At 37.4% G+C, this 68108-nt stretch overlaps 1 protein-coding gene across 1 annotated transcript; it reads left to right on the top strand.

The window, feature by feature from the left end:
• Positions 1–10470: 10470 nt before the first annotated feature.
• On the top strand, positions 10471–63323 carry smad3a (SMAD family member 3a). The gene is made up of 9 exons (XM_056461686.1): positions 10471–10898; positions 34734–34927; positions 37479–37613; positions 39780–39854; positions 40089–40139; positions 43465–43677; positions 43799–43936; positions 46182–46326; positions 60518–63323. The coding sequence occupies exons 1-9, from the start codon at positions 10696–10698 to the stop codon at positions 60639–60641; spliced, it is 1278 nt and encodes a 425-aa protein (XP_056317661.1). The 5' UTR covers positions 10471–10695; the 3' UTR covers positions 60642–63323.
• The last annotated feature ends 4785 nt before the right edge of the window (positions 63324–68108 follow it).

Here is a 68108-nt window from a genome sequence, read left to right as displayed (position 1 = left end):
TCTTTCAACGTGGAGGAGCTCCTCCTGGGTGACAGAGCTCCTCACCCCATAAGGTGCGCCCTCCCACCCTGCGAAGGAAACTCATTTCGGCCGCTTGTATGTATCCAAGATCTTGACTTGTGCCTTTCTGCTCAGCTCCTTCTTTACCACAACGGACGACTGCAAGAACAAATGAGTTTTATACTGTATTTCAGTATTATAAACAGTACTGTAACTATTATTTATAACTTATGACATTTATTTTATTTTAGATCTGAAGTGGAGCATGGCCCTATATCAACATCATTCATTTTCAGCAAAATTACAATAGTGTACAGTTTTCTTCAGATAAAATTCTCTGCCAACTGCATAAATGTAAACACACAGAGGAATTAACTTTATTTTAGTTTTCTCATTAGTATCCATTATCTATGAAATTGCAGGTCAGATTGTTCCATGAACATCACACATGTCAAACTGACCTGCTTGGGTTAAGATATAATTTCATCTGTTCTTCATAATGAAATGCTACTTACAGTAGAGTGAAGAACTCAATTTTAAAGAGCAGTTTATAAAACAAACAAAACGTAATTGTGAGGTATGAGTTGTCAGGGGATTTTCTATCTCTACTCGTTCATTAGCAGTGTACGTTATTAAGTGGAAAGTTTTAGGAGTGAATTGCATGTTGGTTTTTGCCTCCCTAAATAAAGGCTTGAGTTTAATTAAAGAGTATCCCGTGATCAAGCTATTCTGTAATGGCTTGTGTTTATCCCTCTCCATGTGTGAGGCAACTGCTAAAGAGGCTAGACTGTTCAGACCCCGTGTTTGCTCAAGTTATATTTTTAAAGTCTGTTATTTCCTCTTAAGAATATTTGCAGTGCACACAACAGTATTTAAGTATGGATTAAAGGGCACTTGTAAAGCTGTTTCGAGCCCCTTCGGAGCCCCTGCTTCTCTGACCCACCCAACAGTAGCAGAGCTGAGCTCAATCCTGCATCACAGCAGACAGAAAACAGACAATCTTATTATCCTCTTAAAAATAAAAGTTTAAAATGGAGTGTTCTCATTGAAGCCAAAAAGATAGTTGGTACTTTAAAGGAGAAAACAAATAAAATTAAATTAAATAATTAATTATAATGAATGCAACTTTTATATTTTATTTGTCTCACTTAAATTAAAAAATTAAAGCTGAGTTTAAACCTCTCCTTTTTGAGGGAAAAAGAAATTATGAGGCAAAAATCAACAATTACATATGTTTTAATATCATGGTGGCAACCAACAGACTTTTGTCAATACGACAACACTGTAGACTCTAACCAATCTTTAAAATTCAAAAACAAAAAATCTCTAATATCTAAATGATGTCCAAAAAAACTCCAAAAAATTCTAGAAGCAAGAAAAAAAAAACAAAAAATCACAATAAAATGACACACAAATACTAAAATTTAAATAATAAAACAAATACCTGACATAAATAGAGTGTCATGGTGGCGCAGTGCGTAGCACGATTGCCTCACAGCAAGAAGGCTGCTGTTGGCATTTCTGTGTGGAGTTTGCATGTCCTCCCCGTGTTCGCGTGGGTTTCCTCCTGTTTCCCCCACAAGCCCAAAGACATGCACTGTAGGTGAATTGGGTAAGCTAAATTGCTTGTAGTGTATGTGTGTGGATGCGAGAGTGTATAGCTGTTTCCCAGTGATGGATTGCAGCTGGAAGGGCATCCGCTGCATAAAACATATGCTGGATAAGTTGGTGGTTCATTCCATTATGGCGACCCCAGATTAATTTAGGGACTAAGATGAAAAGAAAATGAATGAATGACATAAATATTTCCAATATATTGTATATTTTAAAAATTAAAACCTTTTTTGCCAAATAAATTTGTGGTCAATACTTGCAAATAAATAAACGAATAAATAAATTAATTAAATCATTCATTCATTCATTAATTCATTCATTCTGTAGCTTCAGTTAAGCTGAACTTTCCATTTGTAACCAACACTTTCTGTGCTGCAAACGCAATAGAACTATTTCACCGCCAGGTGGCGCTGACTTGCTTATAAATTCCCAAAGAACAGCTGGCGCGACTAAATACCATCTGTACAATTAAGTAAAAATGTTTATACATCAAGCTTAGTTGTTTTTATAAGAGTTTGGGTCCTAATCAAATAACAAAGACAACAAAAGACAATAAAAGATTGTCCGTTGGCATCACACAAACACACACACACACACAAAATAAAAAAGTGATTAGATCTACCTCTGTCTAACCCAAACGACAAGCCAAGATGGCACGGCACGGTGGCATCATCACCATTTAAGGTCTCTGTTGGGGCTTGCTGATTCAGCCCTCAGTCTTTCCAACTCACTGTTGGCTGTTCGCTGTGACTCACGGCTGCTAAGACCAGCATGCATCACACTCAGCACAATAGAGGAGTCAGATCTCCAGTCGTGTGCACACATCAGCACGTGAATCATGGTAATCCTCGCTCACATGGGTGTGGAGGACTTTTGGGCCTGCAAAATATATGCCCTCCATGCTGGGTCTGCACTCTTTTAGTCCCAGTTACTCACTCAGACAAATCAAACAGAAACATACACACAATGAGTCACACTGCTGGTTTTGCAACGTAGCACACACTCCTTCAATAACACAAATGCACAGCGTTATATTATGTAAGACTGGAGTGTGGGCTGATGTTGACTAAGTAGTGGTGACCAGATTTATCATGGCCCTCAGAGCTTATCAGTGTCTTTCCACACACAATCAGAGTGACATGATGAGCGGCCGCAGCATGCAAAATAACTCAGCCAACCACACGTTTGGGGTTTTAATTGTTGGTTGAATTATTTCAAAAATGACATAGGCACAGCTCTTGAGCTTTCTTTCCCCATTAGATTATATTTGATTAGATGTTATTAATCCCACAGTGGGGAAATTAACATTTTACAACATTGAAAGAACACAGGATGAGACAGAGGAAGCAATAGGCCTAATTACCACAATTTAATTAGTGGAAAAAGATCAAGGCAAATAAATGAAAATTTCCAAATTTTACACATTTCTAAAACAACCAGCAGGCACAGGATGTCAACATGCAGACTGGCGTTGTACCCCAACGTTGTGGGACGTTGCAATTTGTTTGAAAATAAAAATCGGGTAGGCGTCAGAATGCAATGTCAGGCCGACGTCATTGTCCAACGTCGGACAGACTTGCATTTTGGTTACTTTTTTCAACGTCCAACCTAAAAACAACAGAAAATGTCAATTTCTAATGATGTTAGCTTGACATTGCGTAGACGTTACCACTATCAGACGTTGGATTTTGGATGCCATATCAGACGAATAAATGTCAGTATTTGACGTCAATATGACGTTGGTTTAAGATGTTGGCTCGATGTTGGAATTTTGGTCACTTTCTAACATGACCTAAAATCAACAAAATATCAACGTCATTAATGGACGTCAAAAATAAAATTGTCCTTAAATGCTGGTGACCTAAATCTGACCTAATTTTAACATTAACTTACGATGTTGTGTGTCTGCTGGGAAATTTTGTTTTTTTTTACTGCACCCAATAAAGTATTCATTTTGCACAAGGAACGCAGAGGTAGGTAGACGATATTGAGTGCTGTTGTCAGGGGCGGATTTAGTAATTTGGGGGCCCTAAGCAATTCCAGCCAGGCCCCAAAAGTTTTAAAATGCACCTTTTGTACCTAAATTTATATTTAATTGATTTATTTTTCAATCACCCCTTTTCTACATTTTATCTTAACTCAAAGCAAACAATAACAACATGTAACTCATCTTGTGAATCTTTTTAAATGATTTGTTTTCTTTACCTAATTTTCTTTATCTAATTTGACTACTGGACTTCCCCATGATTGAGGGTGGGGGATATTGATCAGATGTAATAAACATAACCTTTTATTTTTTTACACACTCATTACACAAAATATGATAGAAAAATATGTTATATATAATTTATAGGTATAATTTATACTTCTAGGTATTTATTTGGGGGCCCTCAGATTTCCTGGAGCCGCTTATCTTGCTTATTGGTTAAATCAGCCCCTGGTTGTTGTACAGTCAGATAGCTGTGGGAAGGAATGATCTGTGGTAGCTCTCTTTTTGCACTGAGCTTTAACATTCATTCATTCATTCATTCATTCATTTTCCTTTGGCTTAGTGCCTTATTTATCAGGGATCACCACAGCAGAACTATTCCAGCATATGTTTTACACAGCGGATGCCCTTCTAGCCACAACCCAGTACTGGGAAACACCCATACACTCTCACATTCACACACACTCATGCACTATGGCTATTTTAGTTAATCGAATTCACCTATACTGCATGTCTTTGAACTGTGGGGGGAACCGGAGTACCCGGAGGAAGCCCATGCGAACATGGAGAGAACATGCAAACTCCACACAGAAATGCTGACTGGCCCAGTCAAATCAGCAACCTTTTTTTCTGTCAGCAGGAGAAGGGTCTGGATGCAGACCTGATGCAGTGCAATCTGGGCTGCATCCAATGCTTTTTAATGGGCTCACCTAACCCCACCCCTAACCCTACCCCTCACAGTGACGTCACTCGCTCCATTTGAGTGCATTGTGTCTGACATTGCATCGCTGAATGATGCAATCTCAGCTTGCATCATAAAGGCTGCTTCCAGATACTATTGGTCAACAGTGCTAATCACTGAGCCACCCTGCTGCCAAACATATTAACATGAATGGCATGACTTATTTAGAAGGTGACTCTTACTTCAGTAGAACATTAAATGTTTTTTGCTGAAACTGTGGAACTTGGTGGAGCTTATTTCAATGCTGCTTGATGGCAATCGATCAATAAATCAGTCAATCATTTCCCTAACCTTTACCCTAATCCTAATCTTAAAGCCTGATTTATACTTTTGCGTCAAATGATTACTGTACCCCACAGCTCATAACTGGCATGTAGCCACACAGCATTTATCCTTCTGCATTCTGTCTGTGTTTCTCTGACAACAACACTTCTAAAACGCTAGAAGACAGTGGCATTCCCATGTTCCATTGTGCTGAGTTTCTTTGCCAGTGTTTTGAGTTGATACTACTGTAGAAGTAGCTCAAACTCACACATTGAATGAAGAAAAAGGCTAGAATTGGCGAACGTTCAACAATTTGATCATAAAGCAAACACAACAAACACTTGCGGTCCACGGTGTTGTGACATGTAGTCACATTTTTTAAGAGGTATGTAGGCATCTGCATCAGGATATGGTTAAGGGTGCGACTATACAAAGCCTAAGCTAAGTAAACGGCTAATTATACATTGGCCATAACCCTAACCCTAATCCTAACCAATAAATCAAAAAATCAATTAACAATAAATCCTGACCCTAACTGACCCATCAATATATTGATCCATCAATCAATCAATGAATAATAAATAAATAACCTGTGGCTATCTCATTTACATTCATAAGGCCTTAGTGTCTCATCAAGAGCAAGTTTGTTCCTTGTCTATGTTTCCTTCTATTTTGTTTCTTCTATGTTTGAATTCAGTTCACTTGGGTGTGGACGATATTTTAGCCCACAAAATATATTCCAAAATCCTAAATTCAGTCACAATTTAGGACTATCATTTCAGATCGAATATTCTTGAGTTCTACTAAAGATAAACTGAACTGAGAGAGCAGAGTTTGTCTCAAAACTGAGGTCTGATTCATAGAGTTTGTTATTTTCTTTTTACTGTTAAGCTGTTTTGAAATGATCTGTATATTATATTGTGTGCTATATAAATGAAGATGACTGGGCTCATTCTGATTCGAAGCACCAAAGATTTGAACATGTCGTTGCTTAAAATGCTTAGAACAATAGCATTCTACAATAGTGTGACAAGTCTGAGTTTGACTTCCCCCAACTTTATTACTCAATACTCAGCAGAACTGCATTACTGACCTTCACTCTTGAGTAGTGTATGAGGACTTCAGTATTTGTGACAAGGCTGACAGTAAAGCATTTATGGCAGTGACTGAGAAGTGACTTTTCTCTGAAGGTTTTATGGAAGAAGACGTGCATGTTTATGCAAGCCTATTTTGGATTTGTGTGAGTCTGTGGACAGATTGATGATTTTGAGGACAACGTGAACTGTTTTTGTGCTCTGCTGGCTTGAATCTTAAAGCTGTCTTGGTGTGATGGCTTTCAAAATAACACTCTACTTAAGTTTGCCATAAAATGTGCTTTAAACACACCCTATGGAGTTGCAAATTTCTCAGGTAGACTCGTAAATGTGAGCACATGCACACACACACATACACACACACACACACTGACACACACGTGCATGCATTTACGCAAGACATGCAATGCATGATACTGATATAATGTGGTTTTTAATTTTATAATTAAGAATCATCATATAGGGCGACACTGTGACTCAGTGGTTAGCACTGTTGCCTCACAGCAAGAAGGTTGCTGGTTCAAGTTCCAGCTGGGTCAGTTGGTATTTCTGTGTGGAGTTTGCATGTTTTCCCCGTGTTGGCATGGGTTCCTCTGGGTGCTGCGGTTTCCCTCACAGTCTAAAGACATGCGCTATAGGTAAATCGAATAAGCTAAAATTGGCCATAGAAAAGTGCTGAAAAAAATCTTCTGTACGCTAAACAGAAATTAAGGAAAAAAATTAACAGGGGGTCTAACAATTCTGACTTCAACTGTATGTGCAACATTGGCGGGCATACATTCTAAAATAACCCAAACTCTTACTCTACCCAAACTTATATAGCCCAATGTAGGTTTTGTCAGATTTGTCACCTGACTTCTAGATGAAGCATTTCAATCACAAAGACAAATGTGTGCATGTACACACGCTTTCCCTGCACACAGACAACCATAGACAAGGCTTTACATTGAAATAAAAACACTGAACTATAAACACAGATGGATGCATGTAAACATACAGATCCTGCTACACACAAACTCATACTTACTCATACTGTAGCTCTTGGCTGAATATTTGTTTATCTCTCTGAATCTGTTACCAACAACACACTGGCACAAGTCAGAACTGCCTTTCCGAAAACCATTTAATTACATTTCTGTCCATCTGTCTCTTTCAGTAGTATATTGTATAAGTACAGTTCATATCTTGGCAATGCAGAAAAATATATATAACAAATTGATTGGTCTTAATATTTTAACATCTGATAGTCTGACACTGATGTCATTGTTCTGCTTATCATTTCTATCACCCACCTGTCCTTCATCTCATTGTGTTCTCATCTTCATCTCACACAGTTGATCAGACATAAGCTTCGTCTTATCACTCCAACACATGTCCTCCACTGGGACAGAGTTCAGCCCCCCTCCAGCCCTTTTTACCACCTTGAAGCTCCCCTGGGTCTCTTAAGTCCAAGTATGCACAATACCCTCATCAGCCATCAGATCTTATACGGCCATTACTCATTCACTCAGCCTTGCCTTTTGTGTGAGGCAATTCTTCAGACAAACACACACACATACACAGACAGACGTATATACCCCCAAATCCCCCCACTTCACTCTTCTAGATCCCATCTGCCCCCTGCCCCCACACATCCTCAACTACAAGCCCCCCAGGCCCTGGACTTCATCCCTTCCTACACCCCGAAACCAGCTGTCCGGGAGATGAAGCCCCTGAGGGATTTAACAGTTGCTGGGCTTGAGCTGATGGCCACTGCAGTCAAGCTGCACATTTTAATACTCCAAACCTCCATCCTGCCACACGCTGTCTCTTGTACTTGATGAACATGCATACTTATGCTTTGCTAATCTAAAAGAGGAATATAATACAGACCTAAATCATCTCTTTTAGCCCATTTGTATGTTTATTGGAATATTTTAATAGTTCAATCTGGTTTCTATTTTAATACATCTTATTATTTTTTTTAATGTAATGTATCAGTCTGTTCAAATCTGAGTTTTCAGCATCATTATTACAGTATTCTGTATCACACGATCCCTTAGAAACTGTGTTTGCTGCACAGGGAAGGGTTCTTATTATTATCAGTGTTGAGTTTTGTTGATACTGTGATCTTGTGAACTCGAGAGAAATCTTTTGACATGTCAGAAATCTCTTTTCTGTCACTTCCTTTCATCCAGAAAGTAATATGAAAAACAATAGGTCAAAATATCTTATTTTGTGCTCAACAGAAGAAAGAAACTCATAACTGTTTAACACCACATGCAGAAGAGTAAATGATGAAGTAATTCTGCCTTTAAATAGGTCAATACCAAATACCAAAATACCAGTACCACATACCTCATCACAAAATTAGGCTTTTAATTTGATGGACACGGTTCACATGGTTAACCTCTACACTGTAAAAACATCCTTAAATTTTTAAGCTGAATCAAATTAACATTATAAAGCCAGTGGACTTATATTGTTAAACTGACTTAAAACAGCTTGCATAACTTATAAAACTAAGCTAGAACATGATTAACTGAGTTTAATTACAATGACCTAAAACATATGCTGTCAGGACTAATTGATTATATAAATGTTCACAGTGAAACTTTTGAGTTAAATTGAATTTTAAATGCACATTTGTCAGCAGTGAGTTTATTGCAATAAATATATCCCAAAGTTGAGTTAATGCATTTTGTTGAAATTTCTACTGCATCTATAAATATTTATTCTGAAAATCTGGATTGCAGCAAAATATAGAGCGCATTTTGATAGATTACAGAAAGTTTTTAAATAAAAGATCCAGTCATGCAGTGTTCAACACATGATCTTCTAGATTCCTGCAGTGTGTCACACTGTGCACAGATGAATCTGTTTATACATCAGTTTTGAGTATATGTTGACCATAACCACGTGGCAGGACAAAAAGAAAGAAAATGTTATAAAAATATACATCAGATGATCTTTAAAATAGATAAAAGGAAGAAGCAGAACCATGCTGAGCTGTGATCCAGGGTATTTTTAGCACAACCAGCGAACTGTTTTAAATGTCCCAAAGACTGCCATACACCAATCTGAGTGATCGTGTGTGGCCAAGGTCAAATGACCTACAATGTTAAACCTTTCTTTTTTGCCTTGATATTATTATATATGAGAAAATGCCACAAAACTGCACACTTTTTATTTATTGCTTCCTGCTTGCGAAATATGTCTCGTGTAGAGGGACGAAAATGCTGGGCTCAATCTGATAAGCATAAATCAAATCAGACTAGTGCAGGCGTTTGTGTTTGCATTTTGAATGTAACAGCTGGCCCTTGGCTGCACACACTTCTCTTGACACTTCTGACCCAAACTCTCTCCGGCATATGTCCATGTGTGTGTGTGTGTGTGTGTGTGTGTTATAGATAGCGGTCAGTTATTACAATTGAAGACAGACACAAACATTCAGGTTAAACAGTTAAAACAAAACAAAACCATCCCATTACAACAACTAAAAACTTAAAAGCAAAAATGAGTTAGTATAATGTAATAGATCTCATATGTATTATCTAACCATTAACATGGTGAAGTGCATTACAATCTACACATCCTCAAAAAGTGTTGTTTGTTGAGACTTGCATTTTGGCCTTTTGAGCGTTTACTATGACATTAGGGATGTGTATGATTAATTGTTGTTGTCATGCACAGGCAAAGCTGCTGCATACTCAGGGTTGTATCTTTCATCCCCACTCACTCACTAAAAAAAGCAGGCCATGCCCAGTATCAGATTAATTAAACAGTGTATACTGAGTTTAGTGGGATCCCCCTTCTCATACAGATAGTCCTTTGCTGACAGAAAGAGTGGGGGTGGGAAAGGTAGAAGGAAGAAAAGTGAACATCTTTTCTCTTCTGAGAATTAAAGTGTAATTGCTTTTACTGAGTCTGTGAATGATAAGCATGGTTTTGTATAACCCGTTTCCTGTGTGTCACTGTGGTTATTGGGCGGGTTTTATGAGTGTTTACAATAGCACAGGAGGAAGGGGACAATAAAACCTCAGAAGTTTCAGCTCAATCCTGTCTCAAATAGATGACATTGTTCCTAAATCTATGGCATATTGTACATCTTATTGTGTATGTAAAGAAGTATTTTGTTGATGTCAAATGCTGCCCTCATGAAGGGGCCACCATAAAATTTGCTTCATTAAGATATCCGTATATAAAGTCGTCATCTGGTGTGGCTGTACACGACGGTAAACGAACATATTTTAAAGCGCCTAATTTCTTTAAAGCTAAAACTTTTAAATTAGCAGAGCACTGAGTGCAGTCAGCTTCAACACGTCAGAGAGCCGCAGCACGCAGCACAGCGGAAGACTTTAGATTTGAGTAAACCTCACTTTCTAAATTATGAATGCACAGAAACTTACTGTATATTAGTCACAGATGAGGTACTATATTTTTTAAATTAAATGAATCTGTTTTAATCAACAGCAGAAAGTGCTGTGCTGACCGGAAGAAGAGGACTATTTTCTGCGCGGAGTGATCTGAATGGCCTGGCAGCGATGTGTGGCGCGAGCTATGCCTGACGATCTCAAGGGACAGTCAGAGAGCTGTGCTGAGCGCTGAACTTGAGACCGTGTCTCAGTCACGTCTCAAGTCCCTCTCACTTTTCTTCATATTATTCCCATGCTCTAATCAGTTTACTTTGACACAAAGCCTTCGGATTACGCTGAAGATAAAAAAGTATCCTGAATTTCCCTCCGAGTTGCATGAGAGACTGCGCAATAGAGGAACGCTGAACTGAATTCAACATGTCAATTTTACCGTTCACTCCGCCGATCGTCAAGCGGTTGCTGGGATGGAAGAAGGGAGAGCAGAACGGACAGGAGGAGAAATGGTGCGAAAAGGCCGTTAAGAGTCTAGTGAAGAAGCTGAAGAAGACGGGACAGCTGGACGAGCTGGAGAAAGCCATCACAACTCAGGATGTCAACACCAAGTGTATCACAATACCACGGTGAGTGCCATTAAAAACATCCTCGACTTTACTTAGAGAAGCATCGGGTTGTGGCGAAGTCGGGCTGTTTGATTGATTTTAGCTGAACTCGTCCGGACAGTCTCAAACTGACGATAAAACACAGCAGAGCCTCTTCTATTGTGGAATCAACTCGTGTGTTTCTAATATAACGTTAAATCATAAATCGCGTCTCCTTACTGTGGCTGCTGCAGCTCGTATCTGGTTATTTGATCAAATTCCGACACTCATGTTGATTTATTTCAACTTTATTCTCTCCTGTGCTTTCATAAACCTACATTTGCCTTGCCTGAGGTTGTCATTTACTGTCTGATGAGGTTATATAACTACCCGACCTTAATCTGGGGAGCGCTGTAGCTGCTGTATCTGGGCTAAACGATGTGTTGCGATGTTTGTGTTTTAAGTTATATTTTGTTGGTTGGTGCGTATATATGACATGTGTTACTTATTATTTTTCTTCATTAGAGTGTATACACCGGTGGACATGTGGACGGGGTTGTTGTTTGAATTGTGTTGTTATTACTATTTCCTCTGAGTTTTGCAATGGCTGGTAAATCCTGTTATGTCACAGTGCGATGCTGGCCAACTGCTCACAGGTCTTGCCCGTAGGGTCCACACGAGGGTTGCCCACAAGCCTTTACACTCAACAGACCTTCAGTTTTTAGAGACATTACAGTCTTCAGCCAATATAGAAAAACATTTGTTTACTTGTTTGAGTTGTATTTTTTACACACGGTCAGTTATTAAAGAAGTTAAGTTTCTCGTAATTTGAATATATATATATATATATATATATATATATATATATATATATATATATATATATATATATATATATATATATATATATATACACAGATTCAGTAAATAATCAGCTAGAAGTTCACTCGGATTTCATTACAAAATAATGTATAGCCTCTAGGCCAATGAATTAGTTTATAGATGTTAGGTGATTATTTGTTAACTTTAATAATAAAACCATGTTGTTCATCTTCTTTTGTTTGGTGCCGAATCTACTGGTGGTAGGGCTGTGCGATTTGGCCTAAAATCAAAATCTTGATTGAATATTTGAACTTGATTACGATTAATGAACGATTATTTTATTAATTTGTTTTGTCCTCATAGCTCACTGACAAGATTTGCACAGTAAATATACTTACATATTTCAAGTGAGAGATTTCTGAAAGAAGCGTGCATTACTTGATTTTAAAATAATTGAAGAAAACACACACTATCTACTGCCTATGATTATTAATTAAACATCAACGTTGAACAACTGAAATAAAACACACACTTCCTAAATCCAACAGTCACAAATATATAACTTGCACTTTTGGAAACAATTCATTATTTTCAATGTTTTTCATATTATAGGAGAAAGCAGTATCTCGTCTAAATAAAATAACTCTTGTATATCCTGTAAATAATAGTTTGAACATCTTCTGTAAATAAATATTTTATTGTAAATAATAATTTTAATGTAATGCAAAATATGCCATCTCAAAGCATCTCTGGTGCAGCTTCTAGTCATCTTCAATGTAGCACAAACGTGCAACGTGTAGTTAAATTTTTTGAGAGGTGCTTGGGTATGCGACAGTGCAAGACTGCGGCGGACCACATATGTGAGTTCGAGGCACAAGTTTAAGTCACCCTAATAAAGCAGGGTCACATGACTCCACACGCGGTAGGGAAAGTAATTGAAAAAATTTGACCTAAAATTTTTTTATCGAATATTTTTATAAATTCTGAATGTCGATTTCGATTACCTTTTGATTAATTGCCCAGCCCTAACTGACAGTGACAAGAAAAGTAAATGTTGTAAAAAATAAACGTTCATGTCATTGGGATTGTAACATCCATCTCATCTGTTGTCTTTATATTATATTATTTCTCTTACAAATACTTGCTATTCTTTTGAACTGTACAAGTATCCAAGAATAATTCTTCTTAAAGCAGGGGTCAAAAATTAAAAGGGTTTAAATGTGACAAAAACTGCAAAGATAAAGGCCTTCTGTGAAAGTTAAGCCAGAGGGATGTTTGTGATGTGCGTAGTTCATGTACTGAGTGTAAAAAATAAAAGAATTCATGCCATATTGGTAAATTAAATCAGGTCACCAAACTCACCAGACCACAGTGTCTGTTTTTTCATATTGAAAGAACGGGTACTGAACAACCTCTTGACGGAAATGTTCCTGTGATGACAGTGTCACAGTATATAACTATTTTTTGATGGAATTTAATCTGGAATTAAATCTGAATTTAATTTAATTGAATATATGTGGATTTTGTACAGAAAATCAGTGTTCTTTTCTCTAGTGTCAATGTAGTGCAAAGTAACACAATAGGAACAGCAGAGCAGGGTCATGTTACTCCACATGTGGTAAGGTAGGTAATTGAAAAAAATCGCCCTGGAAAAATTAGATCGATTATTGGTTCAGAATGTCGATTTATATTACTTTTCGATTAATCACCCAGCCCTAATAACAATATTATATATGAACTACATTCAAAGTCTTTGTCTTAACACATTTGAGTTACTTGACTAAATGTTCTATATTTGCTAAATTGGGTTGTTAATGTAATTTAACACTGTGAAAAAAACATGTAATCTTATATTCACAACATTCATATTTATATGCATATAAATAGACTTATTTTGAGATTTCCTTTCCAGATATGAAGTTTGCATAATGGTGTGGTGTTACTGGGCTGAGCTGCGGCCTGAGCTCAGCCTGCAGTGCTGTTCTATTGCTTGTTGTTTCCAAACAACAGATCGCTCAGTGAAAGCAGGGCTGCCAGCCAGAGATCAGGCTGAGTCAACCCAGAGGGAAAGGGAGTTTGAGCCTGTGGCTTTGTGGTGTGACCCACTGGTGCTTCTCTGGTAGAGCTCTGGTGGTGACAGAAACCATAACAAGCGAAGACTGCACAGACTGGGATGAGTGTAGCAGTTTTTGTTCAGCTCAGATTGAATGGAACAAAAACATTTTTTGGCTTTGACTTCAGACAGTTTTCCCTGTTGTTAAAGTAGTGTAACTTATATCAGCACAGAGTCCAGTCCAAAAGCTCTATTCTTGGCTAGATCTGTAGACAGTAGTCCTCGCATTTGAGATACAACACTCTGCCTCACCCTGCAGGAGGATCCAGATTCCTCTGACTCGCTTTAGGCCACACAATCCTGTCTTGCCCTCACACGCCACACACACACCGTAAGCTTGTCCCGGCCTGCTGGAGATCCAGAGAAAGGGAGATAAAGAGATAGAATTGAGTGGAATAGGACATTAGGTTAAAAATCAGCGGAAAGAGGAGATGGAAGACAGATTAAAATTGTCCAAGACAGGATAGAAAAAGCATAATTATACCATAGCCACACTTCCTTCGCCTGCCATACACCTGTCGAAGGCCTATCGGAGTCTCCACATAGACTTCCTGAGGATGTCTGCTCCACAGAGCGTCTGCTATATCACAACCTTGCAGTCTTTATTTGCTTTAGGACTCTCTGCACAATGACTTCAAAAGCTTCTGAACTGTGAGTGCAACCTGTGGTCCATCCATTGTGTGGGCACATTCAGTCAGCTTCTCAAACAAGTCACCTATAGATCAGCGTTGAAACTGTATTTGCCCTGAAGCGGCGATGAAGTTCATTGTTGGCGTTTAAAACTGAAAGTGTCTGCAAGTTGATGAGATGTCTGCTTTAAGTCTGACATCCTGAAACTCTATACAGTTTACAGTGATTCAAAGGCGCTTTTGATAGAATGTGGAGATTGAATGTCATTGGCTTGTAATTGATGTGCTGATGGTTGTTTTGTTTCAGTCGGGGTAATGCCTTCAAAGCACTGCGCGTCTGAGGGAAGTGAATCTGTCTGATGATTCAGAGTTATTGTGTGGCGGCTGATGGGAAGAGAGTGAAAGACAGCACGACTGAATTTCACAGCCTTTTAAAGTGATGGCTGAAAATAAAAGCAAAGACACTTTTTGATGGGCACGTCTGGCCTCAGACCTGTTGTAACCTTTAAACAGTTGTATTTCATGCAGCTTTGCTGGACTCTTACCACAGGGACTGTCCTTGAGCAATCTGTGGTTAGTTGTAATAGTGGTGAATCATGTCATGGGTGTAAAAGGACATGCTTTTACGGATTGATTAGTTTGTTGTAGGGCTGCACAATATATCAATTCAGCATCGATATCGCAATGTACACATCTGCAATAGTCACATCGCAGGATCTGCAATGTTGAGTTGGGATTGTATAGTTTAGAATTATTATATTGGAATTATTTAACCACATTTCAAAATACACAGCTTTTGTGGAGTTACTGCAGTGTTTAATCTTAATGGAGTAAAAGTTTATCGTTTGCACATGTTTTAAGTGCTAAGAGCATTCAGACACAATATTTAATAGAAAATAATTTTATTGAACTGTTTAAACCAGGGGTCGCCAATCTCGGTCCTGGAGGGCCGGTGTCCCTGCAGGGTTTAGCTCCAACTTGCCTCAACACACCTGGCTGGGTGTTTCAAGTATACCTAGTAAGACCTTGATTAGCTCATTCAGGTGTGTTTGATTAGGGTTGGAGCTAAAATCTGCAGGACACTGGCCCTCCAGGAACAAGTTTGGTGACCCCTGGTTTAAACAGTTACATATTTGTCATATTATTTTAAATTTGCCTTTTTTATTTCTGTACCTGAATACAATTTGACTATACCCTGACAACCATTAAGCAGTTTTTAGTTCACTCTTATATTTGCATATTACATTTTGTGCATGATTTATTCCCCTACAAAATCATGCCAATCTATTGAAAAGTAATACATTGTTTCCAAATAGGGCCTTTCAATTAATCTGTTCAAATTTTATTTATATCAGATTATATATCGCAGAAACACAAAATATCACAATGTCCGATTTTTCTAATATCGTGCAGCCCTAGTTTGTTGGTTTGACTGAATGATTTGTAGTATTAAGCCATGTTTTATTTAGTATTTTATGTAATCTCACAAATACTCAATATGCTTAATTTAATGCTAGCTCTTTGGTGTATGTGTGTATGTGAACATCATGATTTTGAGGCAGAGGAGGAGGAATATACAGGTACTAAATAGTTTAAAATTTTTATCAAACAGGTAATGTTTCCGTAACATTTGATGTTGCTTCCTGTTTGGTTATTTTTTTTTCCAGAGAATATTTATTTTAGGCTTTTTACATTTTTTTCAACCATGAAATGTTCACAGAATATTGCAGGGTGGCTGTTTTTAAATAACCTAAAATTATCTAAATTTAATGCTTCCTCTTGGTTTTAGGTATTTGTTTCGCAACTGTAACATTCCCAGAATGTTGCAGATTTATGTTTTGTCAGTTTAGTGGCTAATTCGTATGAATTCGTACAAGTTCAGTCCTTAAAAAGGAGGCATGGCCCTCAACCCTGACCCTTAACAAGTGGTGTAAAATAACTAATTACAATTACTTAAATTACTGTAATTGAGTAGTTTTACACAGCCATTGTAATTTACTAAGTAGTTTTAAAAATCTGTACTTTTACTTAACCCCGAGTACATTTTTAGTGCTGTATCTGTACTTTTACTCCACTACTTTCCTTCAACCTGCAGTCACTACTTTATTTTGTCTTGTCTATGTGGATTAGAAAAATCAGTCCTGCGAGTCCAGTCAAATCACACATAGAAGGTAAGGCGCATCATAATGAACTACCTCAAGACATGGGCGATATATAATTGCAGCAAACTGTTTGGAAGTATTCAAAGTGTCCAAGAAGATGTCCAAAGTCATCGTGTTTACACGCATTGACCCAGAGACTGTTTAGATGCATGTCACTGATGACAAGATGAGGGATGTTTACTGTATGATGACCGAAATGGCCTTAAACAGCCAGCAGGTACAAGACGTCAGCATGATGTCAGATTGACGTTGCACCCCAACGTCATGGGGACATTGCATTTTGTTTGGAAATAAAAATCGAGTTGACGACAGAACTCAACTTCAGGCCAACGTCAATGTCGAACCTAAAATCAATCAAATATCAACGTGTAATGATGTAACAGCTTGATGTTGTGTGGACATTACCACTATTGACGTTTATCAGATGTTGGATTTTGGTTGCTATACCTGATTAATAAATGTCAGTATTTGACGTCAATATGATGTTGGTTTTAGATGTTGGGTCAAAGTTGGATTTTGGTGATTTTCTAGCAACCTAAAATCTACCAAATATCAACATCATTTGACGTCATTGTTGGACATCAAAATAACGTTGTCTTTAGACGCTGGCTAGACGTTGAATTTTGGTCACCTGACGTCACAACCTAAATCTAACCTAATATTAACGTCTTATGACGTTGTGTGCCTACTGGGCAATAACTAGATCACTACAGAATGTTATGTTTACACACATCCACAAATTATATGTAAACGCATCAGTTTTTAACAGCGTAATACTCACTACTCTTGAGTACTTTTTAAAGGTCTACTTTTTACTCATACTTTGAGTAATATTTACAACCGATACTTTTTATTTTACTTGCACCACATTTTTAAACAAGTAATGGTACTTTTACTTGAGTGATTTTTCAGTACTCTTTCCACCACAACCCTTAACCCAACCATAATTGGAGGATGTGCAAATCATACTAAATTATATGAATGAGATTGTACGAATTTATACAAATTAGCCACTAAATCAAAAAGTTACGAATTGCTGTGCGATTTGTGTTGAATGTGTCCACATGGTTATTTTTTGGTGTTTTTTTTTTTAATAACTGTAAACTCTGCATGCGTTTATGGATCGCACATTATGCTTTTACTGGCTGACTGACAACAACTGTTTATCAGTCGCTTTATTGAATAATTGTAAACAGTGAACTGAAATCATAAACCTGTGGGTTTATTCCATTTCTCTTTTTTGTGCCCCTCTGCACAAGCTTCTTTAGCACGTTTTTTTTTTCTCGGAGAGACGTGCACTCACATACTTTTCAAATTAATGGCCGTTTCGTTACTTACTGACTAACAGTGTTTTTATTGAATAAAGGCATATCTGATATTTTTGATTTCAGGCCTGACAGGCCTAACATGATGTGAAACATCTATTTATAAAAGAGTATGCTTTATAAAAGAGTATGTTCATGCTGAACTGTACTGAAAATGCAATATCTAGGTACCTATTGAATTAAATCTTGCACACGAACACAAGACTTATTTAATTCATTATATTTGTTGTTCTGGGTGTTTTAATCATGAAATAAATAAAAAGAAGATATATTGGTGTAGTGCGCATTATCTAGGTCCATTTGCCGCTTATACTACACTGTAGAGCTGCACGATTCTGGCTAAAATGAGAATCACAATTTTTTTGCTTAAAATAAAGATCACAATTTTTTCACGAGTCTGTAGATGTAAAATAAAAGTATATATGAGTCGGTAATTATTATTGTTTTTCCTTAAACATATGGTAAAACAACAATAATGCTATTCAATATGCTAGTGTAGTTCTACTGGATTCTATAAATAATTCTATTCTACTTATAATAATTCTGATGTTGAATTATGTTTGAGATATATGCTTGCAATCTGTCATTGACAACATTGTTAGACCATTTAATTCACTGGTAAAATCAACATTATATAGGCTAGAGTAGTTATACTGACACTGTAAACATTTATTTTCATGCACAACTGTGTGTTCGCTGTGAAAGAAAAAACATCAAATGCTTGTCGCAATCATTGCTCTAAAATCCGATATGATTATTAAAATGATGTACACGCTTTCGGTTTCATTTTCACTGCTAAGTGCTCTTCATACTTCGCGCGCGGCTCTCAAACGGTCACTCTGTGCCACAAACTGAATATTATTTTTTTGAATATTATTACAACTTTATTACCTGTTACTCATAGCCTATGCAGGTTCTGTTTACTAAAGTAGAGGCGCGCGCGTCTATCATTAAGTAGGGTGCGCGCCCGTCCTCTCTGTGATAACAGGTCACGGTCAGCAGCTCACGTCACGTGTGATTTCCCAGCCGCGAAAACAGCATTATATGAAGACAAAAGTGACATTTTTGGGTGAATTATTCCTTATAAGTACAGTATGTGACTCTTTCAACATCATTTGGAGGGGTCCATGTCGCTGAGCAATGTATGTGAAACAATGAAAAGACTCGCGCAGCCGCCTTTGCTTCTCTCCTGAACTTGAAAATATGATTGACAGAATCGTAGAAATGCTGGATCTAGGGGGTTGTATCGAGATCGCGATCTTTTTTCGATTAATTGTGCAGCTGTACTACACTGAATCCAGGGAGTACTGCTGGATCATACTGAGGTTTGGGGAATATTCTGGGAGCCAAGAATTGTTAGTTTGATATGACAGGATGCAATCCTGCAGAAAATCCAATATGACTATTTACCTGCTTTTTCATTTATATTTGATTTATAGCCACATCAAAACATTGTGCATTTTTTCTGTTTACATGGTCAAGGAACACATGGAAGGATCAGAATTGGGTCACTTTTAATAGACAGTATAAATGGGACCTAATAGGCCACAAGAAATCTCTCAGGCACCATTAGACGGATTTTGGGTTCACTTGGTCCTGATGTTTTGTACAAGGCCTAAAATGGTGGGTTCCAGTTTCAGCAAAATGTGGAGAGTGTAACAGTAAGCAGGAGACAAGACTTACTTAAAAAAGAAAGATAAATGATAAGTAAATAAAATAACACCATGCTCGAGGTGGGTCTCTGACATACAAAGCCCAAAAATGTCTGTTTGTATGTGTGTGATTTGTAGAAGCAGTGCTCAAATAGCACTCATGCAGCTGAAACCATATGCTAAGGTCATGGTTTAAACTATGCAAGAATGCACGAACTGATGAAATGTATACCTTTAAGAGCAAAAAGTGTTTGCAAAATTTAAACCTATATGTAATAAAAGACATTTACCTTGAAAACAGCTAAACGCATCACATTTCAAGAGTTTTCAAGAGGGTCAGCAAAATGTTTTGTTTTTTTGTGAACAAATAAAATATACACTTCCTGACAAATGTCTTGTCGCCTATCCTAGTTTCAGGAGCAATAAATAATAACTTCTATTTGATCTTCTGGTATCAAAAGTGGCTTATATGAAAGGCAAAGGCCTCTAGATTGCACTTATTTTACCAAAATAAAATATGATCATGCCTTGATTTTTAATTATGTAATTAGGACAGGTAATGTAATGGCAGCACAAATGTTTTGATACCTCAGGCTGTTGATGTTGCTATCCACTCTGCAGATCTCTTGCATGCACCTATACTGAATGTAACCCCAAACCATGATTTTTCCTTCATCAAACTTGACTGATTTCTGTGAGAATCTTGGATCCATGCGGGTTCCAACAGGTCTTCTGCAGTATTTGGGATGATTGGGATGCAGTTCAACAGAAGATTCATCTGAAAAATCAACCTTCTGACACTTTTCCAAAGGATCAACCAGAAATCAAATTATTATTTCTTGCTCTTACAACTGGGACCCATAACAAGACTTTTGTAAGGTAGTGTAATTAGTGTGTTATAGCATGTAGTTGGTCAGCTATTTTAATTAAGATATCTATACTATTGGACTTTTTGCAAATGCTGTGCTCTTGAATTATATATTTTTTGAAGTATCCTGAAAAAATATTAAGTACTTGATAAAAATGCCAAATGATTTTTTTTAAAGAATCCCAGGACACTGAAGACAAGAGTCTTATAGCTGATAGCTTTGCAATGGGAATAAGTTCCATTCAAAAAAACAAAAACATGCTTACAATTTACAAACCTTTGAAAAAATCTACAAGCGAATACACCTCACCACCAGTGAGTTAGTTGGTTGCTAGATAGCTAATCAACTGTTGCTATACCGTGAGAAACGTATGGCTGTCTGTATGCATAGTATGTTTCCATGTGTGTGTCTTGTTTGACTGATTGCATGTCTGAAGGTGTTTGTGGATTCCCTGAGGGTGTTATGAGTCCTGTAGCACCCAAGTGATGGAGAACGCCAAGTGTGCCAAGTCTGACTGTGGTTGTGGTGGAGATTAACATCTCAGTGTGTCGTCTGTTAGTTTATGTACAGTAGGTTTTTATGCCTCTCTTTGTTCTTCAAGTGTTTGCACTCATTGTGCTGAATGTATACACACATTGTTGTTATGCCTATTGCCCAACATGCCTGTGCATTGAGAGCAGGTATTTGAGCATTAGTCTTGTGTGTATGTGTGTGTGTTAGTCAGCCCTCAGGAATGCTCTGTCTGCCCAGGGGAGGGCGTGGGCTGCTTCTGGGTTTGTGGCTCTTGCCGGGGTTGAAGGTTTAGAAAAGCTCTGTGCCGCCTCCATATCTACTGGAATAATAGACACTCTGTACAGCAGACAACAAGACTGCTTTGTGCTGCTCTGTCATCACTAACTTTACCGCTGACCCTCAGACTGCTTCTGACCACCGTGTGAAAATAACTGTCCTTCACTTGTGAACGCTCTCTCTCTGTTTGTGTGTTTTTTTAGAGCTGATTTTGGTGTAGACTTTGCACAGGATGTTTTGAAGTTTGTCTTAGAGTTTTGAGAGACTTGCTTTAAAGTCTGCCATGAATGTTCACTGACACTGATCCAAGTTAATCACCATAGTCTTTCATTTTAAGTAGTCCGGCACTGCACTAAACGAAATTCATGTCTTTGATTTGATTATTGTCATAATCATTATTATATTATATTATATTATATTATATTATATTATATTATATTATATTATATTATATTATATTATATTATATTATATTATATTATATTATATTATATTATATTATATCATATTATATTATATTATATTATATTATATTATATTATATCATATTATATTATATTATATCATATTATATTATATTATATCATATTATATTATATTATATCATATTATATCATATTATATTATATCATATTATATTATATTATATACACTATATTATATACACTATATTATATACACTATATTATATACACTATATTATAGACACTATATTATATACACTATATTATATACACTATATTATATACACTATATTATAGACATTGCTGGTTCTGATTTGCAGAGATTTTTTTTCCAGTATCACCACACGAGCTGCTTTACAGCTGACATCACACCGTCTGCAGCATTTCTCATGGCAAGTGTCAAAACAAAAATCACAAAGAAAATGACAAATATTACTGTATTCGAGTTATGGGATGTAGTTTAGATGAAAATGTTTTTTTTTTAAACCTAAATATGTGGTTAAAGGATAAAGATTGTGCTGGTTTTAGAGATGTGAGCTACAGGGCATTAGCAGGAGTTCAGGGCTAGCGTACTCCACAGAGATCAGACTTACCTTGGCTAGATCTTCTGCAATATGCTTCTGGCTCTGTGGTCTCTATGGTGTTTGGATATGTCTAATGGCCAATCTTTTGTCTTGGTCTGTTATTTGTTACAAAGTAAATCCTTTTTGGCTGAAGGCAAAGATACATTTTAACTTGACAGATTTGTTGCAGAAAATAAAACACATTTTAAAACAAGTTGTATGTACAAAAATGAAATGTATAATCTTTTAAAATTGAATTTAAACATTGAAAATTCATTTAAAAGAAAAAATGTAATTTGGGTTTAAAATGCAGGTGGGTCTAATATGTTTTGTCTGATCTTTCTTCAGATGTTTTCATGCTTTTTTGTGAGCCCACTATCTAACCTCTTTTAATAATGTGATTAGATTAGATTAGGTTTTTAATATTTAGAGAAGTCATATAGGCGGTTGTAAACAAACAGGACAGTGTTACAACTGCTGCCATTTCATAAGTGCAATCAACAGTCAAATTGCATCTTTATGACAAATTTTGAACAAGCTCTGGTCAAACTCATTGAAAATGAATGCTTGATGAACACATATCTTGCTTAAGGCAATTTCCTTTTTCTTATATGGACCCTTTTGACACATTTCTGGGTTTGTCAGCAGCGGATGTCATCATATTGGATAAACTTAGAGCGTAGTAAATGGGATTTATCTTTAAAAAAGCGGGAATGTCATGCGACAGGACAAAACAGTATTTCTGCTTCAGAATATTTCAGACAAATGGACACATATTGGATAATTAGGTGGAGCAAAGCCACACCACATACAACTTGATCTTCCATTGTTAAATGAATTTAAGAAGTCTGCAACATTTTCACACTAGAAAGCATGTTTCATGCAGGAGTGTAACCGATATGCTGCAACGGCCCCTTTAAATACGAATATTTCTAAAAATATACATTATAGCCAAAAGATAATTGTTTCTTTGCTTTATTAATGTGTTCCTTTTTTATTTACCTTATTCTTTGTATACGAGCGGGGCGCAGCCATTTGAATCTTTTTCGCTTGAGACTTCCGATCTCATTTACTTCCATTAATTTTTAGACTTTAAAAACGGCTCATTGGGCTGCTTGATGTTGCAAACTGATATTTCTGTTTTGTCTGTATAATCATGCAAACACTTGTTTGTAGAGCAAGTAGTTTGACAGTTTTCTGTCATTTATTATTCCTAGTCATTTCTCCCATAGGCAACTGAATCAGAAGTTCTAAAACAATTGCAAAAAGGAGCGCACTTCCGCATTAAAGAATAAGGTCAATGGTACGAAGTCAAATTTTGCTCTTGTTATTTTATATGTATAGTAATGCTTGTTATAAATGATAACAAATATAAATGTAAATAAATTTATCTGTGGGTTCTTTTTCTCATATTTGATCTCATAATCTTTAATCAAATATCATAACCTTCCCTACCTCCTTTATCAAATCGGCATTTCTTCATATCTGGTGAAATGGTATGCTTTTTAAAGTACAAACTGGTATTTAAATCTTCCGCTGTTTTGTTAGAAATGCCCATCTTGCAACAATCCAATCAGTTCCCAAAGGATGAAATTATGCAGCGCCCTACTTTTTTGCTCATTTAAGAAACCGTTTCAACTAGATGTACGATGAACTGGTATAAAACATATAGTAAGAGGAGATTTTCCATTAGTTAATCAATCTCTATTTTATCATTTATTGAGGAAGCCAAAATGATGGCTTCAAATATTTTTGGGCAGCCTTAATATAGCTGGTTCGCCTAGGTAAAGTCTATGTGTGAAAGTCTGCATGTGAAGCTGTTGATTATTAGTGGTCAGAGCCAGGTTATGACAGTACGGTGAGTGAAACCATGCAGAATGATTTTTTCAGAATACGTTCTTGTCAAAGAATAACAGTAAATCATAGTAATATGGTCATGTACTCAGATCTTGCTAGATCTCAGATAGAGATACAAGAACATGCTTGCTTTATATCAAATGAACTTTACACTGATTTGATTTCAAAGATGGAAGAAGGAAACTCTATCTGTTCATTTTGTTCTTTTACTTAAAATAATAGCCAAAAAAAACTTGCACTTGCAAAACTAGCACTTCTTGTGTATACTGCCTGGTCTTGTTGAATTGCTGAATGCCTTCTCAAGTGTAAGTCACTTGGACAAAATGGTTTGCTAAATGACTACATGTGAATGTAAATGTAACATTGGCACATATGAGCCAAAAGGTACAGTGAGACATTTATTTAACTAAATGAAAACAGAAATATCTGATCATCATCCATATCTTTGTTTACATTACACTTGCATTACCAGGGCAACAACTGACGCATTTGTGTTACTGTACATTCCAAAGAGCTCTGTTATCAGCACCCACCATGGAAAGTGAGTGTGTTTGTGGTAACTGGCCCGGATGGGCACGGAATGGAAAGCAAAGAGAGACATTTTTTAATCTTTATTAATCTTGCCATAAAATAACCACAAGTTGCTGATTTGGCAATAGATTTATAAAAAACAAAACAGCCGTTTAACCAAAACCAACATGATAGTGGAAAAGTTGTGCAGCTGATAAGTTGTTAAACTGTAAGCTATATATAATGATTTTATCTGACAAATGGGATTGACATTGATGTATTTTGTAGATTTAACATAGGGCTGGGCCATATTGCAAAAGAATTATCACGAAATAATGTTTCATATCATTCGATATTGCAGCCACATTTTAATGAAACTATAGCGATTCATACCAAAACTACAAACCAAAAAATTTTTTATCGATATTGACAATGGTGTTCGGTCAATAAATATCAATACCGATTTTATCGCACAGCCCTGTTTTAACATATATAACAACATGGAAAGGATATTAACCTTAATGCAAATAGGTTGTCATAATATTTAGTTATCTATGCTACATGTTTGAGTTTGCTATTTAACTAAGGATAATGTTACTGTAGTATCTTATCTTCGATCCTAATAACTAAAAAATATATTTTTTGTCATTTCGAAATGCCATTGGTCACAAAGACTTAGGGAAGTTAATGTAAAAAAATACTTTGCTTTGCTTTGCTCATACTTATGGCCGATTAAGTATCACCATAGCCTGACCTGAACCCTGATGTGCACCTCTAAAAACTATTAACTGCGCAATGATTCCTATCGCAAAAGCTGTGATTTCTCGGCTTGATATAGGTGATGAGTGTGGGCCGGGTCGAGAGCTGTTTGAGAGGCATAAGTGTTTAACAAGTTTTGAGTCCTGTGGAGTGTTGGGTACGCATCTGCTGCGTAAAACTTGTGCTGGATACGTTGTGGCGACCCCTGATTAATAAAGGGACTAAGCCGAAGAGAAAGAAAGAAGAGCCCTGTGGAGCTTCAGATGAAGACTTTTGTTTTGTGTTTACCTTATGATTAAACTTGTTGCATGTCTGTCTCCCACCTCTTTCTTCCTTGAATGAGTGAGTTTGAGCAATTTGTACACTAATTTAGCATTGCACTCATTTCCAGTGTAAACAAAACACCCATGAAGAAATTCAACACGGAGGAACATAGAAACCCCACTTTTCGGAAGTGTGACTGCAGAGCAACACAAACAGAACGCAGCATAAATTTATTTATATGCACTGCTACATGCAAGGTATTCGCCGTGGTTTATGGCAATCACTCAACGCAGAATTGTAATTCAGCCTTTAGTATTTTCCGCATTGACATTTTTAAAACAGTGCATGCCATTACCATTCTTGTGTAGGTTTACCATCTGTGTGATTAGCTGAGTTTAACACACTTTTATCATGTTTTAGTATTGTGCACTTTCAGACTACTGCAGTATTTTGTAGTTGCTCAAAAAGTGACTAACTGGGGTGTTAATTTTGGCCTCTGCTACATTTGTATGATGGCTGTAGTGTTTCTCGTGTAGTCCTGCTTCCCTGCTGAGAGCGGGCCCCCGTAACCACATCCAACCACCTGCACATGAGACCCCTGCAGGGCTCTGTTTACTTAAGCAAGGCCTTAATGACTTTAGCAGAGGGGGGAAAACCAAAACCTTTCAAATAGTAATACAATAATACATGATATTTTCCTCTCAGTCACATTATGAAATAAAGGCTAAGCAGGTATATGTGCCTGGAATTGGAAAATATATTAGGTTTTAAGAGTTTCCATATGAGTTTGGTTTTCACTGACTGCGTTTTTTTTACAGTCTTTTTATATATATTTTTGTAGCTGGTTTTCCAATAGATCTATTATGACCAGTCAATCCACAAGTAAGTAGCTATATGTTCATACATAAAGTATGAGTTAGTTTAGCTTTTATCTTTAGTAGTGACTGTATGATCAGGTATTTGCCAGTCTTCAGTGTTGTGCAGCATTCTGTATTCCAAGTCTGATGTACTGCTGTGTATCGTCTGGGTTTAGAGCAGGGGGAAGGGGGAATTGCAGTGGTCTTATAGTGTTTTTAAAGGGGGCGGTGGGGGCTGGGTTGGGGTATGTTCCACAGAGTGAAATGGTCCCACAGACCACAGTCTGGACTGACGTCGAAGTTGCTTTTGTCCTGCTTTCTCCCTCTGCATCAAATTTGCATGTATCAGAGTTCAGGGAGTTCATGTTTTGTCAAACTCACTGATTTCAAACAGAGATGTGTAGATCCAGCTTGAAAAACACAAGCGCTGCACACCGGAGCCAGCATGAAAAAGTGGAACAAAAGTTGAGGATTACTTTGGAAAGATGTTTGTATTCTTGTCCACCAAACAAATGCACCATAATCTGGCAGTGTATGCGTGCAAATGACCAACACATCAACTGTAGTTTGTCTTTGCATGTGTTTGTTGTTTTGTCTAAATTTAGTTTTGTTTCAAATTTATTTCATTGAAGCAAAACTTAGTCAAATTTCATATTGAGTTGCATGGAAACATCAGGACAAATATGGCTAATTTCTGCTTCAGATTTGCTTCAGAATCGAGTCTCATGTCATGTCATAAATTGCTTACTGCAGCCCACGGCATCTGTGTTTTTACCCTCCAGATTAAATCTGCCCAGTGTGGTTGAACTTGTGTCAGACCCTCCATCCCTCCAGCTCACCCCCTCTGCTCTCTTTCTCTTCCTCACCCTTCTCTCTACTCAAGTGACAGCCGGCATGCGGGTGGGGGGGAGAGCAGGCTAGACCCGCCCTCCAGTCTGTGTGTGTGTGTGTGTGTGTGTGTGTGTGTGTCTGTCTGCTTATATGTTGGTTGGATGTGCCTCACTGCTGACCTAATTTGCCCTCAGCAGTTCAATCAATACTCATTCAGAGCTTCCTTTTCACACGAGGTCTGCCCACGCAGCAGCAAACACAGGCCGTCTCTGCACTGAGCGCTGGAATGTAATGAAAAAGTGAACAACTGATGGAGGATACATATGGTCAGACTATTGCAGATAATGAATGCTAGACCTCAAGGACTGACCTCATCTCAAACTTTACCAGTTCTTAAATGATACTAATCGTAATTACTTGTCTATTTTTTAAAAATTCAATGAGTTGTCTTTTTAAGGTGTGATTTTTATTTTTATTTATTTATTTATTTTTTTTCATTTAATAAAAAGTGACCATGAAGATATGGTCTTTTAAATGTCTTCCCAATAAATGCTTTATGCTTTATAACTTCATGAAAAACAAGTTAAATATCAGCTGATTTCAGCATCGCACCAGAATAGAATACCAAGCATAGAATAATTTGTGAAAGATCATGTGATATTGAAAACTGGAATTAGGGCTGCACGATTCTCGCTAAAATGAGAATCACAATTTTTTTTTTGCTTAAAATCAAGATCGCGGTTTTTCTCACAATTCTGTAGATGTAAAATAAAGGTTTATATGAGCAGGGAAGAATTATTATTGTTAATTCTCAAACATATGGTAAAACAACAATAAAAATATAAGGCTTATGTCTAGGTCTACTGTTACTGCTAAATTTTGTATAGACTTGAAATGGTGGACTTAACTGTAAAGTGATGCATCAGAATACAACTATTCATAATTCTGAAGTTGAATTATTATTATGTTTGAGATGTATGCTTGTCATTTGTCATTGAAAACATTATTAGACCTTTTTTTCACTGGTAAAATGAAGCATTTGTCACTATCAGATTCAGCTTTTGCATTATATTCAACATTCTATACAGTAGTTATACAGACCCAGTAAACATTTATTTTCATGCACAACACTCTGTGTTTGCTGTAAAAGAAAAAAAACATATCAAATGCTTGCTGTAATCCTAACTCAAAAATGTGATGTTCATTAAAAATGATGTGTGTGCTTTTGGTTTCACTTTTACTGCAGAGTGTGGCTCATGGCTGCCATCACTTTGAGAAAAAAAAACATACATGCAAATCATATTTCCTGTGCGGCTCTCAAACAATCACTGTGTGCAACAAACTGAACGTTATTTACAACTTTATTACCTGTTGTTCACAGCCCATGCAGGTTCTGTTTACTAAAGAAGAGTACATTGGCGGGGACGTGCGTGTCCTTTTCAGTCGTAAACAAACAGTGCGTCAGCTCATGTGTGATTTTTGCGGCCACGAATACATCATTACATGAAGACAGAAATTACATTTTGGGGTGAATTATGCCTTATAAAGACAGTATGTGGCACTTTCAACACCATTTGGAGGTGTCCATGTTGCTGAGCAATGTACGCAAAACATGAAGACTTGTTCGTCCGCCTTTATGCTTCTCTCCTGACCTTGGAAAATAATTGGTTGAATTGTAGAAAAGTTGAATTAAGATTGTGTGTAGGGTCAAATCGAGATTGTGATCTTTTTTCGATTAATCGTGCAGCCCTAACTGGAATTATGGCTAAACATGGTGTTGGAATAATTTTAAAACTCATATTGGACAGAGAGTTGATGCACTGAAATAAACACAAAAATATTTTTTCATACTTGTTCAGAGCCACCCCCAAATGTGTTTTTAAATATAAGATCTGACCAGTGTAGAAATATACACTGTATATGATTCTGCTGGACCACCAAGCCACAGCATTTATATTTCTCAGCAACTAAGCGATGATCCTATCTGCAATTAAATTCACAGCTTCACATCTTAAACGTTGAACAGATGCAGGTGATTCACCCACAAAATTTCTCTTTCTCTCTGTGCATCTCTTTTGTTGATTTATTCAATTTCATTTATCCAAGTGGCTTTTTTCATGTCAGAATTTTAGATCTATGCAAACATAAAAAAAACAAACATTTTACCCCTTTGTGTAAGCCTCTCTGTTTAGTCAAATGTTTCACAGCAAAGTGCAAACATCATGACAGCATTTAACTTTAACTTAACTACCATCTGAAATTAATTAAATAAAGAAATTCAATAGCATGGCTTTTGAAACCTGAGGTCCAACCATGTAAACAGCAATTGCCTACAGAATAAGTTTAGGCAGGGATTAATGCAAACATTGATATCTGATTCTACTGGTGTCTATGACTACGTTTACATAAACACCAGTAATCTAATTATTTGCCTAAATTATCTGAATAAGACAATAATATGATTAAGGTGTTTACATTAGTTGATTTTTGAATGTTCCTCTTATGATGCCATTTTACATATTATAGCACATAATTAGATTAACGTTATTGCGTCACCACACTATCCACATTTCCTCCAGAGTTTCATGTAATTTCGGGTGTTTCATTTTTAACTTGTCGTTTTCAACTGCATTTTGTCACTTTCACTGTCATTCAGTAGCATTTCTTGCATACCCCCTTGACAAACGAGACATTGGATGCGAGTATGAGCTGCTGGAAGGAAAAGCTGGAGTGTTGCTTTAATGGAATTTGATACCGCACGATGCCCGCTAAATGGGAAAAAACCCTCTGCGTTTTGTGATGTATGTGCGTGTGGTCTTTAACTGACTTGGTAGGTGCAGAGAATAGTGTCAAACAACCGTGTGTGTGTGTGTAGACCAGGGGTCTCAAACTCGCAGCCCCCCGGGGGCCAAATGCAGTTCCGAGATGTTAGTTTGTGGCCCCCGCCTTAATTTGTAAGTTTAATGTCATTGCGGCTTGCGAGTTTGATATTTATGGCACTTTACAGTGTTGTGTGCGGAGCTGAACGAACCTACCAATCATGGTGGGGTATATGGCTCAAGGAGGTGGGACATCGGCTGGGCTTGGTGCAGGCAAAGAAACATTTCTTAGTGAAAGTTACAGTAGCGTTGTCATGGAGTGTTTTCTCCTGTGCCTGGCTGGCTGCCTCATTTCTATTATGCACATTCTTCCCAGAGCGCTTCATTCACAACACTTCAAAAAACGTTTTGTAAGTTATTGCCCAGCAGAACATTATATGAAGATAAATGTACATAAATCAGTGCTTAATTTGAGCAGGATCTTGCTGGATTCTGTTCCGGGAAATGTCAGATATTCGTGTTTTTATTTTAATTAATTCACCATTAATTTGTGCACGGTGAATACCTGCATGTGTGTGAGAGAGAGAGAATGTGCATGTGAAGGCTGATTGTGTGTGCTCGCACACATGACAGTATTCACTCTGCGCAAGTCAAAGCAAAAGTTGCATTTAGATATTGCTCCTGAACAATAGTTTCAGCCAATCATCTTTCTGACTCTTACAGTTGCTCTCATTGGTTGGTGGTTATTGTTTCATGCGCAATGAGAAGTGAAAATAAATAACGGCATAGTGGCCTACATAAATAATATATGTATTTTCAAAATAGCAAAAAGGCAGTCAAGGATATTTTCATTTCTTTAAAACCACCAGTAAATCTAATAATGAGCCTGATCAAACGAGATCTCGAGAAGCTGAAACTGCGTTCCTGGATCAGGATGGCATGTGACAGAAGAGACGCGAGTCAAGTCAGCCACAGAACATGGCGGAAGAGCTAACTGTGGGTTCTTCTTGAAGATTAGACAGAGTGAGTCATTTAATTACTATTTTTCACTTGGTAGGGAACTGAAATGGCACTTAGAGAGTTAATGTGAGGTCTCTCTCTCTGACAAAAGAAATCAAAGTGGTGTGTACGAGGCGGGATAAAAGAAAAGTAAGGAACTCAGTGCAGCCTAATGTCGTCTGCAGTCACATATCGACACCTGTCCATCGGCAATAAGAGTTCCCCGTAACCTGGACCAATTATGGGGTCGCACCGTTATTTATGGGCCACTTGCATAGTGCTACTTGCATTCTGTTTGCATTGCCTCACACAATAAACATTACATATATTTCTATATATGTAAAAGTAGTCAAAACAAATGACAAGAACACAGTGTTGCTTTATCCCTTGTAAAAACAGCAAAGTGGATAAAAGTAAATTAAAATGTAGTAATAATAATAATAATAATAATAATAATAATAATAATAATAATAATAATAATTATTATTATTATTATTATTATTATTATTATTGGTATTACTGATTGATTTATTTTCTTATAATTATTATTATTTTGTGCAAAAAAAAACTCCAGTCTTCTTAAATCTCTTTATTTTTAAGTTTTGTTTAACACAAAATAAGTTGAAAAAATAAACAAATTAGAAATTAATAATATAATTAATTTCTTGTGGAAAACCTGATGCGGCCCAGCCTCACTTAGACTCTGCCTCTAGAGACCCCTGGTGTAGACTATCCTGTTGCAAAAGGCCGCGAAAATCTTACACAACAGTAATAATTTGATTAAAGTGTTTATATGTCTTTACTCTTTAGTGCGACTAAAACGTCTTACTCCACGTCTTAATCCGATTTCTGTTTAGTTCGATTATGACTTTAGTCGGATTATAATAACCAAAAATCGCAAATTACATGGTAGATTCTTAATCAGCGTATTGTCTTAATGGCATTAAAATCGGATTATTAGTGTCCATATAAACGTACTCAATGTGGGGCAAAGAAAATGTATAGGATCAAAGTGTCAGTGCATTCAGTGTGAACACACTCAAAGTTTCAGAAATGTAAAAATTGTCCCCTAAAGTCATACATTTTTTTTTGACATGAGAAAATAATTGTGTGTCATAACACAATGTGATAGTCAACAAAATCTATTTTGCAACAGCACTGTGTCCAAGCGAGTCACATTTTGGTCATATGGAAGAAGTAGGATAGTTACGAAATGTTATTTCTACTGTGTTTCTAAACACAAGATAAAGTGTTTATCACGTCTATCATAACAAAAAAAAAAAGGGCTGACTTCTTTCAGAAGTGATTCATATATTGTAGAAAAGCTTTTACATGAGCTACTAGACAGATGTTGATTCAGACCTGTTATTAGTAAGTGAGTACAAAAATCTTCAAATCTTGAGTAAAAAATGGCCTGTTTAATTCTAAGAGTTGTAGAGGGGATGGTCGTGAAAACACTGCATCATAGCCTTTTTTGGCTAAAAAGCATTAAGCACATAATAGGAAGAAAAATGATGTGAAATGTATTATATGACCCCTTTCAGAGGGCTCCGGTAAGGAAAGCTCACACCTCTTTCCTCCTTTCTTTTCATATCTCTGCTTTTATGGAGTGTGTACAGGGGATGAATAGAGTGTCATGAATGGTATCCGTGGCCTGGATTCCGCAAAGGCTTGGAGAGAGCTCTGCTGTCCGTCCGAGTGCATAGCCCTCCACTCTCTCTCAGCACTCTCTGGCTGCTGTTGCATATTTCAAGCACACAATGTAGCAGTCATGTATAATAGAATGCTATGAGAGCTTTGGCCCATGCTGTACGCCCCCATTTTTCAGCACACCGCTACAGTGCATGCTTTGCGTCGGTGTATGTGATCTGATCTCGACCGCAAGTGTGCCGTTATAGGTGTCTGCTACATCGATAGGCATCATAAAAATGTTTCAGTCGCTCAAAAGCCTGTAAATGTAAAGATAAGCATCGTAGGCGTACAGAATGGGGTTAGTGTTAGAACGTGTTTTGATATGATGCAGTGCTTGATTGTGTCTGCAAAAGTACTCTTTGTCTGAGAGTGGACCATGAATAACTCACCTCAGACATGAAAAGTTGACTGTGTGGTTGCTTGATGCCTTCACCGCATTATTCGGAGATGATTACGCCTTTTTCCTTTTCCACATGGGGCCATCCAAAGAAAAGTCTGAGTTTATTTGCCTGCAGTTAAAAAGCGAAGCAGGTAAAAATATCATGTCTTATTTTTTTCAAGTTCATCTCTGCTCTTCCTTCCCTTTCTCTCGTCTCCATTAGCCTTAATGTGTCTTTGACAAGTGGGGCGTGAATGTGTGAACTGATGTAAGTGACTTTTTTGTTCACAGCTTTGCTATGTGTTGCAACCCTAAAGTGAATCGTTTGTATTTTTGTTTATTCTTTAATTTTTGTTGCATAATATTCATTTTTGTCTGTATTTTTCTCATTTTTTTTTGCACAAGCACACTCAAATGCACACCATCTCCATGGGGCGTCTGGCTTTTACATCATTATTTTTTTCCTCTTGCAATATGCCTGTGAAGTAAAAAGCTCTGCTATGAAAAATTAAAAGCATATTTAGCTGCTGGGAGAGCTACAGAGTCCTCGGGCCATGCTGCTGTCTAGGCTCAGCTCGGTGGGTGTAAAAAGGGTAGGAGGGGGTCTGACAGACATGCTTTAAAGAGCTTTTGGGATTTGCATTATTTGGGCTGCATTACATTTGTGTGTGAGGAGTGTACTGTTGCTTTATACAGTTGAAGTCAGAATTATTTGGCCCCCTTTGAATTTTTCTTTTTTAAATATTTCCCAAATGATGTTTGACAGAGCAAGGAAAGCCGTTTTAATTAAAAAAAAAAAAACATTTGAAGGGCAATATTATTAGCCCCTTTAAACTTTTTTTTTTTCAATAGTCTACAGAACAAACCATCGTTATACAATAACCTTCCTAATTACCCTAACCTGCCTAGTTAACCTAATTAACCTAGTTAAGCCTTTAAATGACACTTTAAGCTGTATAGAAGTGTCTTGAAAAATATCTAGTCAAATATTATTTACTGTCATCATGGCAAAGATAAAATAAATCAGTTATTAGAGATGAGTTATTAAAACTATTATGTTTAGAAATGTGTTGAAAAAATCTTCTCTCCTTTAAACAGAAATTGGGGAAAAAAATAAACAGGAGGGCTAATAATCTGTATATGGCTATTTAAAATGAAGATGTTGTTAAACTTGAGTACAGTTACTGTGAAACACGCTTTTTTTTCCGGACTTCCTCTTTCTTCACCTCATTCAAATCACGTGTGACGCGTAACCGAAAGCACCACATTAACAGGAAATTGGGCCACTTTTACTTCATCTGTGGTCTCGCATAATACCTCGGCGTTATCCCTGCAGGCCTTAGAGGGCTGAGTGTTATTATTGTGGTAATTTAGAATTTTACACAATGTTGCTTGCTTAAGCCATAATAAGATTTCTGCGATTTTTCTGCTTTTGATTATAAAGAATGAGCTGCTGGGACTGTTTCTGCTACAGCGATCATCATCATTATTAATGTCTGTTCTTTTTCTCATTTTCTTTCAGATCTCTAGACGGTCGATTGCAAGTATCTCATAGGAAAGGTCTCCCTCACGTCATCTACTGTCGTCTGTGGCGCTGGCCAGATCTGCAGTCTCATCATGAGCTCAGAGCCATTGAACTCTGTGAGTTTGCCTTTCACATGAAGAAGGACGAGGTCTGTGTCAATCCCTACCACTATCAGCGGGTCGAGACACCAGGTAAATCACACTAATAATCAGGCAAGCATCAGCTAGAAGTGAAATTAGTATCACAGATGAAAAAGCTGAACTGTCAGTAGGGCCCTATGGTCTCGGTAATGATGAAAGCATGGTCAGAATTGTGAGAACCAGTCTTATAAATCAAATTAAATACGACTGCCACCTGACTATATGAATACACGAACTTAATTTGTTGATCTGCGAGTCATAACACTCCATATGTACACACAGACATTCAAGCATCTTAACAATAATCTGTCAAAATTGCTTGTAAAGTTTGATTTAGATTCAGATGTATAGGCCTTTTGCTGTTGTACTGTACAGTAGACAGTACTTAAAGTAATAAAAATACATTTACATGTACATTAAATTCACATTTACATACATCAATAAATTACATTTATATTGTACAGGGTTTCCGTGGGGTCTTAAAAAGTCTAAATTTTAAAAATCGAAATTTTAGGCCTTAAAAAGTCTTAAATTCGCTCTTTTAGGTCTTAAATATTTTTGCACAGGTCTTATTTTTCTGATGTTTGTGTAACACTACATCTAATGCTCATTTAAATTATTTTTGGTTGTTGTTGCTTGGTTTTTCGTGGTGTTGTAGTTCTTTATTTCACTAGTCTAATTGTAATTTGCGGTATTACAACTACAAATGAGACCAACGTGCAATAGCACGAATGTGACGTCATCGCTGTGTTTGCGTACTCGGAGGTTTGCTTTGGGTGCGCGCGACATGATTTCGGCTGGCTGAGGTCACGAAATGTTTTGAGACTAGAGCAAACAATTCACGTGGCGCCACGTTTGATTGAGTTGAAACACTTTGAAGAGATTTTGTCTAAAACAGGTATGACTGTACAGACACCTTAATGATCCGTCCATGCGTGATAATATGAAGAACCAGATGACCAATAAATCTTTGCTAGAAACGTGGAATAGGAGGAACGTTTTTGTAAAAGTTTGGAAAAACCGGAGAGATAAGTTTGTTAAAACAAAACAAAAAAAAAAAGAGGCCATGCAAAAGTGGAGACCCAGGTGGCTTAAATATTACAGAATATGTTTTCCACCATTCACAGGTTTTACACTGATGTGTATATTACAATTTTGAATTGAAAACAATTTACAAGTTACAAACTAAAATGAAGGTACAAATGATGTCTTTCATAACTGGAAAGGAATATTTGAACCTATCAGTTTACAGTATATTGATGCCCAATTTTTAGGCTTTATTGGTGATGATGATCAGGAATGTTGGACCATTATTGCCTTTTTAGCTTACAAGTAGAGGACAGAAACTAGCCAGAGAGTAATGTGTGAATTGTTGAGTGGGCAAAAAAAGAAAGTCAGTATTTTTAGTGAGTGTATTTTTTTGCTTTTATTCTTGCCATAATAAAAAATACAACTGTATTGTAACCCATGTTCTGTTATTATTGATATTTAACTGTAATAGGTAGAACTGTCTGAGATATGAACAAAAGTGAGTGATGCATCAAAGTTTGATTTAAAAAATCTTAAATGGTTATAAAAACTTTATAATCGTTATAATAAATTATAAAAAATACTAAAAAAATTTTTTTTTGAATGATATTAATGATATGACCTAGTTCTGGAAACTTTCTACTTCACTGTTTATTCATCTGATTCTTCTGTCTGTTTCTTTTGACCACCCCCTGTCATTTAAAAGAATATCTCAATGCAAACGCGTCAAGTATAGGCTAAAAGCCTTGTCCATTTCGGTGCGCGATCAGCCTTAAGATGTTTATTTGTTTGTTTTTCCTGTAGTTCAATGGTGCATCTAACCTGTCTTTAGTACTGTTCAATTTGAATACATTTATTTTACCACTAATTTAGTGATTTAGCATTTTCTCTTTATGTGTATGCGTGTTTTTGATATCGTGATATAGGTCTTAAATTTAATACTTAATGGTCTTAAAAAGGTCTTTAAAAGTCTTAAATTTGACATTATGATATCTGCAGAAACCCTGATTGTAACAGGAATAAAACAGATGAATAAACTTAAAAAAAAAACATTATTTAAATGGAAAAATCCAATTATTGAGAAAAATTAAAAGGACTTTCTAAGACCCTTCATTAGAGGTTACTTTAACAGTCTGTGAATGCTAACTTAGTAATTAGAAAAATGCTAACTTAGTATTTTGTTAATGATGTGACTCGATCTGACTGCCAGATTGCACAATACAATATACAAACTAGTTTAATGATGGAGCACTGAGGGGTTTTGTTTATGTTGTTAATATATTTCTGCTTTAAAAAAGGGCAAAATTCATGTTACTGTAGAGTTTCATGCGGTTTTTAGTTGCATTATCTTTTGAGGCTGGATATCTTTAACCTGTGGTATCAATTTAATATTGGTGCTGAGGTGTTATTTTAGTATTGAGCCACATCTATCATTTGGCATTAATAGTAGTAAGCAAAGTGTACAGAACACGCAGTGTGCAAATTGTGGGACGTATTTTTTGTTTGGTTATTCATGCATGTTTTTTTTCTTTTTTTTTTTAAATTCTCATTCACTTTCTTTCCCTCTCTGTAGTTCTTCCTCCAGTGCTGGTGCCTCGACACACTGAAATCCCCAGTGAGTTTCCTCCTCTGGATGACTACAGTCACTCCATCCCAGAAAACACCATATTCCCCGCCGGCATCGAACCCCAGAGCAACTACATACCAGGTAGATGAGAAATACACTGGTACAGCATTACTGGAGAAGAATGGGGGAGTTGAGTTTCATAGTTTTACAAAAACAGGTCAGCCTTAAAGGCAAGCGAAAAGTCAAACGGAAAGGTGTAAAGTGGCATCGAAATTATTAAATCATCTTTTGTTACTGTTTTATTACTTAATTTTTATTGATTTTTTTTTTGGAACACACAGCCTGTCAGAACAAAACGGAAAAAATATATATACTTGCATATACATACTCACCAGCCACTTTATTAGGTTCACCTGTGGGGACTGTGGAGGCCATTTGAGTACAGTGAACTCATCATGTGCAAGAAACCAGTCTGAGATGATTCACGCTTTATGACATGGCGCGTTATCCTGCTGGCAGTAGCCATCAAAAAATGGTCATAAAGGGATAAACCTGGTCAGCAACAATACTCTGGTAGGCTGTGGCGTTGACACGATGCTCAAATGGTACTAATGGACCCAAAGTGTGCCATGAAAATCTCCACCACTCCATTACACCACCATCACCAGCCTAAACCATTGATACAAGGGAGGATGGATCTGTGCGTTCATGTTGTTGATGCCAAATTCTGACCTTACCATCCAAATGTTGCATCAGAAATCGAGACTCCATCAGACCAGGCAACGTGTGTCCAATCTTCTATTGTCCAATTTTGGTGAGCCTGTGCGAATTGTAGACTCAGTTTCCTGTTCTTAGCTGAGAGGAGTGGCACCTGGTGTGGTCTTCTGCTGCTGTAGCCCATCCGCCTCAAGGTTTGACGTGCTGTGCGTTCAGAGATGCTCTTCTGCATACCTCGGTTGGAGCGAGTGGTTTTTTGAGTTACAGTCGCCTTTCTACCAGCTGGGACCAGTCTGGCCATTCTCCTCTGACCTATAGCATCAACAAGATATTTGCGCCCACAAATCTACCGCTTACTGGATATGTTTTGTCTTTTGGACCATTCTCTGTAAACCCTAGAGATGGTTGTGTGAAAAAGTAGCTCAGCAGTTTTAGAAATACTCAGACCAGCCTGTCTGGCACCAACAACCATGCCACGTTCAAAGTCACTTAAATCACCTTTCCTCCCCATTCTGATGCTCGGTTTGAGCTGCAGCAGATCGTCTTGACCATGTCTACATGCCTAAATACATTGAGTTGCTGTCAAGTGATTGGCTGAATAGAAATTTGCATTAATGAGCAGTTGGATAGGTGTACCTAATAAAATGGCCAGTGAGTATATTTGTCTTCAGTTTCTTTTCAAGCAAGATATTTGTTAGTTAGTTTTAAGTTGTTTTGATCTTGTATTTATTTATATATTAGAAATTAGCCATTTTCAGCATTTAACATTTTCTTTTTCAAATAAATATTTTCAACACTTTCTATTAATCAAAGAATCCTGAAAAAAATCTTTGTGGTTTCCAAAAATATTAAGCCGCACAGCAATTTCCATCATTGATACTAAGACATGTTTCCTAAGCACCATTTCTGAAAAATCATGTGACTCTAAAGTGTGAAATAGCGGCACACATCCATGTCATTAAACATGCACGCGTGAAGGCTCAGCTGTACACACACAGAAAATCAAACTCTATCATAGGCATAAACAAACAGCCATTGTTACACATATTAATCCCATCTACTGTACAGGCCTGATCTCTTTGGCCAGTTGACTTCGTGTAAGGGGGACTATGGCTTTGTTGCTTATTGGATTTATAGGACTAATGAAGAAACATTTAACCATTGTTGCATTGGGCCGACACAAAACAATTACACCCAAGTGATTTAAAGACTGCTTTTGGCTACATATGGGGAAGATTATCCCACAGAGTCTGTATGGAGTGGCTTTGACTGGGATTAGTTTCATCTGAACGGTATTTGCTTTAGAGAGGCTGCAGTCTGTTACTGTAAAAGGGCAGTGTGTGTGTGTTGTTTCATATCCTGCCGCTGAAACTGAGCTGACCCCAGCTTTCTAAATCAGGTGTTTTAATCTGAGGGTGAAAAATAAAACCCTTGTGCGATGTTGTCTCTGCTGCACCTGCTAGTTTTTTTTTGCCGGATGTGTTTGTGGTCTTTCTAATCCTTCATCCATCAGCTGGGTCACTGTGTAATGGGTGTGTACGCTTTGTGGGCTCACAGACTGACTTGTGTTTTTGTGTGTGTGTGTTACAGAGACGCCACCTCCAGGCTACATCAGTGAGGATGGAGAAACCAGTGATCATCAGATGAACCGGAGCATGGACACAGGTGACAGATTGCTTTCTTTGGTTGATAAATTGAATTTTCGTGAGAAGTTGTTCAGTGTTTGTTTGGTGGCATTTCAGTTGCATCGCTTTTCCACATTCTATTACTTTGAATGGAATGGAAGTTGAATATTTGTATGTGCACTCTGAAATTATTTAAAATGCTATTAAAAAGGAATTAATTAAAATGTTTTTTTGTCCTGGATTATTTAGTCAATATGTTGTTTTCTTTTTTTAGGGTCTCCAAACCTGTCACCGAACCCTGTGTCTCCAGCCCACAACAATTTAGGTAACACTCATTGCTTGTGTGTGTACACTACCTGACAAAAGTCTTGTCATCGATCCCAGTTGTAAGAGCAACATATAATAACTTGACTTCTAGTTGATCAGTTGGAAAAGTGATTTTGCAGATGAATCATCTGTTGAACTGCATCTCAATCATCACAAATACTGCAGAAGACCTACTTGAACCCGCATGGACCCAAGATTCCCATAGAAATCAGTCAAGTTTGGTGAAGGAAAAATCATGGTTTGGGGTTACATCTCTGTAGAGTGAATGGCAACATCAACAGCCTGAGGTATCAATACATTTGTGCTGCTCATTACATTACAAACCACAGGAGAGGGCAAATTCTTCAGCAGGATAGCACTCTTTCTCATACTTCAGCCTCCACATCAAAGTTCCTGAAAGCAAGGTTGGTCAAGGTGCTTCAGGATTGACCAGCCCAGTCAACAGACATGAACATTATTGAGCATGTCATGTTATTTTCCTTACTGTACATTATTTCTGTTAAGTGAAAAGACTTTTGTCTAAGCAAAGTCTGACCTTACTGTCTTAAATAATTAAAAATCAAGGGAAGGCATAATCATATTTTATTTAGGTAAAATAAGCGTAATCTAGAGGCCTTTGCCTTTCATGTAAGACACTTCTGGGCAACGCAGTGGCGCAGTAGGGAGTGCTGTCGCCTCACAGCAAGAAGGTTGCTGGTTCGAGCCTCGGCTGGGTCAGTTGGCGTTTCTGTGTGGAGTTTGCATGTTCTCCCTGCATTCGCATGGGTTTACTCCGGGTGCTCCGGATTCCCCCACAGTCCAAAGACATGCGGTATAGCTAAATTGTCCGTAATGTATGAGTGTGAATGAGTGTGTGTGGATGATTCCCAGAGATAGGTTTTGGCTGGAAGGGCATCCGCTGCGTAAAACAAATGCTGGATAAGTTAGCGGTTCATTCCGCTGTGGCGACCCCAGATTAATTAAGGGACTAAGCCGACGAAAAAATGAATAAATGAATGAATAAGCCACGTCTGATAGCAAATAATCAACTAGAAGTCAAGTTAATATTTGTTGTTCTTAAAACTTGGATAGACAACAAGACTTTTGTCAGGTAGTGTATATGTTTGGATTTTTTTCTTTAAGTGTTTTCTTATAACAAATTATTCCCCAGAATTTCAGAGAGCTTTTCTGTTGTTCACCATTTTTACTAAATGCTTTCAATAAACTAGTTATATTTTGGTTGTTTGAAGCTACAGTTAGATTTACACAAATGTCATACCAGAGTCACCACTGCGGTTGTTTGTAATATTAGCTGGAGGATAATGGTGCGGTCAATCTTAAAAAGATCGCATAAAGCCAGCATTTCTAAAAGGCTATGTATTGATGGTAGATTTTATTTTTTGTAAATGAATGAAAAATATATTCGTAGCAATTGCAATTAAAATTATGTACTATGTTAGTTACATCTACAAAACACTATTTATTGCATTGTATGATTACGAATTGACTATATTATGACAGCACCTTCATGAATTTACAAAAAAGCAAAAAAATGAGCTGATGCACATTTAATCAGCATTTTACAGAACCGACTAAACTCATAGAATGAAACTTCCCAGTGCAACTTAAATACACCAAACTTTTGATTGTCAGGAAGCAACAAAATACTGTATATTTAGTCCTAAATGTTGTTGTCAAAAATAGCAGATGTTCACTACATGATTATCATGGAAAGAATTTAATATTAAGATTTCCGCACAATAGTGGAATTATTAAATATTTCTAAACAGTTAAAAAGGCTTAACAGTTAAATCGTTAACTTTTATTTTGTCTGCTTAATGAATCACACTCATAATAAAAGTGCAATAAGAGTTAGAGAGTTTGTAACATTGTAACCCAAAACAGCTGCTGACTGAGCTATCTAAGGGTGCTTTCACACCTATAGATCGATTGTTTTGTTCTGAAACGGATTAAAATTGTTACAATGTTGGTTTTTGTTTTTGATGTGGTTCGCTTTCACGCGGCAACATTTCTGAATGGACCAAAATTAAAACAAGTCACATGTGAGTAAACTCTCCTCACATTGGTCAGTTTGGTTTATTTTTAGGGATTCCACTCAGCTGTAATTATTTTAATTTATAATGATGAGAAATGAGAAACATAATAAGCGAAAAGGAAGTTGCACTTTTATTTTTAATGGTGACACCCACAGACATAGGCACCAAATATAAATGAGAGGCAAGAATTTCTCATGCATGGTCTCATTGTCAAGTGTTGTGAAATATATATATTGATTCTATATCAGAAGTCGATATTTATTTATATATATATAAATAAATAAATAAATAAATAAATAAATAAATAAAAACCGACGTCTAGATGTGAAAGCACCCTAACACTCTCTTTATGTAAAATACACTACTGACTGTGTAGTGTTGCTTCAGTCTACAGAGTTGAAACTCGAAAATATGCTATCTGAGTTAGCAATTTGAATTCAATAGTACAAGTCTGTCTGCTGTAAATTGATAGAATACAAAAATGGTAGATAGTCTGCATAGCTTTCCTATGCAAAGACCTTGCAGTTTTTTGTTTGTGTAAAGACAAACAAACATATAGCACAGGTGCTGTGGACTGACTCGTGAACTAAAGACTCAAATGGGGTGTTATTCATTGAATCTGAAAAAAACAAACATCAACCTTGAACTAATAATGGTCTGAATCAGTCTGGTTCACTCATTCAACTCATTGCTTACCTTGTCTAGTTATAAATGAACCTAGAATGTTCTGTATTAAGTGTTTAAAGGCTTATGAGACCTAGATCAGTAAAATACTGACTGCGCATATTTAGAATAGTTCAACAAACTATTTGTTGAAATATGCTTTCAATCTTTCAGAAGAAATGGATTGTTAAATGTCCCCTAAACAACTTTGATGAAACCACCCACACCAAACATCCTGTTCATCTTAGCAAGGGAGGGCCCACAATTCCTTTTGTACCAGTTTGGACTTCTGCAGATCCCACATGTGATTTCTCTTCTCCACAGTGGTGTGTGTGTGTGTGTCACAGAGAATGGCCATTGCCATAAGCCTGTAATTTTCTAAGATTTTACATCTAAGGGATGGCATTTCCCGATTCAGCCTTTATTTCTGGGAAGTAACATTTGCTCTTGACATCACAGTGTCGTCAGTTTCCAGCCCCCATGTCTCTTCAGGGATCCCAGCCCATTTGTTTGTTTTTCTTCTTCCATCTGTGTTTCTTTCTATTTTTCCCACTACCTCTATCTATGTCTGTCTGAGTCTCTCTAATTCTCTTTTTACATTGCTCTTTTTTTTCTCTCTTTCAGATCTACAGCCAGTGACATACTGTGAACCAGCGTTTTGGTGCTCCATTTCCTACTACGAATTGAACCAGCGAGTAGGAGAAACTTTCCATGCCTCACAGCCCTCTTTAACAGTAGATGGCTTCACAGACCCGTCCAACTCAGAGCGTTTCTGTCTCGGCCTACTGTCCAATGTGAACCGAAACGCTGCTGTGGAGCTCACACGCAGACACATTGGTACACACACATTTATCTCAAATACCTATATATAAAACAAACTGATTTAACACAAAATGGCTTTTACTTATAATAACGTATTGTATTTCCTTACTTATGTGGCAATCTTGTGTTTTTGCAGGCCGGGGTGTGCGTTTGTATTACATAGGAGGTGAAGTGTTTGCAGAGTGTCTAAGTGACAGCGCCATTTTTGTTCAGAGTCCCAACTGCAATCAGCGTTACGGCTGGCACCCCGCCACTGTTTGCAAGATCCCACCTGGTAAGATAAAACTAAAGACTGGCATTGAACAGCTCTCAAGATAAAACAAGGGACCCTCAGTGAATAGCTATCATCTCAGAGAGTCTACTAAGTTCATAATTAGTTAAATTGAAAAAGGGAACCGATTCATTTATGATGGTTCCTTGACTTTGGTCAGGTTTTCAACCTGAAAGTGAAAAAATAAAAAAAAATAACAAATGTGAATAAGGTCAATTTCCATCAAGCTGTTAGAGCGGCCAACATGGTAACCAACAGTAAACAAGGCAAGCATAATGCCATGTGAGTGTAATGTTCGTTACGTCAGATCAAGTGAGCATAAAAACATTTTGCCACGTTTTAACATTTGCATCATTTGTTACTCATGTGATACTTCAGAATGTGCAATAACAAAATAGTGATAGAAAGCCAGCTATTATGCCAAACAGTGTTGGTATAATTAGTTAGAAAGTAAAATATTAGTAAGGCATTACTTTTAATTTTCAGGTAATTTAATTAGTTACTTATATGGGTGTGACAAGATGCTTACTTGACAAGACACAAGATTGGGTTCACGAGAGCAGGACGGGACAATTTTTATACTAATTTTTTGGAATCCTCAATGATGAAATATATCAATGGAAAATAGTCTTTTATTCAACTGAAAAAAAATCACAAAATGCAAAACTATTTAGTTTTTTTTTTTTTTTTTTTTTAATAAACTTGTAATGAAAATTAATGAATGTAATTTTACTTCTATTTTAATGCTATAAAAGAAATGTAAACATTGCAAAACATTTTGCTATAAACTCTACTGACTAGACAAATCCTGAGCTATTGAATGCAACTATTGGACTGAAAGGAGGAAGCTGTTTTAATGGAATTTGATGCCGCATGCCAAATGGAAAGAAAACTTTGTTTTTTTCCAAATGGCATAAATGACAATGATTACGGGTGTGTTGAATGTCCAGGAGTTCACTGTGTGCAAAGCACTTAATTTGCGGTTGAAATCCAATCCTGCCTCCAATCTTCAGTGCTAAATTCAACCTTACGCTCCACTATCACATCACAACTCACGAGACAACTTTTCACCTCAACGAGAAATCTCATCGCGATTTAATCTTGTGAGATCCCATCACACCCCTAGTAACTTACAATATACTTGCCTTAAATAGTGAACATAAATTCAGCTGTTCTGTATAAATCAATTCAGACAAGCAAAGTAATTGTGCTTTTTCTTATACAAATATAGTTTGCAGAGGAATTAAGTTTTCAACTAAAGAAGGTTACATTTATTAAGACAGTTGCACATAATAACAAATTGAGTGAGATATGAGTTCATGAAAATTTTAGGTATGAATGAAGAGAAGTGTAGAGTAACTGTGTGCTTTGGCATAATATCCTGTTTTTTCAATTAAAGAATGTTCGATTTATGGTTGTCACAATACTGGAATTCAGTACCAATTAGTTCTGAAATTCGTAAAAACGTCCATTTCAAGCTAACATTTTAGTGCGGTTGAGCGCATTTTTAAACGCCGCTGATTTGCCATCGTTTTCGCATGCTCAACAGAAATGACTGTGATTGCCCGTGAAGGTCATCAGTTCACCGAACTGCATTTCAAAGTCACGTCCATTAGCTGGTACTGTATGTCTATAAGCTGACATACGAGCGGTCCACTGATGAATCACAGCTTTAAAACGCTCCAGTGTTCCTGTATCTGTAGTAAACTTCATGAACAGTGGTAAGTTTGGTGAACTGATGACCTTCACGGCCAATCACAGTCATTTTTGTTGAGCATGGAAACACAATGACAAATCAGCGCTGTTTAAGAACGTGCTCAGTAGCGTTTAAATGTTAGCGGGAAATGGACGTTTTTAAAATTTCAGTATCGATTAGTACCAAATTCCATGTATCGTGACAACACTAGTTCGATTTGTCCAAAAATTTAATAAGAATAAAATTAAATTAAACATTTTTTTAGTTTTTGTTGTTGTTTTTAAAATGTTTAACATTTTAAGTGTTTTATTTTTTTAAAAAGCTCCTTTTTGGCTCATATTAAAAGTTTAATTTCAATTGTCTATCTATGCGTTTAGACTTGTGTGAATTTATGTAGCACAGAGTCAAGTAATTAAATTACTTATTTAATCACTTAAGTGATTAAAGTAATTGAAATATAATTTTACTGATGTGTTTAACTAATTACTTTTTTGAAGTTTTAGTTTAGTTTGTTTGTTATTGATATATGAACTTTGTTTTGTGTCCCTCCAGGCTGTAATCTGAAGATCTTTAATAATCAGGAGTTTGCAGCCCTGTTGGCCCAGTCTGTGAATCAGGGCTTTGAGGCCGTATACCAGCTCACACGCATGTGCACCATTCGCATGAGCTTTGTCAAGGGCTGGGGAGCCGAGTACAGGTATGATTTCTGAAATCACTTCCTTCTTATCTATCATCTTGCCTACCACTCCTGGAATTTGGCCTTGATTTGACTCGCTCAAAGACTTTTACCTTACTTGTGAAGTGGTGTTACCCAAAACCACAGAAGCCACTCTTGCTTCCTGTTAAATTCTTTGATTTCTGATTTGTCGTAATCAGTTTTTTTTGTAGAAACCAGCTGCTGAATAATAAATGAAATAATGATCTCAGTGATTGTTTTTACATTTAGATTGCTTTAATTTGACTTTAACTTTTGACGACAGAAATGACAGCAAACAATAATAAATGACTGACTTGCTATACAGTATATATACAGAGTATTAGACAAATGTTCTAGTGTTTTGTTTTTTGATATAGGGTTTTGACATTTTAATGCAAAAATCTTACTGTTGTTCTGTAACTCTGTGTTTTAGATCTAGCATTAAATACGTATTTACCAATGAGAAGTGAGTAGTGAGTACTGGTAAAAATATAATTATTGTTAATGAAAAAAAATCTTCATTAAAGTGTGTTATCAAAAAGACTTGTGTTTAAGTGAGCACCTTCAAAGATAATCTAAATGTGAAATATGTTAATCCTACTCATTTGAAAAGAGTTTTAAACTCAGTGTTGAAGGTAATGAGTTAATTAAATACCTCATTACTTCAACTTAAATAGAGTAAGTTCACAGTACTCATATAGATTAGTTTTTCAATTTAAATGGTTTGTTGCAATCGGTTTCCTCAAATCGTCTGAGTTACCTTAACTTTTTGGGTTTTACAGTGTAGTGGTCAATATTTCAGTACCACGTTGGTATTTTAGTACCAATATTGGCAGTCTTTGAGTTGTTGCTGTTTTTTTTTTTTTTTTTTCGGAAATGAAATGATACGTGCTCATTAAAATTATTTAAGGATTTGATTTTTTTTCTGGTAGTTTTACACTCCAACCTGTATCAACTCTGATAGCATTAAGTTAATTCAGAAATGATTAACTGAAAATAGTCATCAGCTTATTGGTATGAGCTAGAATATTTTGCACCCCCATAATCCAGCATAAACTGATTTTGATGAAGTAATGGCTCTATCCGCAGATGACATCAATACTGATGACAGAAGCTGATAATAAAGGAAGCACAAGCAATGTTAGAACAATAGGAGGGAATGTCTGAGTTTTTTTTTAGTATGTAAAGTCCGGCAGGGTCATGGCAGGGTCAGACCGGCTGTGGTAACTATTCCTCCCACTTTGTCCTGCTCTGGTGAAGAGAAGCTCTGACGTAGCAAGACAATCTGGTGTCCACCAGCTTAGCATGTCCGTCATATAAACTGTTAGGTCTGCCCTAGCAAATCATTCCATACCAAACCAACTCACACATGGTGTGCTTGAAAACATCTCAGAGTTTTTTAGGCTCCTTCTCTCCCACTCATGTTTTTGTGAGTAACTTCATTGTTTGAGCCCATGAAACCAAGACCCTAATCAGAAGCAGTTGTGGGTTCTGACCAGGGACATCTGTAGAGAAAGTTTGAAGATTGAGTGGGAAAAGAGTAAAACTGCTGTGAGAGAGAGTGAGACTGTGCTTTCCAGACAGCCTGGTGTGTGGAGACCCAATATGAGCTGTGTCAGGTTTCAGCAGACACCCACCCTCTCTCTCTCTTTCTCTCTCTCTCTCTCTCTCTCTCTCTCTCTCTCTCTCTCTCTCTCTCTCTCTCTCTCTCTCTCTCTCTCTCTCTCTCTCTCTCTCACTCTCTTTTTCTCTCTCAACTAAATTTAATTAATAAAGCATATTTTGTTAAGTCTTGCCAATGCATCACATAAACAATGAATAAAATCTTCAAGTGATTTTATATATATATATATATATATATATATATATATATATATATATATATATATATATATATATATATATATATATATATATGTTGTGGCGAGTTAGAGGGAAAACACTCACACAGAGGGTTGTAGTACAGACTTTTCCCCGGAGGGTGATTTATTTACAAGTATAATGTGCAGTGGATAGGGGTGTAAAGGTGCTCTTCTGGCCAGGAAGCGTGCAGGTGCTCCGGGGATAGAGAGTGGGGCCGTGATGGGTTGGTCGGTGGTTCAGCAAGTTAGCTGCTTGAGTCCGCTGGGAGAGAGAGAGAGACACAGAGGTTAGCTCGGGAGTCATTGGTAGAATGAAGCTCACCCTTGGTTGTCCCGGCGCTGCTTATATCGGTGTCCCTTAATGACTCCCAGCTGTGGTTGATCCACTGTGACGAGAAGGCAGCTGGGGTGAATTTGGGACCATGGCGACATTGAATTAGTATACTCGCCACATTCCCCCCCCCTTAGTGTCGTCCTGGTCCGAGATTTCCTATGAAAATATGAACACATTAAGAGAGGAGGGGGTGAATGTTTTGACAGACCTGCCCATCCTGACCATAATCGTGACAGTCCATCCGCGTTTCCGTGGGAGGCCCCGGCTCGATGCTGAACGTTGAAGTGGTAATCCTGGAGCGATAAAAACCATCTGGTTACCCGAGCATTATTATTCTTTGCCGTAGCCATCCATTGGAGGGGTGCATGATCTGTTACAAGGGTGAACCGTCTTCCTAACAGGTAATACTTCAGCTCCAGGATTGCCCACTTGATTGCCAGGGCCTCCTTTTCCACTGTTGCGTATTTGGTTTCTGCTGTTGTCAGCTTCCGACTTATATATACTATGGGGTGTTCTTCTTTGTCATGGACCTGGGAGAGGACCGCCCCCAGGCCCGAGTCGGAAGCATCCGTCTGAAGGATGAAGGGGCAGCTGAAGTCTGGTGCGTGTAGTACTGGAGAAGACGTGAGTGCTGTCTTTAGTGCCTGGAACGCCTTTTCTGCTATTGGGCTCCATCTTATCCTCTCCGGCTGTCCCTTCTTGGTCAGGTCTGTCAACGGGCTGGCTAAGGATGAGAAGTTAGGGATAAAACATCTATAGTAGCCCGCTAACCCCAGAAATGCACGTACCTGGGTCTTTGTTGTTGGTTGTGGGGAGTTTTGCAGTGCTTGGACTTTGCTTTGTTGGGGTTGAATGAGGCCTCTTCCTATATGGAAACCCAGGTACTTGGCTTCTTCTAGACCTAGATGGCATTTTCTGGGGTTTGCTGTGAGTCCGGCCCTTCGTAGATCCAACAGCACCCGCCGCAGGCGGGATAGATGTTCTTCCCATGACTCCGAGTGGACAACCAGATCATCGAGGTAAGCTGCTGTATATGGCTGGTGGGGCCGCAGCAAGATGTCCATCATTCTCTGGAATGTGGCTGGGGCCCCGTGGAGCCCGAAGGGAAGAACCCGGTACTGCCAGTGTCCTCCGGGTGTAGAGAATGCGTTTTTTTCCCTGGCCTCCGGACTAAGGGGCAGTTGCCAATAACCTTTGGTGAGGTCCAGAGTCGAAATGAATCGGGCTCCACCCAGTCTGTCCAGCAGCTCATCCACCCGGGGCATGGGGTACCCGTCAAACTTGGACACTTCATTCAGCTTTCTGAAGTCATTACAGAAGCGGAGGGTGCCATCGGGCTTCGGTACCATTACTACAGGACTGGACCACGGGCTGCGTGAAGGTTCGATTATCCCCAACTTCAACATCTTTTCGATCTCTGTGCTTATAGCCAGCCGGCGAGTTTCTGGCACTCGATAAGGCCTTTGCCGGATGATGGTGCCCGGTGGGGTAATAATGTCATGGTGTATGATTGACGTTCGGCCCGGTTTTTCACAGAACACATCCTTGAACTGACCAACCAGGGCCTGGAGCTCCCCCTTCTGGGCAGCCGAGAGCTGTTCTCCTATATGGACCACTGGTGTATTCTCCTCTGTAAAGGCCACCAGGGTGCCAGGGGGTGCCATCCAACGTTTCATTAGATTTATGTGATAGAGTTGTTCTTCCCGCCTTCGTCCCGGCTGACGTACTCTATAATTTACCGGACCCACCTTCTCAACCACCGTGTATGGACCCTTCCATGACGCTAAGAACTTTGATGTGGTGGTGGGTATAAGAATCATCACTCGGTCACCCGGATGGAATTCTCTTGGTTGGGCTGGCCGGTTATATATTCGTTGCTGGGCGCGTTGGGCTTCGCGCAAATGGTCTTGGACAATAGGCATTACTTTGTCTATGCGTTCCCTCATGTCCCGTACGTGTTCAATTACCGATCGATGGGGTGCTGGCTCCTGTTCCCACGCCTGTCTGGCCACATCTAATAAGCCACGGGGTTGTCGGCCGAACAACAGTTCGAATGGAGTGAACCCTGTGGACGCTTGGGGTACCTCTCTGATGCCAAATAACACGTACGGGATCATGATGTCCCAGTCGCGCCCGTCTTCTGCCACCACTCTGCGGAGCATGCGTTTCAAGGTTTGATTAAACCGTTCGACGAGTCCATCAGTTTGAGGGTGATATACTGATGTTTTCAGTTGTTTAACCTTCAGGAGGCGGCAGAGTTCGGCCATCAGCCGGGACATAAAGGGCGTGCCCTGGTCAGTCAATATTTCCGCCGGTATTCCCACACGGCTGCACAGCAAAAATAATTCTTTTGCTATTGCGGCTGATGTGGCTTTCCTCAGGGGAATCGCTTCGGGATAACGGGTGGCATAATCCAGGATTACAAGGATGTGTTCATGCCCCCGGGCCGACTTCGGCAAAGGCCCTATCAAGTCCATACCAATGCGGGTGAAGGGTACATCAATGATGGGTAATGGTATTAGAGGGCTGGGGGGAGGTCGGTGGGGAGACGTTTGTTGGCAGGTATTACAGGCTTGACAGTATCTTCTCACGTCTCCTTCAAGTCCTGGCCAGTGAAATCGGTCTCGGATTCTTTTCACCGTATTTCCTGCTCCTAGATGCCCTGCCATTGGGTGGGTATGTGCCAGCTCTAATACCGTCTCCCTTTTGTTCTTTGGAACCACCAACAGGGTTTTCTTTTCCCCCCGCCTCTCTGCGACGCAGTATAGCAGACCACTGATGACTACAAAGTGTGGGAGGGGGTGAGGGGTGGGAAATCGATCCTTCCCATCTACAGCTCTTACTTGTGGCCAGCAATTTTTTAATGTTTGATCCTCTCGCTGGGACCTCCCAAAATCGCCTCCTGTAGTGATCTGTTGAAAAAGATCAAAATATAGATTAGGCGAAATTGTAGACTCACCCCCTTTGTCGCTTTCGGTGGCCAGTAATGCTGGCTGGCGGTCCCGCCGGGCCCGAGCCTTTGGTTGTCTTCTAGGACGCCCGTTGGAGTATTATGCAGTGCTAGGAGCTCGTCGAACCCCGGCCAGTCTCGGCCCAGGAGGAGGGGTACAGGGAGATCTGGAACCACCCCCACTTCAACGGGCCAGCTACCTGGCTTAGCTGCAATCGTAACCCTCTGTGCTTGTACATAGCGTGTATCCCCATGTACACAAGTTATTGGTATTCGGGCTTTGCTTTCTCCTCTTCGTCTAATTACCCCAGGATGTACCAGTGTGATGGCGCTCCCCGTATCCAATGTGGCTGTTTGCATCTTCCCATCAAGAGAGACTTTTCGGGAGGGGGCCTCGGGGGGGATGGTACGATGTACAACACATCCTGCGAGCCAGGCCGGGGTCGAGTGCACTGGTGGCTCCGTGGGCATCGGCTCATCCAAAGGGCTGGGGACCGCCGGTCTGCTAACTGGTCTTGATGTGCCCTCCACGAGTCGCCATGGTGGATGTGCCTTTCGGGGTGGCAGAGCCGCTCTCTCTCCAGCATCGCGGGCTACAAGAGCCTCAGCCAGCTCCACAGCTTCCACCAAAGCGGCTAAAGATCCCGGATTTCTCATACTGGTGAGTCCGCGTAACCGTCTGGGTAATGCTCGTAACAATTTTTCAACAACCACTTTCTCAGCGACCTGGACGCCGGAGGGGTCCCCCCCTAATAGCCACAGTCGGCCGAGACGTGAAAGCTGGGCAGCTTGGGTGCGCACCGGAGTTTTCTCATCATATGTCCAGATGGCAAATTGCTGGGCTGCACTAATCGCAGAGAGCCCCACTCTGGCCAAAATCTCCTTTTTTAACGCTCCATAATCATCATTCTTTGGGGCTTCTAAGGAATAATATGCTCGTTGAGCTTCACCGGTCAGAAATGGGGCTAATAGCTTCGCCCATTCTTCTTCTGGCCATTTTTCTCTCTCTGCGATTACCTCAAAAGTGTGAAGGTAGGCATCAATATCGTCCAGGTCGCTGAGTTTGGTTAAATGTTGGTGTGCATTTATCTTCACCTCAGGGAGGGGTACCCGTCCCGCCGCCTGGAGGAGCTGATGTTCCAGTCTTTCTTGTCTTGCGGCAAGCTGCTCCGAGATTTTCTGCTGTCTAGTTGTGACTTCCGCTAGGTGGCGTATGACCTCCTCCATGGACATGCTGTCTCCGGGAAAGCACCCGAGGAAGAGAGAGAGAGAGCGGATGCCTCGTCTGTAACACACAATGGAACAGTCAGAACAGCAGGGTTTTTTTTTTTTTTTTTTTTTTCACCGGGTAAGTCTGTTTGTGTTTTAATTCCACTCTATTTCTGCCCGCATTCTCCACCAGTTGTGGCGAGTTAGAGGGAAAACACTCACACAGAGGGTTGTAGTACAGACTTTTCCCCGGAGGGTGATTTATTTACAAGTATAATGTGCAGTGGATAGGGGTGTAAAGGTGCTCTTCTGGCCAGGAAGCGTGCAGGTGCTCCGGGGATAGAGAGTGGGGCCGTGATGGGTTGGTCGGTGGTTCAGCAAGTTAGCTGCTTGAGTCCGCTGGGAGAGAGAGAGAGACACAGAGGTTAGCTCGGGAGTCATTGGTAGAATGAAGCTCACCCTTGGTTGTCCCGGCGCTGCTTATATCGGTGTCCCTTAATGACTCCCAGCTGTGGTTGATCCACTGTGACGAGAAGGCAGCTGGGGTGAATTTGGGACCATGGCGACATTGAATTAGTATACTCGCCACAATATATATATATATATATATATATATATATATACACACACACAGTATATATAGGAAAGTTTACATATGAATTGTTGATCCCTAATATGAAATTTAATTGTAAGCTAAGGAAAATTTGATGTTTCCCCATTTAGACAGAATGCCTGTGCATACTGCCTGAGAGGCATTTTAAAGATGGCCACTGAGTGGAATGACTTGCCTTAAAGAGACTTTAAGCTTTTTGTACGTTACGTGAAGAGCACATGCTATAATTCAATTGGTGATGTCTGGTGATCGAATAGTTTTGTGACATTTTTTTAATAGTTGGATTTTTGAGATTTTACTTTCCTAAAAAATTTTAACATTTTAAAGTCAAAGTGCCCAGCGCAATAAGGCGCAAGATGTATTTGGCATGATTTGTTGGTATTTTCAGACGAGCGCAACAATAATTTTCACAGCTAATGAATGTCTTCAGTGGAGTGTGTACATCACTGTTTCCTTATTCACGAAAGTAAAGGAGTAAAGTAAAGGTAAAGTAAAGAGAAAGTAAAGAGGCCGAATGGAGGAGGCTCATTCTTTATCCTCACGCAGATGGTCTGTTTAACTCTTTTCTCATTAGTGAAGGGTTCAGTTTTTCCATTCAGTTTTTCCTCTTACAAAGTCCGCCATGTAAATAATAAATGCGCCATTGTGCGACGCAACTGACTGAGTGGGAGATGAGACTCTGATAGGTTTAATGCACTTTATGCTCAAAACACACCAATAACTCATTAAGAGAATAAGCACAACCCTGTTAGACCATGCGCTGTGGCACAATCTGTATTTTTCCGTCCTTAAAATAATAAAAGTGGATTTGGACACGCCCTTAATGATTTTGCCTCATGCACTTTAGACTTTGCTCCTACAGTAGATCGTTAAAATAGAGCCCCAAGTCTCTCTTTCTCTTTCTTCCTCTCATACCTCTCCACATCTCACCACCTTCAGACCCTTCTCTTTAATTGCTGCAGATGCTTACTTTGATGTTTAAACAAGCCATTTGAGCACTTTATGTTTGGATCCTGTGTTTCAGGACCCTCATGACGTACTCTGACCACTACACTCTTTTTCATTTCTTCTGGTTTTGTTTTTATTTTCCGTTGTCTCTTCCAAATCCTGACATTGAAAGTTCTTCAAATTTAGACCTCTGGAGTTTTAAAAGAGCTTTCCTTTTCCACTTCCTCACTCCTACTCTTCTACTTACTTTCCAGTACTCCATCTCCTTTTCTCTGTCAGTAGACTGTGTAGGCTAGCCAAGGCTGCCTTCATAAACACTCAGGAGTCTGTTCATGGTTTTACTGTCAAAGGAGGAGACACTCAAAGAATCAATGCAAGAAGTTGCATGGAGATAAAACCAGTGGGCACTGCCAGACATATCATTGTTGGATAAAGCTGTCTTGAAAAGTGTATGGTTACATTGCACAATGCAAAACAATATGAAAGCAGCAGAAGAGATGCCAACGTAAGTAAAACTCAGTGTTAAAAGGCAAAATGTTCTCTACACTCTCAGAAATAAAGGTACGCGAGCTGTCACTGGGGTGGTACCTTTTCAAGAGGTACACATTTGTACTTGAAGGGTCCATATTAGTACTTTCAACATATGTATTAGTACCTACAAATTTTAGGGGGAACTCTTTTGTACTTTTTAGGTAATAATATGTACCCTTAAGGCATTAATATGGACCTTTAAGGTATAAATTTGTACCTTTCGAAAAGGTACCACCCCAGTGACAGATTGCGTACCTTTATTTCTGAGAGTGTAGGAACTCATGTGAGATGCTAATTTTTAATTCAAGTACATATATTATAGATACACTAGCATTTTAAAGTAATTTAGTAATTCTTTTCAGCATGATTTGATCCTAAGTGTTGGTAGAAACCTTTATTTAAAATTGATTTGTTACAAATCATTTCTATGGCAAATAAATACTGCTTTTGAACTTTCTATTCATTAAAAGATTATTTTTTAAAAACAAATCATGGTATACAGATATAAAAAGTATTAAGCTGCACGATTCTGGCTTATTACAGAGACCCGGAAGGGACGTGATGATGGGGAAAAAAATTGGTTGAAGAAAAAAAAAAAAAACTGGGTGTGAGAAAAAACCACAGTGATAGGACAACATATTTTAACGTTTTTTTGCGTTCCCTCGCAAAGATGTTTTGCGTTATCTCGCAAAACGGTTTCTTCACAAACACTTCCTGTTCACTTTATTCATGTAAACCCTCACGATTTTGCCAAAATTCTCTTGTGTTTTACCATTCTATCCCACTTTCTTTCCATTAAAGCTGTGCACCGATCATCGCCTTTCATATGCAACCTCTAAACCAGTAAATGCATGTATAAGCGCTGACTGAGAGACGCGCTCCGTACAATAAACTGATCCCAGATCAGCTTATGTACACGCCATTTAAAGTGACACCTCTGTTATCAAACTAGTGAGCAGCAAATGAATCTCTGGTTTTGTTTAGTTTGATAACAGAGGTGTCTCTGTAAGAATGCACAGATCTATAATGAAAGCATTCCATTACTTTAGAAACTTTTTGTTCTCATTTAAGAGAAACTTAGCTGTTTAAAATAAAACATGCAGGACGGAGATGTTTACATATTATTCAGTGTATTTGTCTGTTTAAACATACACCCGAATCCAAAAGTGTCCTGCACTTTTGCTCTTCTGTAAATGGCGTGTACAGAAGCTGATCTGGGATCAGTTTATTGTACGGAGCGCGTCTGTCAGTCAGCGCTTATACATGCATTTACTGGTTCAGATGTAGCATATGAAAGGCAATGATCGACGCACAGCTTTAATGGAAAGAAAGTGAAAGCAGACATTTTAATAATAATTTCAGCGTGCTTTCAAGATTAAAAAAATATCAGAAATATGGGAAAATATTTAATAATAGGATGATAGTGGCATAGAATGGTAAAATACAGGAGAATTTTGGCAAAATGTGAGGGTTTACATGAATGAAGTGAACAGGAAGTGTTTGTGGAGAAACAGTTTTGCAAGATAATGCAAAACATCTTTGCGAGGGAGCGCAAAAAAACTTAAAAATATGTTTTCCTATCACTCTGTTTTTTTTCTTCCACCAATTTTTTTTCCCCACCATCACATCCCTTCCGGGTCTCCGTAGCTTTTTTGTTTTTTGTGACCAAAATAAATTATGTTGTAAAATGTCAAAAAGAAGAACTGGTATTGCAACATTTTTAAGTGCAATAATATTTAATAAAATTTCTGTTATACTGTATTTTTGCACAGATAGATCACAAAAAAATCTAAGTGATGTTTTATAAACAAATTTCGGGAGGAGCACGCGCAGAAGTTTCAGTATCAAATACGTCATTGACAATTATTCTATTATCCAATCAGTTCTTGACCAAACCCCTATATATACCAAAGCTGTCTTACCTGCAGCATCTTACGACTTTAGCATCCCTCCACCTACCCGTCACCTCACCTCTTAAGCATTACAATCCCGGGGGGAGCGTTCTGGGGCCGGGCTAGATACTTCGCTCGAATCCCTATTCCTCTTTGTTTCCTGATAAGAGGAATATCTCGAGTTTGGGTGTCTTCCCCGAGCTCAGAGCCCTCTCCCCGGACAGCACGCCAAATACGCTTTATTCTGAAACTATTGCAAGTGTGAACTCTTGAAATATATATTAAAAACTTTTAAGTTGGGCTTATTTCAAAACGTTTAAAACAAAAGGTCTGCTGTTGAGCTATATTTGATTGATGTGCTTAAGATTTATTTACAGGTTATATAATTTTATCAGGTTGTGTCAGGCATAGTTATTATACATTAAAGTGAACTGTATTATTCCCTCACTGTAGAACTGAGTCATGTGGAAGATTTAAGATTCAGTAGAGACTTGCATAGTGTGTGCGCGCGCGCGCGCGCGTGTGTTTTTGTGCATGTGTGTATGTGTGTGGGTGGCTGTAAGGGGTTAGAGGATGTCCCAGAGCACCATGAGGCATTGTGAATAGGGGTTCTGGGACTAAGTCTGTTCACGTGTGTATGTGAGCACAAGTGAGGGGAGCTGAGACAAGTGTTGTGTTAAGCATTGTGGAATGTAAAAGAAGTGTGTTTGGCAGCAAGTCCTGTTCCTGTGAGGGACCAAAGAAAAGCAAAGCAGAGCAGAGTTTTTATATCCAGACAAACTGGTCAACTCTTTGGCAAAACTGTCTCTTGCCAGTCATTCACAGTAAAGGATGTGAGTGGGGGATTTGTTCTACTTGGAAAAAAGTGATATCAAGGAATGCATATACTGAACATATATGAAACATATATGAAAGTTTTTTTGACAGATGTTAAAGGATAATAAGAAATGTGAAAACAAACATGTCCTTGAAAGTGCTTGAATTAAACTAGAATTAAATTTTGTTGGACGGATTTACAGTTCTCTCAGCTCAGTTAGAGGCACTAAGAGGCAGCTGTTTTTTAATCCTCCTATGTGTATTTTTGGTTTATATTTACTATGTATTTGCAGCATTGAGTGTTGTTGTCAATCACAGGCATGCTTTTTGAAATGAATAGCCAGTCACAGTCATTCACTGGAGGCTAGTCAGAATTTTTGTGTAGCGGAAGTTAGCTAAATGTGTTGCTTTTTTGTGTCATGTCATAAAGAGACCTCTCTTTGCTTGATTCCTGTTTATAATCCATTGAAGGTTTTTTCATGCTTATAAAAGGACCAATGGAGTAGTGATGCATGTAATTGAGTGAATTTGCTTAACTGTATGGTGAATAATACCGAATTTGCTGTGACTGACAGTGATCATTTTCGGAATGTTCGGAGCGAAATATCTGATCAGCCTGTGCCAAAATAGACTTGTGCATTAAATGTCCTTGTATAAGTGATTAATAACAATAACAATAATAATACATTTTAAGTATGTGGTTAACTGGTTTTTGGTCTTATTTATTTGTTTTGTAAATCAATTTTCATTGATCTTAATACATTCTCAGAAATAAAGGTACAGGAGCTGTCACTGGGGCAGTACCTTTTCAAAAGATACATATTTGTACATAAAGAGTCCACAATAGTACCTCAAAGGTGCATATTAGTGGCCAAATTTACCTTAAAAGTATTTTTGAGCTTTTCTTTTTTTTCATCTGATGAATTTGTGATGAATTCTGATTATACATGCAACTGTGCTAGTCTTAGAGTTTTAATAATGATATATGATTACATATGAATGGGTTTTGTCATGTGGATCTTATGTTCATAATCATTAAAATAATAATGTAAAATTGTAAATAAATACATGGTAAATATGAAACAAGTTGCATGTATTTATTATTTTTAGTTTCTTTAACCTTTCCTGAGTTGCCCTTAGATCACAAAAAGGTTTATCAAGCCCTCAGAAGACTGTTGATTACAATGAATGAACCAGCGGGTTGAATACTCTGAATAGTTTTTTCTTTTTCTTTTTTACTGTTAACAAATATTTAACTCGTGGAGTTTGAATGTTCTCCATGTGTTCATGTGGGTTACCTCTGGGTGCTTCGGTTTTCTCCACAGTCCAAAGACACACGCTATAGGTGTATTGAATAAACTAAATTGGCCGTAGTGTATGTGTGTGAATGAGAGAGTGTGTGGGTGTTTCCCAGTACTGGGTTGTGGCTGGAAGGGCATCCACTGATTCCAAAATTTAGCAGACATGATGATTAACCCTGATATAGTTAGAAATGAGAAATCCACTTTTATACAAGGTTGTTTTCTGTGTAAAAAATTGTGCCACATGTCAGAATTTAATAAGGTGTAAAGAATTTTTGAATTTAGTAACAGGTAAAAATATTAAAATAAAAGCCTGTATAACCTGCTCTACTCGGAATGTGGTCTCTATGTTAAAATGTCCGTGCCAAAAAATATAGAAGTCATCTTAGCGAACATAAATCAAGTATACCACGACAAGATATAACTTGGGCAGTAGCATAACACTTTATAGATTTTGGACATGACGGTAAACAACTAGAATGTATAGGAATTGAGGAAGTATTTGAGTCACATAGAGGAGGTAATCTGAATAAAAGATTATTTCAAATAGAAATGTTCTAGATTCATAAAATAAATTCATCACACCAAGAGAAATAAATGAGGAATTGAATCTTTCTGTGTTTCTTTAACAGTTTGTTGTTTAACTATAATATTGTGAATCATGGATTTTAAAGATGTAATGATACAAATAATGACATGGCTTTTTTTTTTTTTTTTGGACTGCCAGATTTCATTGTATTGATTTAGACATGAATAAGTGAGTTTGATAATTGATATGCTATTTTCCTGTGAAATGATGTCTTTGAAGGTGAAGGTAAATATTTCATATGTGGTTAATTATGGTATTTTGAAATGAAAATAAGATTGTTGTTAATCATCGAGTGGCCGTCTAGCTAATGACATATGACAAATTTATTTTTTAATGTTTTGGACCGTCGGAATTTCATTGTATTGCTGTAGACATGAATAAGTAATTGATATGCTATTTTCCTGTGAAATAATGTCTTTGAAGGTGAAGGTAAATATTTCTTGTGTGGTTAATTATGGAATAATGAAATGAAAATGAGATTGTTTTTAATCATTAAGTGTCCGTCTAACCAATGACGTAATGTGATTGATTGTGGGATAAAAGGGTGGAGTGAGAGGATTGTGTCAAACACTGAGGAAGCCATTGTGCCAAAACGTTTTGTATCACCCGGAGAATGTAAAATAAAAACTGTACGAAGCAATTATTTAATGAGTGCGAATCATGAGCCTTTTGAACAATAGTATTGACAAGATTAGCGCTCCAAAAAAGTTTTTTTAAAACCGCGAATGCGGAGGACAAACTTCATTACTCTATACACTGTGTAAAACATATGCTGGAATAGTTGGCAGTTCATTCCACTGTGGCGATCACTGATAAATAAGGGACTAACCCAAAGGAAAATGAATGAATGAATTAAATACTTAACCCGTGACTTTAATTTACTGAAAAATAAATGCCTATTTAGTCATATTCCCTCTTATAATGTTAATTATGTAATGATTTAAATAAAAAATTCAACCAGCAAGAAATACATTAAATTTTATAAAATTATATGCCTTTATAATATTAATTAGTTACGCTGTCTGTAGAAGATTAGTTTACACTGATCTGATGCAGTACCTATAGTTGAACATGGCTTAATTAATGTATGAATATTTTTCCCCACTATGATTTCTCATAATTTCTCTCTCTCTTTATTGGCGTCAGGCGACAGACAGTGACTAGCACCCCCTGCTGGATAGAGCTGCACCTAAACGGGCCTCTGCAGTGGCTGGACAAAGTACTCACTCAGATGGGCTCCCCCTCCATCCGCTGCTCCAGTGTGTCATAGAGAAAAAAAAGACTGCACAAACTCAACATATACAAACCACCAGATCTGAAAAAAGATCCTTCAGGACTCAAAGGCTGGAGATTACAGACTCGGTAGCACTTTCACATGTGTTTGTTTCAATGTTGGAGGAGTGTATTATTACAGTATGTGTACATACTCGTTTTTATGTTATTGTTAGCCATTTTTATTGCCATGAAATATTGCCATTTATGATATAATTTGTTATATAGCATGTCTATGTAAGATATCTCTTCTCTGTCATGTCTTTTATGATGCTGTTATGTTAGGTTTACCATAACAGGGGCTTATTTTTATAGGCGTGATGAAAAGTGCTTTTTTTGAAAATGTAGATAAGTTGTTTTTCCAAATCTCTGTTAAACTGTGTTTTTGATGTTTTATCAAAACAACACAAATCTGGCCCATTTTATAATGTTATCTAATACATATCAAGAGTTTGCCATTCTTCTTGAAGGGATAGTTCAGATAAAAATGAACATTTTTAACTCATTTGCTCACACTCGAGTGGTTCAACTTTTAGGATTTTTTTTTCTCCTTCCCCCAAGAATGTTGGGGAAAAGCAGCCTTTGACATTCATCGTACAAACACAAAATACTATAAGAGTCAGGAGCTGTTTTTTCCCCCCTGTATTCTTCAGTTTGTCTTCCTGTGTGTTCAACAGAAGCTAGAAACTCGAACAAGTTGAGAATGAGTAAACAATGACAGAACTTTAATTTTTGCGTGAACTGTCCTTTTAAAAAAGACAGAAAGATGGAAAGTCTTTTACTTTTTTCTTCTTTTTTTTATTCTGTTCAAACATTGAATCTCCAAATTAAAATCTAATACATATTAAGAGTTTGACATCCTTCTTGAAGGGATAGTTTACATAAAAAGTCAAATTTCCAGCTTATTTATGCACACTCGAGAGGTTCTAAACGTTTCTGTATTTCTTTTTTCTATTGAACACAAAACAAGATATTCTGAAGAATGTTGGGGGAAAAGCAGCCCTTGACCTTCATCATACAATTAAAAAATACTATAAAAGTCAACAGCTGTTTCTTTCCTACATTCTTCAGTATATCTTCTCATGTGTTCAACAGAAGCAAGAAACTCAAACAGGTTTGGATCAAGTGGAGAATGAGTAAACAATGACAGAAGTTACATTTTTGGGTGAGCTGTCCCTTTAAGAAAGAAAGAATGAATGAATGAATGTCTTTGTCCTTGATCTTTTTTTGGAATTCTCTTCAAACATTGAATCCCCAAATTAATATCTAATACATACCAAGAGTAATGTAACTTCTTTACTCAGACTTGAGTGGTTCTAAACTTTTATAAATTTTTTCTTCTGTTGAACACAAAACAAGATATTTTGTAGAATGTTGAGGGAAAACAACATTTACATCCATAGTACAAACAAAAAATACTATAAAAGTCAACAGCTGTTTCTTTCCTACATTCTTTAGTATATCTTCGTGTGTGTTCAAAAGAAGCAGTAAACAATGACAGAAGTATGTCAGAGTAAACAATGACAGAAGTTTAATTATTGGCTGTCCCTTAAAGGAAGAAAAAGAAAGAAAGAAAGTCTTCGACTCCTTTCTCTTTGTTAGAATTTTGTTCAAACATTGAATCCCCAAATTAATATGGCTGATCAAGTTGTCCCACAATGTTAAATGTTGATATCCACATTTGTCCTAGGCACTTAACCATGCCTTCCAGCACTTCAGTCACTACACAGAATACTGTATAACAAACTTCATGTGCACGCACAACAGTTTATGTCACACTTGTGAATGTGTTATCTCTGTTATGTTTGTTGAAGAGAGGCTTTTGTCATTATGCTGAAGCTCTTCCTGCTGCAGTTTTCCAGCTCCACATGTACTGTATGTGTGCAGGTTGTGTGAGGATGTTATAACTGTTCTGGCCGTCCTCTGGGGGTATTTTCTTCTGGTTTAGTGTTGAGCTCAACTTTGTCTCCATTGACCCGGCCATCTTTTCAGTGTAACAGGAGTGAATGACTGTGAACTACTCTATTATGGAGTCTCACGGGTTCATCACTTTGTGTTGTCGTACTTTCATGCTTTTCAAATGAAGCAGATGAGAAGCTCTTCAAGGTCTGGCGAGGTCTCCCATTTGTCCTCTCCATGTAGTGGCAGATTCTGAAAACTCTGCACCAAGACGTTCACGGTCATCTGTGTCCGCTTACCAGCGAGTCTTCATGTCCTCCCCCAGAAATGAAACTGAGTGAGTGTGCCTTTGCATCATCTTTTCATAACAGAGTTTGTAAATAATATATTTCTACACAGGCGATTATGCATCAGGGCTGTACATTAATGCTTGTCCTCTTCAAGATCTTGATCTGACCAATAGGAAAAAGGATTACTGGCAATACCCAAAACAGAAGATAACATATTTGGTTAATGCACTGTGACAGTAGCTTTTTAATATCTTTCAAAAATATGTAATGTTAGACAGAGTCATAATATATACATGCTTTACAATAAACTACTGTACTTTTTATCCATTACTTTGCTTACTGGTCTAGCAGTGTCTTGCTCTCTCTCTTGGGTAAATGTTGTAGAATTGACTTTAAACTACAAGAGAGAAATATTTTTACACCCAATTTGAAATTGTTCTCTTTCTACCTCCCTCCTTCCCTCTATCTTTGGGCATTGAACTTTTTTACTTCCACACACACATACATATATATATATTTATATATATATTTATATATATATTTATATATATATATATATATATATATATATATATATATATATATATATATATATATATATATATATATATATATATATATATATATATATATATTAGGGTTGTCGCGGTACCATTAATTAATCTTATGAAACTATACCAGCTAACGTATCAGGATACTAAGTAGTATTGCGATACTGTAATTTATAACTCAAATTATAAAGAAAGATTTAGTCAGAAATACTATATTTTATGTTATAATAGACCTACTTGAATAAAATTCCCTTAAGGCCAAAAAGTATTATTTGCACCCCACTTCATCTAAAATGTATTCGTTCTTTTGGTTTATTTTGTAGATAACTGACCAACAAAAATACATTAAAATAAAGATACTAATTATACTGAATGAAATTGTTTACAAAAGAGCATTTTTCCAACAAAATTAGGCTATAGGAAGTGGTCAAAAATTGTTTCAATGTTTCCTGTTGCTATTTTGGGGTTTTCATCTTTTTTTTTTTCAGTCTTCTCAGGTAACAATCCAAAGTAAATCAAAATTTTACTTTGTGAGTCGTTCTTTTAAAGAGATCAGGGTCACTAATAAATCATATTAACAAGAACAAAAATGAACCGATTCAGATGTGCGTTCGAACTGACGTGTTAGAAAACATGCAATAGGCTACCATAAAAGGTGCCAATTCTTCACAGTTTTGCAACCTTAAAGGGCTCCACAGACTAATTAAATAAAATGGTTTATTATTTCACAAACGTGTGAGCATTTTAGTGACTTTTCCACATGCAGCGTTATCTATCGGAGATAAACCATTAATGACAATACTACCATTTACAAACTACAGAGGCAACACCAGTATTTTGGAGCCATAGTATCGCGATACTACCTTAATACCGGTAAACTGTGCGACCCCAATATCCAGTAAACATATTTCATACATACAAATGAATGACATTTATTCATACAAACCCTTTCCGAAATAAAGATACAAAAGCTGTCATTGTGGCATATGGTCCATGTTGATACCTTCAAGAAAGTACCTTTGTAAAAAGTACCACCACAGTGGCTGTTTTTGTACCTGTGAGTCAATGTCAACCACATGACAAAGCTTACCGTCGAGCCCTGATGCATCAAGATGGGTGATCTTTGTAAATATGTCTGATAAATGGATTATGCATGCCTATTTTCTGAAATTCATGCCATTTGTACTGTAGACTCTATTTTGCTACCAAATATTTTTTCAGAATGCTCTTACCTCTGTGTTTGTAAGCGTTGAGTAGGGGTGGGATTGGGGCTGTGTACTGCTGGCAGGATTTTGTAATGTTAACCCTGTATTTTTATACGTCGGATGCTCGTAGGATATGGAGAAGGGCTTGATGAAGGGAAAGGTCACAGTGGGCTTTGTGAAAGCCAGATCATGTACTTGTGATCAGTGCTCTTTGCATGTTGTCTCAAACCTCTGGTCTCCCAAGGAATCATGAGAGAAAGTTGCGTTGACGGTAGAAAAGATGTGTGACATCTGCGTGCATTAATGTTCATAAGGACTGTTGTGTGCTTTAGACGCTCTGTGACTTTACTTTGATAAAGTTATTGTATGAATTGGATTCCTTGAAATACATTTGAAACCTCCTAATGTCATCCTGGAAAGACAAAACAGAAGGTACTGATATTATTCAGGAAATGATTTATTGTCTATAAGTAAACATGTTAACTGTTTTCTTTGAGAGGAAAAAAAATCAAATCTCAGATTTTTTCAACAAATTGTTGAATATATTTTAAGTAATGTGCATTTATTGTGCTTGTGTTCAACTTTCACATTCATTGTCGTTGTGACTTAGTGGTGATTGTTGTGCTTTATGTTAGATTTCTTCTTTGTACAAGTATATAATCTTTATTATAATTTCTTTAAGGGTTGTCAAGAGAAAAAAATTATTGTTTGTTATTGCTGTACTTTTAATAAATATGTAAATGAAAACCATGCCTCTGCGTTTATTTGAGTCATGTTCTGCTTGTATGACAATGCCATAAAAATTAATTGTTGGGATACAGATACATTAGCCTGGGCCGTGACCTAGCACACACATTTTCAACTTGCTGAAAAATGAAAGCTTTCTTTGTTCAGAAGACCCTAAGGGCAGGGAGGCACTGGAATTCCTGTAAACGGCACATACGTCTTCACTAAATGTTTGTTTATCAGTAAACGAAAGTTAAAGAGTGGAACAACCTGCTCACATTGAAGTTGTCCAGGTGTTTGGTGACTTTAGTGAATCACCTGGTGCGAATGGTAAATGATGCATGGACCATAGATGTACATGTATAGATGCCTCATTAGCAGCTGTTTCTATGGACCGTTGGATGTAAGCTGTGCACCATAATGTAAAAGTCAAAGTAAGTCTGTGATCACTTTATGCAGGGGCGTATTTAACCAATAAGTGAGGCCCCAATAAATATCTAGAAGTATAAATTATATCTATAAACATTTTGTATGGTGAGAGTCAAAGTAATAAAATAAATTATTAAATATTATTTAAATATAATAATATGATAATTTAATGTAATGTAATATTCTAAAATAAATTTTTATTATTAATATTATTACTACATCAGCACAAATTTGTCCACCACCCCATAGAGCTATATATATATATATATATATATATATATATATATATATATATATATATATATATATATATATATATATATATATATATATATATATATATATATATATATATAATTATTATTATTATTATTATTATATATTTTGTAAATTCATTTCAAGAAAACTAATAATTTAAAAATTAAGACAGAACAAAGAAAAGATGTTCTATATGATATAAAAAATATCTATATAAATAAAAAATAAGGATGCTTTTTAGGACTGTTGGGCCCCAGAATGTCCCAAAACACCATTAAAATGTTCTGTTTTAAAGGGTGACAATGTTTTGAAATAATAAATTTTTTTTGCAAACTTTAAGATGTCAGTGATAGCCTATATTATATTGTTTTGTTTCAGCAGAAAAATTAAATAGAATTAAGAAATCTCTGTGCGATTATGCTTTGCTTTGTAGGGAAAATAACATTTATAATTAATCACTGTAATTATATTTAGTCACGATTATTCATTTCGCAGCTCTAGTGGATTCTAGTTTACTTCAAATCAACTTAACTGTAAATAAAAATCAATAAAAGTAGAAAGTTATGAAGTTAGAAAATTGCTGGAATTGCTTAGAACCGCCAAATCATTAAATCCACTCCTGCTTTAGAGCAAGATAATTATTTAATCATAGTTGTCCACTTGTGTGAATATTTATCTTTTTAATTGTTCAAAATAGTTGCAGATACCTTTTAATCCCCTCACACATGCATCATCAACATATGTCTGTTGTGTTTGCTGTGTTTAGTTGTATGTTGTTCTTGTTCTCTTTGTTTTTTCTGAGTGTGAAAAGTTTGTGGACAAACTACCTTGTGAGACTCTGAACAGTGAAAAATTTGATCAGTTTAATAAAAACACTTGGTAACACCTAAAATAATTAGGTTTTGTCAGCTAATTTTTTTCAGTGTTTCACTTTACTAAAAATATTAGCAATTAGATTTAAAATTGTTCACTATATAGAATGTACAGTAAGTAATGCAAAAACAACATGCAAGTGGTCAAGTAGTGCACTCACAGTACTGTACATGCTGCTATGATGATTAAAAATTTTATACAATTTAAACAAAAACGTTACCATAGTTCAAACATCTGTATTATTGAGTTGCATCAACAAATACCTATGTTTTTCAGCAAGATATATCTTGGAAAACCCACTGATTTTGATGCAAGTATTAAATGTTGAGCATTAAAAGATGCATCAGTGTGTGTGAAGCAGACAAATGAGACTTATACATAGCCTATATATGCTATGAAAAAACAATTTAATAATCTTTACTCAAACAAACTGATTTCTCATGTGCAAACCATGTCAAATGTAAATGAAAAATATAGAGCAGAAAAGTTGAGGTCATCCAAAAATGAAAATGTAGTTTACTGTTCGCTCACCCACAAGTGTTTCCAAATCTTTGACTTTTTTTTCTCTGTTTGAACTAAAAATGAGATATTTGAGCTATGTTGGAAACTAGTAGGGATTGACATTTCCAATAGTCTTATAGGAATCTTGTGTTCAAAAGACACACAAAAAGAAACAGATTTGAAACAAGCGAAGGGTATATATGATGACAGACTTCATTTTTGGGTGAACTATACACATTTATAATATATACATACTTATATGGTTATTTCATTCATTTTCCTTCAGCTCAGTGCCTTATTTATCAGGGGTCGCCACAGGGGAATGAACCGCCAACTATTCCAGCATATGCTCTTCCAGCCGCACCCCGTACTCAAAAAATAATTATATTGACTATTATTTATAATAATTATATAAATAATTTTAAATACTGTTGTGAAGTATGTCTACAACATATCAGGTCCTTGTTGATGGACCAGACAGACACCAGACTGAGAGTTTAGCTGCTTAAACTCTCAACCCAGCTCTGCTGCTTAAAAATTAACACTAAGGTTTGAGGGTCAAAACCTGCCAACACTGAGGCTCATGAATCATTCACGGCTTCTCAGATGTGTAGGACAGTGGGTCAAGGTTTGTTCCAGGTTCATGAGGCAGCTGATTTTGTTCCACTGTTTTTTTGCTCCCGCTTTTTTAGATTCCAGGTGAGATGTAAGGTATTTCCTTTGCACTGGCGCC

The sequence above is a fragment of the Danio aesculapii genome, chromosome 7, assembly GCF_903798145.1.
Source record: "Danio aesculapii chromosome 7, fDanAes4.1, whole genome shotgun sequence".
In the NCBI taxonomy this organism is placed as follows: Eukaryota; Metazoa; Chordata; class Actinopteri; order Cypriniformes; family Danionidae; genus Danio; species Danio aesculapii.
This window is presented reverse-complemented; position numbering and strand designations above follow the sequence as displayed.

Coding starts and splice junctions, on each gene's coding strand:
- smad3a (XM_056461686.1), top strand. CDS start 10,696: ATGTCAATTTTACCGTTCACTCCGCCGATCGTCAAGCGGTTGCTGGGA. Junction 43,937..46,181: donor TGTTTGCAAGATCCCACCTG/GTAAGATAAAAC, acceptor GTGTCCCTCCAG/GCTGTAATCTGAAGATCTTT. Junction 46,327..60,517: donor GGCTGGGGAGCCGAGTACAG/GTATGATTTCTG, acceptor TATTGGCGTCAG/GCGACAGACAGTGACTAGCA.